This window comes from Oncorhynchus keta, unplaced genomic scaffold, assembly GCF_023373465.1.
Source record: "Oncorhynchus keta strain PuntledgeMale-10-30-2019 unplaced genomic scaffold, Oket_V2 Un_scaffold_18976_pilon_pilon, whole genome shotgun sequence".
In the NCBI taxonomy this organism is placed as follows: domain Eukaryota; kingdom Metazoa; phylum Chordata; class Actinopteri; order Salmoniformes; family Salmonidae; genus Oncorhynchus; species Oncorhynchus keta.
Genome location: NW_026290843.1, coordinates 101,109 through 171,872, shown reverse-complemented (window position 1 = coordinate 171,872; position 70,764 = coordinate 101,109). Strand labels below are relative to the sequence as shown.

Here is a 70,764-nt window from a genome sequence, read left to right as displayed (position 1 = left end):
AGGGGCTGCATTAGGGGCTGCATTAGGGGCTGCATTAGGGGCTGCATTAGGGGCTGCATTAGGGGCTGCATTAGGGGCTGCATTAGGGGCTGCATTAGGGGGCTGCATTAGGGGCTGCATTAGGGGCCGGGCTGCATTAGGGGCTGCATTAGGGGCTGCATTAGGGCTGCATTAGGGGCTGCATTAGGGGCTGCATTAGGGGCTGCATTAGGGGCTGCATTAGGGGCTGCATTAGGGGCTGCATTAGGGCTGCATTAGGGGCTGCATTAGGGGCCGGGCTGCATTAGGGGCTGCATTAGGGGCTGCATTAGGGGCTGCATTAGGGGCTGCATTAGGGCTGCATTAGGGGCTGCATTAGGGGCTGCATTAGGGCTGCATTAGGGGCTGCATTAGGGCTGCATTAGGGGCTGCATTAGGGGCCGGGCTGCATTAGGGGCTGCATTAGGGGCTGCATTAGGGGCTGCATTAGGGGCTGCATTAGGGGCTGCATTAGGGGCTGCATTAGGGGCTGCATTAGGGGCTGCATTAGGGGCTGCATTAGGGGCTGCATTAGGGCTACATTAGGGGCTGCATTAGGGGCTGCATTAGGGCTACATTAGGGGCTGCATTAGGGGCCAGGCTGCATTAGGGGCCGGGCTGCATTAGGGCCAGGCTGCATGAGGGGCTGCATTAGGGGCTGCATTAGGGGCTGCATTAGGGGCTGCATTAGGGGCTGCATTAGGGGCTGCATTAGGGGCTACATTAGGGGCTACATTAGGGGCTGCATTAGGGGCTACATTAGGGGCTGCATTAGGGGCCAGGCTGCATTAGGGGCCGGGCTGCATTAGGGCCAGGCTGCATTAGGGGCTTAGGGCTGCATTAGGGGCTGCATTAGGGGCTGCATTAGGGGCTGCATTAGGGGCCATTAGGCTGCATTAGGGGCTGCCTGGCTGCATTAGGGGCTGCATTAGGGGCTGCATTAGGGGCTGCATTAGGGGCTGCATTAGGGGCTGCATTAGGGGCTGCATTAGGGGCCGGGCTGCATTAGGGGCTGCATTAGGGGCCGGGCTGCATTAGGGGCTGCATTAGGGGCTGCATTAGGGGCTGCATTAGGGGCTGCATTAGGGGGCTGCATTAGGGGCTGCATTAGGGGCTGCATTAGGGGCTGCATTAGGGGCTACATTAGGGGCTGCATTAGGGGCTGCATTAGGGGGGCTGCATTAGGGGCTGCATTAGGGGCTGCATTAGGGCCTGCATTAGGGGCTGGGCTGCATTAGGGGCTGCATTAGGGGCTGCATTAGGGGGCTGCATTAGGGCTGCATTAGGGGCTGCATTAGGGGCTGCATTAGGGGCCGGGCTACATTAGGGGCCAGGCTGCATTAGGGGCTGCATTAGGGGCTGCATTAGGGGCTGCATTAGGGGCTGCATTAGGGGCTGCATTAGGGGCTGCATTAGGGGCTGCATTAGGGGCTGCATTAGGGGCTACATTAGGGGCTGCATTAGGGGCCAGGCTGCATTAGGGGCCGGGCTACATTAGGGGACGGGCTGCATTAGGGGCTGCATTAGGGGCTGCATTAGGGGCTGCATTAGGGGCTGCATTAGGGGCTGCATTAGGGGCCACATTAGGGGCTGCATTAGGGGCTGCATTAGGGGCTGCATTAGGGGCTGCATTAGGGGCTGCATTAGGGGCTGCATTAGGGGGCCGGGCTGCATTAGGGGCTGCATTAGGGCTGCATTAGGGGGGCTGCATTAGGGCTGCATTAGGGGCTGCATTAGGGGCTGCATTAGGGCTGCATTAGGGGCTGCATTAGGGCTGCATTAGGGGCTGCATTAGGGGCCAGGCTGCATTAGGGGCCGGGCTACATTAGGGGCCAGGCTGCATTAGGGGCTGCATTAGGGGCTGCATTAGGGGCTGCATTAGGGGCTGCATTAGGGGCTGCATTAGGGGCTGCATTAGGGGCTGCATTAGGGGCTGCATTAGGGGCTGCATTAGGGTACGTGCTGCATTAGGGGCTGCATTAGGGGCTGCATTAGGGGCTGCATTAGGGGCTGCATTAGGGGCTGCATTAGGGGCTGCATTAGGGGCTGCATTAGGGGCCGGGCTGCATTAGGGCCTGCATTAGGGGCCGGGCTGCATTAGGGGCTGCATTAGGGGCCAGGCTGCATTAGGGGCTGCATTAGGGGCTGCATTAGGGGCCGGGCTGCATTAGGGGCCAGGCTGCATTAGGGGCTGCATTAGGGGCTGCATTAGGGGCTACATTAGGGGACGGGCTGCATTAGGGGCTGCATTAGGGGCTGCATTAGGGCTGCATTAGGGGCTGCATTAGGGGCCGGGCTGCATTAGGGGCTGCATTAGGGGCCGGGCTGCATTAGGGGCTGCATTAGGGGCTGCATTAGGGGCTACATTAGGGGCTGCATTAGGGGCCAGGCTGCATTAGGGGCCGGGCTACATTAGGGGCCAGGCTGCATTAGGGGCTGCATTAGGGGCTGCATTAGGGGCTGCATTAGGGGCTGCATTAGGGGCTGCATTAGGGCTGCATTAGGGGCTACACTAGGGGCTACATTAGGGGCTGCATTAGGGGCTACATTAGGGGCTGCATTAGGGGCCAGGCTGCATTAGGGGCCGGGCTGCATTAGGGGCCAGGCTGCATTAGGGGCTGCATTAGGGGCTGCATTAGGGGCTACATTAGGGGCTGCATTAGGGGCCACATTAGGGGCTGCATTAGGGGCTGCATTAGGGGCTACATTAGGGGCTGCATTAGGGGCTGCATTAGGGGCTGCATTAGGGGCTGCATTAGGGGCTGCATTAGGGGCTGCATTAGGGGCTGCATTAGGGGCCAGGCTGCATTAGGGGCCGGGCTGCATTAGGGGCTGCATTAGGGGCTGGGCTGCATTAGGGGCTGCATTAGGGGCTGCATTAGGGGCCGGGCTGCATTAGGGGCTGCATTAGGGGCTGCATTAGGGGCTGCATTAGGGGCCGGGCTGCATTAGGGGCTGCATTAGGGGCTGCATTAGGGGCTGCGGGCTGGCATTAGGGGCTGCATTAGGGGCCGGGCTGCATTAGGGGCTGCATTAGGGGCTGCATTAGGGGCTGCATTAGGGGCTGCATTAGGGGCTGCATTAGGGAAGCATTAGGGCCGGGCTGAATTAGGGGCCGGGCTGCATTAGGGGCTGCATTAGGGGCCGGGCTGCATTAGGGGCTGCATTAGGGGCTGCATTCGGGGCTGCATTTGGGTCTGCATTAGGGGCTGCATTAGCGGCTGCATTAGGGCCAGGCTGCATTAGGGCTGCATTAGGGGCTGCATTAGGGGCTGCATTAGGGGCTGCATTAGGGCTGCATTAGCTGCATTAGGGCCGCTGCATTAGGGCGGCTGCATTAGGGGCTGCATTAGGGGCTACATTAGGGGCTACATTAGGGGCTGCATTAGGGGCTACATTAGGGGCTGCATTAGGGGCTGCATTAGGCTGCATTAGGGGCTGCATTAGGGGCCAGGCTGCATTAGGGGCCTGGCTGCATTAGGGGCGGGCTGCATTAGGGGCTGCATTAGGGGCTGCATTAGGGGCTGCATTAGGGGCCGCATTAGGGGCTGCATTAGGGGCCAGGCTGCATTAGGGGCCGGGCTGCATTAGGGCTGCATTAGGGGCTGGGCTGCATTAGGGGCTGCATTAGGGGCTGCATTAGGGCTGCATTAGGGCTGCATTAGGGGCTGCATTAGGGGCTACATTAGGGGCCGGGCTGCATTAGGGGCTGCATTAGGGGCTGCATTAGGGGCTGCATTAGGGGCTGCATTAGGGGCTGGGGGCTGCATTAGGGGGGGCTGCATTAGGGGCTGCATTAGGGGCCAGGCTGCATTAGGGGCCGGGCTGCATTAGGGGGCCGCTGCATTAGGGGCGGGCTGCATTAGGGGCTGCATTAGGGGCTGCATTAGGGGCTGCATTAGGGGCCAGGCTGCATTAGGGGCCGCTGCATTAGGGCCATTAGGGGCTGCATTAGGGGCTGCATTAGGGGCTGCATTAGGGGCTGCATTAGGGGCTGCATTAGGGGCTGCATTAGCGGCTGCATTAGGGGCTACATTAGGGGCTACATTAGGGGCTGCATTAGGGGCTACATTAGGGGCTGCATTAGGGGCCAGGCTGCATTAGGGGCCGGGCTACATTAGGGGCCAGGCTGCATTAGGGCCTGCATTAGGGGCTGCATTAGGGGCTGCATTAGGGGCTGCATTAGGGGCTGCATTAGGGGCCGCATTCGGGGCTGCATTAGGGGCCAGGCTGCATTAGGGGCCGGGCTGCATTAGTGGCTGCATTAGGGGCTGGGCTGCATTAGGGGCTGCATTAGGGGCTGCATTAGGGGCCGGGCTGCATTAGGGGCTGCATTAGGGGCTGCATTAGGGGCTGCATTAGGGCTGCATTAGGGGCTGCATTAGGGGCTGCATTAGGGGCCGGGCTGCATTAGGGGGCTGCATTAGGGGCCGGGCTGCATTAGGGGCCGGCTGCATTAGGGGGGCTGCATTAGGGGCTGCATTAGGGGCTGCATTAGGGGCTGCATTAGGGGCTGCATTAGGGGCTGCATTAGGGGCTGCATTAGGGGCCGCATTAGGGGCTGCATTAGGGGCCAGGCTGCATTAGGGGCCGGGCTGCATTAGGGGCTGCATTAGGGGCTGGGCTGCATTAGGGGCTGCATTAGGGGCTGCATTAGGGGCCGGGCTGCATTAGGGGCTGCATTAGGGGCTGCATTAGGGGCTGCATTAGGGGCTGCATTAGGGGCTGCATTAGGGGCTGCATTAGGGGCCGGGCTGCATTAGGGGCTGCATTAGGGGCCGGGCTGCATTAGGGGCTGCATTAGGGGCTGCATTAGGGGCTGCATTAGGGGCTGCATTAGGGGCTGCATTAGGGGCCGGGCTGCATTAGGGGCCGGGCTGATTAGGGGCCGGGCTGCATTAGGGGCTGCATTAGGGGCCGGGCTGGGGCATTAGGGGCTGCATTAGGGGCTGCATTAGGGGCTGCATTAGGGGCTGCATTAGGGGCTGCATTAGGGGCCAGGCTGCATTAGGGGCTGCATTAGGGGCTGCATTAGGGGCTGCATTAGGGGCTGCATTAGGGGCTGCATTAGCGGCTGCATTAGGGGCTGCATTAGCGGCTGCATTAGGGGCTGCATTAGGGGCTACATTAGGGGCTGCATTAGGGGCTGCATTAGGGGCTGCATTAGGGGCTGCATTAGGGGCTGCATTAGGGGCCGGGCTGCATTAGGGGCTGCATTAGGGGCTGGCTGCATTAGGGGCCGGGCTGCATTAGGGGCTGCATTAGGGGCTGCATTAGGGGCTGCATTAGGGGCCGCATTCGGGGCTGCATTAGGGGCCAGGCTGCATTAGGGGCCGGGCTGCATTAGGGGCTGCATTAGGGGCTGGGCTGCATTAGGGGCTGCATTAGGGGCTGCATTAGGGGCCGGGCTGCATTAGGGGCTGCATTAGGGGCTGCATTAGGGGCTGCATTAGGGGCCGGGCTGCATTAGGGCTGCATTAGGGGCTGCATTAGGGGCTGCATTAGGGGCCGGGCTGCATTAGGGGCCAGGCTGCATTAGGGGCCAGGCTGCATTAGGGGCCGGGCTGCATTAGGGGCCGGGCTGCATTAGGGGCCGGGCTGCATTAGGGGCTGCATTAGGGGCTGCATTAGGGGCTGCATTAGGGGCCGGGCTGCATTAGGGGCCGCATTCGGGGCTGCATTAGGGGCTGGGCTGCATTAGGGGCTGCATTAGGGGCTGCATTAGGGGCTGCATTAGGGGCCGGGCTGCATTAGGGGCTGCATTAGGGGCTGCATTAGGGGCCGGGCTACATTAGGGGCTGCATTAGGGGCCGGGCTGCATTAGGGGCTGGATTAGGGGCTGCATTAGGGGCTGCATTAGGGGCTGCATTAGGGGCTGCATTCGGGGCCGGGCTGCATTAGGGGCCGGGAAGCATTAGGGGCCGGGCTGAATTAGGGGCCGGGCTGCATTAGGGGCTGCATTAGGGGCCGGGCTGCATTAGGGGCTGCATTCGGGGCTGCATTTGGGTCTGCATTAGGGGCTGCATTAGGGGCTGCATTAGGGGCTGCATTCGGGGCCGGTCTGCATTAGGGGCTGCATTAGGGGCCGGGCTGCATTAGGGGCTGCATTAGGGGCTGCATTAGGGGCTGCATTAGGGGCTGCATTCGGGGCTGCATTTGGGTCTGCATTAGGGGCTGCATTAGCGGCTGCATTAGGGGCCAGGCTGCATTAGGGGCTGCATTAGGGGCTGCATTAGGGGCCGGGCTGCATTAGGGGCCGGGCTGCATTAGGGGACATATTGAGACCTAGGTCCCTTTTAACACATGTGCCCTGTATACACAACATAGAATTAACATTAACCCCCCCCCCCCAAATAATACAAATAATTCATCTATTTTTTACAATTATTTTTAGGGGGTATAATGTGTATTTCCTATGTTGTTTACCGAATGCATTTGGTAAGTATTCAGACCCTTCCCATTTTCCACATTTTGCTACATTACAGCTTTATTGGTTTTATATATTGTTTTAACTAGGCAAGTCAGTTAAGAACAAATTCTTATTTACAATCACGGCCTAGGTACGGTGGGTTAACTGCCTTGTTCAGAGGCTAGCTCAGTTTAGGGAAGATATTCTCTGGTTGCTAGCTCAGTTTAGGGAAGAGATTCTCTGGCTGCTAGCTCAGTTTAGGGAAGAGATTCTCTGGCTGCTAGCTCAGTTTAGGGAAGAGAATCTCTGTCTCCTCGTTCAGTTTCGGGAAGAGAATCTCTGGCTGCTAGCTCAGTTTAGGGAAGAGATTATCTGGTTGCTAGCTCAGTTTAGGGAAGAGATTATCTGGTTGCTAGCTCAGTTTAGGGAAGAGATTATCTGGTTGCTAGCTCAGTTTAGGGAAGAGATTATCTGGTTGCTAGCTCAGTTTAGGGAAGAGATTATCTGGTTGCTAGCTCAGTTTAGGGAAGAGAATCTCTGGCTGCTAGCTCAGTTTAGGGAAGAGATTATCTGGTTGCTAGCTCAGTTTAGGGAAGAGAATCTCTGTCTCCTCGCTCAGTTTAGGGAAGAGAATCTCTGGCTGCTAGCTCAGTTTAGGGAAGATATTATCTGGTTGCTAGCTCAGTTTAGGGAAGAGATTATCTGGTTGCTAGCTCAGTTTAGGGAAGAGATTATCTGGTTGCTAGCTCAATTTAGGGAAGAGATTATCTGGTTGCTAGCTCAGTTTAGGGAAGAGATTATCTGGTTGCTAGCTCAGTTTAGGGAAGAGATTATCTGGTTGCTAGCTCAGTTTAGGGAAGAGATTCTCTGGTTGCTAGCTCAGTTTCGGGAAGAGAATCTCTGGCTGCTAGCTCAGTTTAGGGAAGAGATTATCTGGTTGCTAGCTCAGTTTAGGGAAGAGATTCTAATAATAACAATAATAATATATGCCATTTAGCAGACGCTTTTATCCAAAGCGATTTACAGTCATGTGTGCATACATTCTACATATGGGTGGTGAAGAGATTATCTGGTTGCTAGCTCAGTTTAGGGAAGAGATTATCTGGTTGCTAGCTCAGTTTAGGGAAGAGATTATCTGGTTGCTAGCTCAGTTTAGGGAAGAGATTATCTGGTTGCTAGCTCAGTTTAGGGAAGAGATTATCTGGTTGCTAGCTCAGTTTAGGGAAGAGATTATCTGGTTGCTAGCTCAGTTTAGGGAAGAGATTATCTGGTTGCTAGCTCAGTTTAGGGAAGAGATTCTCTGGTTGCTAGCTCAGTTTAGGGAAGAGATTATCTGGATGCTAGCTCAGTTTAGGGAAGAGATTATCTGGTTGCTAGCTCAGTTTAGGGAAGAGATTCTCTGGTTGCTAGCTCAGTTTAGGGAAGAGATTATCTGGTTGCTAGCTCAGTTTAGGGAAGAGAATCTCTGGCTGCTAGCTCAGTTTAGGGAAGAGATTATCTGGTTGCTAGCTCAGTTTAGGGAAGAGATTCTCTGGTTGCTAGCTCAGTTTAGGGAAGAGATTATCTGGTTGCTAGCTCAGTTTAGGGAAGGGATTATCTGGTTGCTAGCTCAGTTTAGGGAAGGGACTCAATCAGAGACAACGATTGACAGCTGCCTCTGATTGAGAACAACACCCGGCCAAACGACAACGAAATCCAAAACATAGAAAATGAACATAGAATGCCCACCCTAGTCACGTGACAATTTTATGAACACTTCTTTGGTTACTACATGATTCCATATGTGTTGTTTCATAGTTTTGATGTCTTCACATTTATTATACAATGTAGAAAAACTCTTGAATGAATAGGTGTGTCCAAACTATTGACTGGTACTGTATACCTACATACCTGTTTTCAACTGGTTCTGGTGGGCCTTCAGACAAGTCTTGTGAGGCCTGTGGGTGGACCTTCAGACAAGTCTTGTGAGGCCTGTGGGTGGACCTTCAGAAAAGTCTTGTGAGGCCTGTGGGTGGACCTTCAGACAAGTCTTGTGAGGCCTGTGGGTGGACCTTCAGAAAAGTCTTGTGAGGCCTGTGGGTGGACCTTCAGACAAGTCTTGTGAGGCCTGTGGGTGGACCTTCAGACAAGTCTTGTGAGGCCTGTGGGTGGACCTTCAGACAAGTCTTGTGAGGCCTGTGGGTGGACCTTCAGAAAAGTCTTGTGAGGCCTGTGGGTGGACCTTCAGACAAGTCTTGTGAGGCCTGTGGGTGGACCTTCAGACAAGTCTTGTGAGGCCTGTGGGTGGACCTTCAGACAAGTCTTGTGAGGCCTGTGGGTGGACCTTCAGACAAGTCTTGTGAGGCCTGTGGGTGGACCTTCAGACAAGTCTTGTGAGGCCTGTGGGTCCTAGAGCAAAACAAATAACATGTACATGTTCGTTAGAGTCATATTAGTGTTTAGCCAAGGCTGTTGGGACACTACAGACCGAGGTTGGCAGATCGGCTGTACCGACTTAAGACCAGTCCCAAGACTCTTGTCATAATAGTTTGTTGGTCTAACAATTTGGACGCTACAGACGATTTTGTGAAAAGACCGATTTCCAGGACGTTCAGTGGTCTGACCAACACTGCTCTAGTTCGGTCACCTTTCACCTCAGATGGGATGTCTCCTGGTCTGACCAACACTGCTCTAGTTCTGTCACCTTTCACCTCAGATGGGATGTCTCCTGGTCTGATAAACACTGCTCTAGTTCTGTCACCTTTCACCTCAGATGGGATGTCTCCTGGTCTGACCAACACTGCTCTAGTTCTGTCACCTTTCACCTCAGATGGGATATCTCCTGGTCTGATAAACCCTGCTCTAGTTCTGTCACCTTTCACCTCAGATGGGATGTCTCCTGGTCTGATAAACACTGCTCTAGTTCTGTTACCTTTCACCTCAGATGGGATGTCTCCTGGTCTGATAAACACTGCTCTAGTTCTGTCACCTTTCACCTCAGATGGGATGTCTCCTGGTCTGATAAACACTGCTCTAGTTCTGTTACCTTTCACCTCAGATGGGATGTCTCCTGGTCTGATAAACACTGCTCTAGTTCTGTCACCTTTCACCTCAGATGGGATGTCTCCTGGTCTGATAAACACTGCTCTAGTTCTGTCACCTTTCACCTCAGATGGGATGTCTCCTGGTCTGATAAACACTGCTCTAGTTCTGTCACCTTTCACCTCAGATGGGATGTCTCCTGGTCTGATAAACACTGCTCTAGTTCTGTCACCTTTCACCTCAGATGGGATGTCTCCTGGTCTGATAAACACTGCTCTAGTTCTGACCTCAGATGGGATGTCTCCTGGTCTGATAAACACTGCTCTAGTTCTGTCACCTTTCACCTCAGATGGGATGTCTCCTGGTCTGATAAACACTGCTCTAGTTCTGTCACCTTTCACCTCAGATGGGATGTCTCCAGGTCTGATAAACACTGCTCTAGTTCTGTCACCTCAGATGGGATGTCTCCAGGTCTGATAAACCATGCTCTAGTTCTGTCACCTTTCACCTCAGATGCGGAAGTGCGACATCGGTGGATTGAGAAGCATCCAACGCAAAAAATGAATATCTCTAGCTTAAACTGACAGATATTTATGGGGATTTCTTTATTATGCTAATCAGATTTCTGCAGAGGTGCAGACATCGACTCTAGGGGTCAAGTTATTCTATTATTTTCTATTCTATGCTAGGGACTGGACTTCTTTAATGTGAATGTCTGTGATGCTAAATCTTCCACGGGACTACAGATGAAAACTAGCCTGCTGACTAAATCTGGCACATTTACAGAATCGTTAATTGATGTACATTGTCCCTGTCAAATAAATAAATAATATTTTATTATATTCTGCTAATCTGTGCTCTTACTTGAGATATGCAAACAAAATTAAAACTAGATTTTTGGCAATCTTTTATGGACATAACTGCATAAGTTACCCCAAGCTAAATCTCTGTGTCAGCTCAGAGTAAACTGTCCTAAATGAGGAAATGGACAGAGAAAAGGTGAGACAGTGTCAAGGGTATTTGTCTCTCTGGATTGATCCTTTAGCCTGGGGTCACCAAGCGCCCTCTCAGCCCTCCTCAGCCCTCCTCAGCCCTATGTTATCAATCAATCATATGTATTTATAAAGCCCTTTTTACATCAGCCAATGTCAAGTGCTATACAGAAACCCAGCTTAAAACCTCAAACCTGAGGTCACCCGACCCAACTCACAGGATCATTTAGCCAGAGGTCACCAAGCCCCAGCCCAGCCCTTCTTCTTAGGATCACTGTCACGACTCCTACCGAAAGTGGCTTCCCTTCCTGTTCGGAAGGGAAGCTGTGTGCCTTGTGTGCCACTGTGTACCTTGTGTGGTAGTGCTGGTTATTTTGAATTTTCCCTCTGGGCTGGTGTGGTCCTGGTTTTGGCCAATTGTTTATGTGCGCCCAGTTTCTTGGCGAATACATTTTTCCCGGTGCGTAATTAAAGCGCCACTCTGTATAGTCTTCCTCCTGTGTCTGACTCCGCACCCACTACGCACAGTGTGTTACAATCACTTAGCCCTGTTAGCCAGAGGTTATCAAGCCCCAACCCAGCCCTTCTGCCTAGGATCCCTCAGCCCTGTTGTGGCCCCTCTAGCTTGTGGTTCCATCCAGCTATGTGTGAGAGGATCTTTAGCCAGAGGTCACCCTACCCTGTTATCCCCTACAATACCTTTCCTTAGGTCCTCAGGATCACTGGCATCAAACACCTCAGTTCCTCTCCAACAAGAAGAGAATACCTTCTAACGCTGGCATCACCACTCTCTGCCCTTTCTGTCTTTGTGGACTCTATCATAGTTACTGTCTGTTCTCTGTCTTTATGAACTCTTAGTGACTGTCTCTTCTGTGTATGTGACAAATAAAATTTGATTTGATTTGATTTGATTTGATTCTCTGTCTTTACGGACTCTATCATACTTACTGTCTGTTCTCAGTCTTTGTCGACTCTATCATAGTTACTGTCTGTTCTCTTTGGCATATTTGTGGACTCTATCATAGTTACTGTCTGTTCTCAGTCTTTGTGGACTCTATCATAGTTACTGTCTGTTCTCAGTCTTTGTGGACTCTATCATAGTTACTGTCTGTTCTCTGTCTTTGTGGACTCTATCATAGTTACTGTCTGTTCTCAGTCTTTGTGGACTCTATCATAGTTACTGTCTGTTCTCTGTCTTTGTGGACTCTATCATAGTTACTGTCTGTTCTCTGTCTTTGTGGACTCTATCATAATTACTGTCTGTTCTCAGTCTTTGTGGACTCTATCATAGTTACTGTCTGTTCTCAGTCTTTGTGGACTCTATCATAATTACTGTCTGTTCTCTGTCTTTGTGGACTCTATCATAGTGACTCTTTTTTTCTCTGTGTTGGAGTCAGACCGAGATTGAAATCGGTTGTAGCACGCTTGACATGTAAAGGTTATTTCCAATTAAGCCAACATCTGAAGAGTTAACCTTGAACGTGGGAACATTGAGCTGACATCTGAAGAGTTAACCTTGAAGGTGGGAACATTGAGCTGACAACTGAAGAGTTAACCTTGAATGTGGGAACATTGAGCTGACATCTGAAGAGTTAACCTTGAATGTGGGAACATTGAGCTGACAACTGAAGAGTTAACCTTGAATGTGGGAACATTGAGCTGACAACTGCAGAGTTAACCTTGAATGTGGGAACATTGAGCTGACAACTGAAGAGTTAACCTTGAATGTGGGAACATTGAGCTGACATCTGAAGAGTTAACCTTGAATGTGGGAACATTGAGCTGACAACTGAAGAGTTAACCTTGAATGTGGGAACATTGAGCTGACAACTGAAGAGTTAACCTTGAATGTGGGAACATTGAGCTGACATCTGAAGAGTTAACCTTGAATGTGGGAACATTGAGCTGACATCTGAAGAGTTAACCTTGAATGTGGGAACATTGAGCTGACATCTGAAGAGTTAACCTTGAATGTGGGAACATTGAGCTGACATCTGAAGAGTTAACCTTGAACGTGGGAACATTGAGCTGACATCTGAAGAGTTAACCTTGAATGTGGGAACATTGAGCTGACATCTGAAGAGTTAACCTTGAATGTGGGAACATTGAGCTGACAACTGAAGAGTTAACCTTGAACGTGGGAACATTGAGCTGACATCTGAAGAGTTAACCTTGAATGTGGGAACATTGAGCTGACAACTGAAGAGTTAACCTTGAACGTGGGAACATTGAGCTGACAACTGAAGAGTTAACCTTGAATGTGGGAACATTGAGCTGACATCTGAACAGTTAACCTTGAATGTGGGAACATTGAGCTGACATCTGAAGAGTTAACCTTGAACCTCCGTTTTTGAGCTCCACATCTGAAGAGTTAACTGAGTGGAACATTGAGCTGACATCTGAGCAGAGTTAACCTGAGGCAGGAACATTGAGCTGACATCTTGAAGAGTTAACCTACAGGAACGGGAACATTGAGCTGACATCTGAAAGGATTAACCTTGACTATAGACATTGAGCAGACATCTGAAGAGTTAACCTGAGGTGGGAACATTGAGCTGATGTCTGAAGAGTTAACCTGAACCTACATTGAGCTGACAACTGAAGAGTTAAGGAACGTGGGAACATTGAGCTGACAACTGAAGAGTTAACCTTGAATGTGGGAACATTGAGCTGACATCTGAAGAGTTAACCTTGAACAGGAACATTGAGCCACATCTGAAGAGTTAACCTTGAATGTGGGAACATTGAGCTGACAACTGAGCAGAACCTTGAACGTGAGGAACATTGAGCTGACATCTGAAGAGTTAACCTTGAACGTGGGAACATTGAGCTGACATCTGAAGAGTTAACCTTGAACGTGGGAACATTGAGCTGACACCGCCAGAGAAGGAGAGCAACTATAGACATGAGCAGAGAAGTGAGGCAGGGTGAACCTATAGGAACGGGCCACCGCCAGAGAAGGAGATAGCGACTATAGACATGAGCAGAGAAGTGAGGCAGGGTGAACCTATAGGAACGGGCCACCGCCAGAGAAGGAGATAGCGACTATAGACATGAGCAGAGAAGTGAGGCAGGGTGAACCTATAGGAACGGGCCACCGCCAGAGAAGGAAGGAAATTAATCGTTAATCTTTGTTGCCTCCTTTTCAATTAGTTTATCTCTCTTCGTTTATCTCGCTCCCTTTTCCTTTGTCCCTTGCTTCCACACAGGAAGTGATTTAAATTAATGTTCCTGTCTGCGCTAGTAAAAAAAGCCCTACGGGAGTCCAATAGGACCATTTCCAAAATCTGACAGGATTTTCACATGAATTCTAACAGGATTTTTTATTGCAATCCAAAATTATATTTTTTTACTGTTGTAAAATGTTTAAGGAGAGTTATTTTCTTGACAGGCAAAATGTACGTACAGATAGAGGTACTGAAACCTGTTCAAAACAGTCTTCAAGGGGCATATGTGGCCTGGAGTCAGGCGCTTCGACCACTACATCAAACTCCAGCCCACTGATAGGATGTTTCTATTGCTGTATATACAATTCTATAGGACAGAATCCCAATGGAGACCAATAGAACTGGTTCCGAAATCTGATAAGATTTTCCTATTGGATTCTAATTGGATCCTTTGTATTGGAATCTCGTGTTTTTTTTCTCTCATAAAGACCTATATAGATTTTGTCCATGGGAATTGTAGAGATGTTTATATTACATACTGAAGGAATGTGCTGTACACTATAGTTAACTTAGCTGCTTAACATGTGGATCACCCACCCTACAAACCTCTTAGACAATTACCTATGAAGGTGGACAGTGGACATGTGAACCATAATAACATCAAAAGCAACCTCAAAAGCAACCAACATTGAACTGCCACCCTATAGTGGGGAACCCCTATATCCAGTATGGAACCCCTCGACCCAGTATGGAACCCATCGACCCAGTACGGAACCCCTCTACCCAGTATGGAAACCCTCAACCCAGTATGGAAACCCTCGACCCAGTATGGAAACCCTCTACCCAGTACGGAACCCCTCTACCCAGTATGGAAATCCTCAACCCAGTATGGAAACCCTCGACCCAGTATGGAAACCCTCTACCCAGTATGGAACCCCTCGACCCAGTATGGAAACCCTCTACCCAGTACGGAACCCCTCTACCCAGTATGGAAACCCTCAACCCAGTATGGAAACCCTCGACCCAGTATGGAAACCCTCTACCCAGTATGGAACCCCTCAACCCAGTATGGAACCCATCTACCCAGAATGGAACCCCTCTAACCAGTATGGAACCAATCGACCCAGTCGGGAAACCCCCTACCCAGTTTGGAAACCCTCTACCCAGAATGGAACCCTTCTACCCAGTATAGAAGCCCTCGACCCAGTATGTAACCCCTCTACCCAGAATGGAACCCCTCTACCCAGTATGGACCCCCTCTACCCAGTATGGAACCCCTCTACCCAGAATGGAACCCCTCTACCCAGAATGGAACCCCTCTACCCAGTATGGAACCCCTCTACCCAGTATGGAACCCATTGACCCAGTACGGAACCCCTCTACCCAGTATGGAACCCCTATACCCAGTTATGGAACCCCTATACCCAGTATGGAACCCCTCGACCCAGTACGGAACCCCTCTACCCAGTTATGGAAACCCTATACCCAGTTATGGAACCCATCGACCCAGTATGGAACCCATCGACCCAGTATGGAACCCCTCGACCTAGTATGGAACCCCTATACCCAGTTATGGAACCCCTCGACCCAGTATGGAACCCATCGAACCAGTACAGAACCCCTCTACCCAGTATGGAAACCCTCAACCCAGTATGGAAACCCTCTACCCTCGACCCAGTATGGAACCCATCGACCCAGTACGGAAGCCCTCGACCCAGTATGGAACCCCTCGACCCTGTATGGAACCCCTATACCCAGTTATGGAACCCCTCGACCCAGTATTGAACCCCTGGACCCAGTATTGAACCCCTCGACCCAGTTATGGAACCCCTCGACCCAGAATGGAACCCCTCGACCCAGTTATGGAACCCCTCGACCCAGTTATGGAACCCCTCTACCCAGAATGGAACCCCTCGACCCAGCACGCAACCCCTCTACCCAGTATGGAACCCCTATACCCAATTATGGAACCCCTCAACCCAGTATTGAACCCCTCGACCCAGTATGGAACCCATCGACCCAGTATGGAACCCCTCTACCCAGTATGGAAACCCTTGACCCATTATGGAACCCCTGGACCCAGTTATGGAACCCCTGGACCCAGTATGGATCCCCTCAACCCAGTATTGAACACCTCTACCCAGTATTGAACCCCTCAACCCTCGACCCAGTATGCAACCCCTCAACCCAGTATGGAAACCCTCTACCCTCGACCCAGTATGGAACCCCTCGACCCAGTATGGAAACCCTCTACCCAGTATGGAACCCCTCGACCCAGTATGGAACCCCTCGACCCAGTATGGAATCCCTCGAACAGGTATGGAACCCCTCGATCCAGTATGGAAACCCCTCGAACCAGTATAGAACCCCTCGATCAGGTATGGAACCCCTGGACCCAGTATGGAACCCCTGGACCCAGTATGGAACCCCTCAACCCAGTATGGATCCCCTCAACCCAGTATGGAACCCATCTCCCCAGAATGGAACCCCTCTAACCAATATGGAACCAATCGACCCAGTCGGGAAACCCCCTACCCAGTATGGAAACCCTCTAACCAGAATGGAACCCTTCTACCCAGTATAGAAGCCCTCGACCCAGTATGTAACCCCTCTACCCAGAATGGAACCCCTCTACCCAGTATGGAACCCCTCTACCCAGTGTGGAACCCCTCTACCCAGAATGGAACCCCTCTACCCAGAATGGAACCCCTCTACCCAGTATGGAACCCCTACCCAGTACGGAACCCCTCTACCCAGTATGGAACCCCTCTACCCAGTATGGAACCCCTCTACCCAGTATGGAACCCCTCTACCAAGAATGGAACCCATATTTCCATTATGGAACCCCTCTACCCAGTATGGAACCCCTCTGCCCAGTATGGAACCCCTCTACCCAGTATGGAACCCCTCTAACCAGAATGGAATCCCTATTTCCAGTATGGAACCCCTATTTCCAGTATGGAACCCCTCTACCCAGAATGGAAAACCTCGACCCAGTATGGAACCCTTATACCCAGTATGGAACCCCTGGACCCAGTATGGAACCCCTCTACCTAGTTTGGAACCCCTGGACCCAGTATGGAACAACTCGAACCAGTGTGGAACCCCTCGACCCAGTGTGGAACCCCTCTACCCACTATGGATCCCCTTGACCCATTATGGAACCCCTATACCCACTATGGAGATAGGGAAGATGGGTAGGGAGCAGCTTCTAGAGATGGAGGGAGGGAAGATGGGTAGGGAGCAGCTTCTGGAGATGGAGGGAGGGAAGATGGGTAGGGAGCAGCTTCTAGAGATGGAGGGAGGGAAGATGGGTAGGGAGCAGCTTCTAGAGATGGAGATAGGGAAGATGGGTAGGGAGCAGCTTCTAGAGATGGTGATAGGGAAGATGGGTAGGGAGCAGCTTCTAGAGATGGAGATAGGGAAGATGGGTAGGGAGCAGCTTCTAGAGATGGAGGGAGGGAAGATGGGTAGGGAGCAGCTTCTAGAGATGGAGGGAGGGAAGATGGGTAGGGAGCAGCTTCTGGAGATGGAGATAGGGAAGATGGGTAGGGAGCAGCTTCTAGAGATGGAGACAGGGAAGATGGGTAGGGAGCAGCTTCTAGAGATGGAGGGAGGGAAGATGGGTAGGGAGCAGCTTCTGGAGATGGAGATAGGGAAGATGGGTAGGGAGCAGCTTCTAGAGATGGAGGGAGGGAAGATGGGTAGGGCGCAGCTTCTATAGATGGAGGGAGAGGAGATGGGTAGGGAGCAGCTTCTATAGATGGAGGGAGAGGAGATGGGTAGGGAGCAGCTTCTAGAGATGGAGGGAAGATGGGTAGGGAGCAGCTTCTATAGATGGAGATAGGGAAGATGGGTAGGGAGCAGCTTCTAGAGATGGAGGGAGGGGAGATGGGTAGGGAGCAGCTTCTAGAGATGGAGGGAGAGGAGATGGGTAGGGAGCAGCTTCTAGAGATGGAGGGAGGGAAGATGGGTAGGGCGCAGCTTCTAGAGATGGAGGGAGGGAAGATGGGTAGGGAGCAGCTTCTAGAGATGGAGGTAGGGAAGATGGGTAGGGAGCAGCTTCTGGAGATGGAGATAGGGAAGATGGGTAGGGAGCAGCTTCTAGAGATGGAGGGAGGGAAGATGGGTAGGGAGCAGCTTCTAGAGATGGAGATAGGGAAGATGGGTAGGGAGCAGCTTCTAGAGATGGAGGGAGGGAAGATGGGTAGGGAGCAGCTTCTAGAGATGGAGATAGGGAAGATGGGTAGGGAGCAGCTTCTAGAGATGGAGGGAGGGAAGATGGGTAGGGAGCAGCTTCTGGAGATGGAGATAGGGAAGATGGGTAGGAGCAGCTTCTAGAGATGGAGGGAGGGAAGATGGGTAGGTAGCAGCTTCTAGAGATGGAGGGAGGGAAGATGGGTAGGGAGCAGCTTCTAGAGATGGAGGAGGAAGATGGGTAGGGAGCAGCTTCTAGAGATGGAGGGAGGGAAGATGGGTAGGGAGCAGCTTCTAGAGATGGAGATAGGGAAGATGGGTAGGGGCAGCTTCTAGAGATGGAGGGAGGGAAGATGGGTAGGGAGCAGCTTCTAGAGATGGAGGGAGGGAAGATGGGTAGGGAGCAGCTTCTAGAGATGGAGGGAGGGAAGATGGGTAGGGAGCAGCTTCTAGAGATGGAGATAGGGAAGATGGGTAGGGAGCAGCTTCTAGAGATGGAGGAGGGAAGATGGGTAGGGAGCAGCTTCTAGAGATGGAGGGAGGGAAGATGGGTAGGGAGCAGCTTCTAGGATGGAGGGAGGGAGATGGGTAGGGAACAGCTTCTAGAGATGGAGGAGGAGATGGGTAGGGAGCAGCTTCTAGAGATGGAGGGAGGGAAGATGGGTAGGGAGCAGCTTCTAGAGATGGAGGGAGGGAAGATGGGTAGGGCGCAGCTTCTAGATGGGAGGGATGGGTAGGAGATGGATGGGATGGGGGGCAGCTTCTAGAGATGGAGGGAGGGAAGATGGGTAGGGAGCAGCTTCTAGAGATGGAGATAGGGAAGATGGGTAGGGAGCAGCTTCTAGAGATGGAGATAGGGAAGATGGGTAGGGAGCAGCTTCTAGAGATGGAGGGAGGGAAGATGGGTAGGGAGCAGCTTCTAGAGATGGAGGGAGGGAAGATGGGTAGGGAGCAGCTTCTAGAGATGGAGGGAGGGAAGATGGGTAGGGAGCAGCTTCTAGAGATGGAGGGAGGGAAGATGGGTAGGGAGCAGCTTCTAGAGATGGAGACAGGGAAGATGGGTAGGGAGCAGCTTCTAGAGATGGAGGGAGGGAAGATGGGTAGGGAGCAGCTTCTAGAGATGGAGATAGGGAAGATGGGTAGGGAGCAGCTTCTAGAGATGGAGGGAGGGAAGATGGGTAGGGAGCATCTTCTAGAGATGGAGATAGGGAAGATGGGTAGGGAGCAGCTTCTAGAGATGGAGGGAGGGAAGATGGGAAGGGAGCAGCTTCTAGAGATGGAGGGAGGGGAAGATGGGTAGGGAGCAGCTTCTAGAGATGGAGATAGGAAGATGGGTAGGGAGCAGCTTCTAGAGATGGAGATAGGGAAGATGGGTAGGGAAGCTTCTAGGTGGAGGGGGAAGATGGGTAGGAAGCAGCTTCTAGAGATGGAGGAGGGAAGATGGGTAGGGAGCAGCTTCTAGAGATGGAGATAGGGAAGATGGGTAGGAGCAGCTTCTATAGATGGAGATAGGGAAGATGGGTAGGGAGCAGCTTCTGGAGATGGAGGGAGGGAAGATGGGTAGGGAGCAGCTTCTAGAGATGGAGATAGGGAAGATGGGTTCTTCTAGAGATGGAGGGGGAGGGAAGATGGGTAGGGAGCAGCTTCTAGAGATGGAGATAGGGAAGATGGGTAGGGAGCAGCTTCTAGAGATGGAGGGAGGAAGATGGGTAGGGAGCAGCTTCTAGAGATGGAGGGAGGAAGATGGGTAGGGAGCAGCTTCTAGAGATGGAGGGAGAGGAAGATGGGTAGGGAGCAGCTTCTAGAGATGGAGGGAGGGAAGATGGGTAGGGAGCAGCTTCTAGAGATGGAGGAGGAAGATGGGTAGGGAGCAGCTTCTAGAGATGGAGGAGGGAAGATGGGTAGGGAGCAGCTTCTAGAGATGGAGGGGGAAGATGGGTAGGGAGCAGCTTCTAGAGATGGAGATAGGGAAGATGGGTAGGGAGCAGCTTCTGGAGATGGAGGGAGGGAAGATGGGTAGGGAGCAGCTTCTAGAGATGGAGGGAAGAAGATGGGTAGGGGCAGCTTCTGGAGATGGAGGGAGGGAAGATGGGTAGGGAGCAGCTTCTAGAGATGGAGGGAGGGAAGATGGGTAGGGAGCAGCTTCTGGAGATGGAGATAGGGAAGATGGGTAGGGAGCAGCTTCTAGAGATGGAGGGAGGGAAGATGGGTAGGGAGCAGCTTCTGGAGATGGAGATAGGGAAGATGGGTAGGGAGCAGCTTCTAGAGATGGAGGGAGGGAAGATGGGTAGGAGCAGCTTCTAGAGATGGAGGATAGGAAGATGGGTAGGGAGCAGCTTCTAGAGATGGAGGAGGGAAGATGGGTAGGGAGCAGCTTCTAGAGATGGAGGGAGGGAAGATGGGTAGGGAGCAGCTTCTAGAGATGGAGATAGGGAAGATGGGTAGGGAGCAGCTTCTAGAGATGGAGGGAGGGAAGATGGGTAGGGAGCAGCTTCTAGAGATGGAGGGAGGAGATGGGTAGGGAGCAGCTTCTAGAGATGGAGGAGGGAAGATGGGTAGGGAGCAGCTTCTAGAGATGGAGATAGGGAAGATGGGTAGGGAGCAGCTTCTAGAGATGGAGATAAAGATGGGTAGGGAGCAGCTTCTAGAGATGGAGGGAGGAAGATGGGTAGGGAGCAGCTTCTAGAGATGGAGGAGGGAAGATGGGTAGGGAGCAGCTTCTAGAGATGGAGGGAGGAAGATGGGTAGGAGCAGCTTCTAGAGATGGAGGGAGGGAAGATGGGTAGGGAGCAGCTTCTAGAGATGGAGGGATAGGGAAGATGGGTAGGGAGCAGCTTCTAGAGATGGAGGGAGGGAAGATGGGTAGGGAGCAGCTTCTAGAGATGGAGATAGGGAAGATGGGTAGGGAGCAGCTTCTAGAGATGGAGGAGGGAAGATGGGTAGGGAGCAGCTTCTAGAGATGGAGATAGGGAAGATGGGTAGGGAGCAGCTTCTAGAGATGGAGATAGGGAAGATGGGTAGGGAGCAGCTTCTAGAGATGGAGGGAAGATGGGTAGGAGCAGCTTCTAGAGATGGAGGGAGGGAAGATGGGTAGGGAGCAGCTTCTAGAGATGGAGGGAGGGAAGATGGGTAGGGAGCAGCTTCTAGAGATGGAGGGAGGGAAGATGGGTAGGAGCAGCTTCTAGAGATGGAGAACAGGGAAGATGGGTAGGGAGCAGCTTCTAGAGATGGAGGGAGGAAGATGGGTAGGAGCAGCTTCTAGAGATGGAGATAGGGAAGAGGGTAGGGAGCAGCTTCTAGAGATGGAGGGAGGGAAGATGGGTAGGGAGCAGCTTCTAGAGATGGAGGGAGGGAAGATGGGTAGGGAGCAGCTTCTAGAGATGGAGATAGGGAAGATGGGTAGGGAGCAGCTTCTAGAGATGGAGGGAGGGAAGATGGGTAGGGAGCAGCTTCTAGAGATGGAGATAGGGAAGATGGGTAGGGAGCAGCTTCTAGAGATGGAGGGAGGGAAGATGGGTAGGGAGCAGCTTCTAGAGATGGAGATAGGGAAGATGGGTAGGGAGCAGCTTCTAGAGATGGAGATAGGGAAGATGGGTAGGGAGCAGCTTCTAGAGATGGAGGGGGGAAGATGGGTAGGGAGCAGCTTCTAGAGATGGAGATAGGGAAGATGGGTAGGGAGCAGCTTCTAGGAGATGGAATAGGGAAGATGGGTGGGAGCAGCTTCTAGGATGGAGGAGGAAGATGGGTAGGGAGCAGCTTCTAGAGATGGAGGAGGAAGATGGGTAGGGAGCAGCTTCTAGAGATGGAGATAGGGAAGATGGGTAGGGAGCAGCTTCTAGAGATGGAGATAGGGAAGATGGGTAGGGAGCAGCTTCTAGAGATGGAGAGAGGGAAGATGGGTAGGGAGCAGCTTCTAGAGATGGAGATAGGGAAGATGGGTAGGGAGCAGCTTCTAGAGATGGAGATAGGGAAGATGGGTAGGGAGCAGCTTCTAGAGATGGAGATAGGGAAGATGGGTAGGGAGCAGCTTCTAGAGATGGAGGGAGGGAAGATGGGTAGGGAGCAGCTTCTAGAGATGGAGGGAGGGAAGATGGGTAGGGAGCAGCTTCTAGAGATGGAAGGAGGAAGATGGGTAGGGGAGCAGCTTCTAGAGATGGAGGGAGGGAAGATGGGTAGGGAGCAGCTTCTAGAGATGGAGACAGGGAAGATGGGTAGGGAGCAGCTTCTAGAGATGGAGGGAGGGAAGATGGGTAGGGAGCAGCTTCTGGAGATGGAGGCAGGGAAGATGGGTAGGGAGCAGCTTCTAGAGATGGAGGGAGGGAAGATGGGTAGGGAGCAGCTTCTAGAGATGGAGGAGGGAAGATGGGTAGGGAGCAGCTTCTAGAGATGGAGATAGGGAAGATGGGTAGGGAGCAGCTTCTGGAGATGGAGATAGGGAAGATGGGTAGGGAGCAGCTTCTAGAGATGGAGGAGGAAGATGGGTAGGGAGCAGCTTCTGGAGATGGAGGGAGGGAAGATGGGTAGGGAGCAGCTTCTAGAGATGGAGATAGGGAAGATGGGTAGGGAGCAGCTTCTAGAGATGGAGATAGGGAAGATGGGTAGGGAGCAGCTTCTAGAGATGGAGGGAGGGAAGATGGGTAGGGAGCAGCTTCTAGAGATGGAGATAGGGAAGATGGGTAGGGAGCAGCTTCTAGAGATGGAGATAGGGAAGATGGGTAGGGAGCAGCTTCTAGAGATGGAGATAGGGAAGATGGGTAGGGAGCAGCTTCTAGAGATGGAGGGAGGGAAGATGGGTAGGGAGCAGCTTCTAGAGATGGAGGGAGGGAAGATGGGTAGGGAGCAGCTTCTAGAGATGGAGATAGGGAAGATGGGTAGGGAGCAGCTTCTAGAGATGGAGGGAGGGAAGATGGGAAGGAGCAGCTTCTAGAGATGGAGGGAGGAAGATGGGTAGGGAGCAGCTTCTAGAGATGGAGGGAGGGAAGATGGGTAGGGAGCAGCTTCTAGAGATGGAGGGAGGGAAGATGGGTAGGGAGCAGCTTCTAGAGATGGAGACAGGGAAGATGGGTAGGGAGCAGCTTCTAGAGATGGAGGGAGGGAAGATGGGTAGGGAGCAGCTTCTAGAGATGGAGATAGGGAAGATGGGTAGGGAGCAGCTTCTAGAGATGGAGGGAGGGAAGATGGGTAGGGAGCAGCTTCTAGAGATGGAGGGAGGGAAGATGGGTAGGGAGCAGCTTCTAGAGATGGAGATAGGGAAGATGGGTAGGGAGCAGCTTCTAGAGATGGAGATAGGGAAGATGGGTAGGGAGCAGCTTCTAGAGATGGAGGGAGGGAAGATGGGTAGGGAGCAGCTTCTAGAGATGGAGATAGGAAGATGGGTAGGGAGCAGCTTCTAGAGATGGAGATAGGGAAGATGGGTAGGGAGCAGCTTCTAGAGATGGAGGAGGGAAGATGGGTAGGAGCAGCTTCTAGAGATGGAGGGAGGGAAGATGGGTAGGGAGCAGCTTCTAGAGATGGAGGGAGGAAGATGGGTAGGGAGCAGCTTCTAGAGATGGAGATAGGGAAGATGGGTAGGGAGCAGCTTCTAGAGATGGAGGGAGGGAAGATGGGAAGGGAGCAGCTTCTAGAGATGGAGGGAGAGGAAGATGGGTAGGGAGCAGCTTCTAGAGATGGAGGGGAAGATGGGTAGGGAGCAGCTTCTAGAGATGGAGATAGGGAAGATGGGTAGGGAGCAGCTTCTATAGATGGAGGAGGGAAGATGGGTAGGGAGCAGCTTCTAGAGATGGAGGGAGGAAGATGGGTAGGGAGCAGCTTCTAGAGATGGAGATAGGGAAGATGGGTAGGAGCAGCTTCTGGAGATGGAGATAGGGAAGATGGGTAGGGAGCAGCTTCTAGAGATGGAGGAGGGAAGATGGGTAGGGAGCAGCTTCTAGAGATGGAGGGAGGGAAGATGGGTAGGAGCAGCTTCTAGAGATGGAGATAGGGAAGATGGGTAGGGAGCAGCTTCTAGAGATGGAGGAGGGAAGATGGGTAGGGAGCAGCTTCTAGAGATGGAGGAGGAAGATGGGTAGGGAGCAGCTTCTAGAGATGGAGGGAGGGAAGATGGGTAGGGAGCAGCTTCTAGAGATGGAGGAGGAAGATGGGTAGGGAGCAGTTCTAGAGATGGAGGGAGGAAGATGGGTAGGAGCAGCTTCTAGAGATGGAGGAGGGAAGATGGGTAGGGAGCAGCTTCTAGAGATGGAGGGAGGGAAGATGGGTAGGGAGCAGCTTCTAGAGATGGAGGGAGGGAAGATGGGTAGGGAGCAGCTTCTAGAGATGGAGGAGGAAGATGGGAGGAGCAGCTTCTAGAGATGGAGGAGGGAAGATGGGTAGGGAGCAGCTTCTAGAGATGGAGGAGGGAAGATGGGTAGGGAGCAGCTTCTGGAGATGGAGATAGGGAAGATGGGTAGGGAGCAGCTTCTATAGATGGAGGGAAGATGGGTAGGGAGCAGCTTCTAGAGATGGAGGGGAAGATGGGTAGGAGCAGCTTCTAGAGATGGAGATAGGGAAGATGGGTAGGGAGCAGCTTCTGGAGATGGAGATAGGGAAGATGGGTAGGGAGCAGCTTCTGGAGATGGAGGGAGGAAGATGGGTAGGGAGCAGCTTCTAGAGATGGAGAGGGAAGATGGGTAGGGAGCAGCTTCTAGAGATGGAGATAGGGAAGATGGGTAGGGAGCAGCTTCTAGAGATGGAGGGAGGGAAGATGGGTAGGGAGCAGCTTCTAGAGATGGAGGGAGGAAGATGGGTAGGGAGCAGCTTCTAGAGATGGAGGGGAGGGAAGATGGGTAGGGAGCAGCTTCTAGAGATGGAGATAGGGAAGATGGGTAGGGAGCAGCTTCTAGAGATGGAGGAGGGAAGATGGGAAGGAGCAGCTTCTAGAGATGGAGGGAGGAAGATGGGTAGGGAGCAGCTTCTAGAGATGGAGATAGGGAAGATGGGTAGGGAGCAGCTTCTAGAATGGAGATAGGGAAGATGGGTAGGGAGCAGCTTCTAGAGATGGAGGGAAGATGGGAGGAGCAGCTTCTAGAGATGGAGGGAGGGAAGATGGGTAGGGAGCAGCTTCTAGAGATGGAGATAGGGAAGATGGGTAGGGAGCAGCTTCTGGAGATGGAGATAGGGAAGATGGGTAGGGAGCAGCTTCTGGAGATGGAGGGAGGGAAGATGGGTAGGGAGCAGCTTCTAGAGATGGAGATAGGGAAGATGGGTAGGGAGCAGCTTCTAGAGATGGAGATAGGGAAGATGGGTAGGGAGCAGCTTCTAGAGATGGAGATAGGGAAGATGGGTAGGGAGCAGCTTCTAGAGATGGAGGAGGAAGATGGGTAGGGAGCAGCTTCTAGAGATGGAGGAGGGAAGATGGGTAGGGAGCAGCTTCTAGAGATGGAGGGAGGGAAGATGGGTAGGGAGCAGCTTCTAGAGATGGAGATAGGGAAGATGGGTAGGGAGCAGCTTCTAGAGATGGAGATAGGGAAGATGGGTAGGGAGGCAGCTTCTAGAGATGGAGGGAGGGAAGATGGGTAGGAGCAGCTTCTAGAGATGGAGGGAGGAAGATGGGTAGGGAGCAGCTTCTAGAGATGGAGGAGGGAAGATGGGTAGGGCGCAGCTTCTAGAGATGGAGGAGGGAAGATGGGTAGGGAGCAGCTTCTAGAGATGGAGGGAGGAAGATGGGTATGGAGCAGCTTCTAGAGATGGAGATAGGGAAGATGGGTAGGGGCAGCTTCTAGAGATGGAGGGAGGGAAGATGGATAGGGAGCAGCTTCTAGAGATGGAGATAGGGAAGATGGGTAGGGAGCAGCTTCTAGAGATGGAGGAGGGAAGATGGGTAGGGAGCAGCTTCTGGAGATGGAGGGGAAGATGGGTAGGGAGCAGCTTCTAGAGATGGAGGGAGGGAAGATGGGTAGGGCGCAGCTTCTAGAGATGGAGATAGGGAAGATGGGTAGGGAGCAGCTTCTGGAGATGGAGATAGGGAAGATGGGTAGGGAGCAGCTTCTAGAGATGGAGGGAGGGAAGATGGGTAGGGAGCAGCTTCTAGAGATGGAGGGGGGAAGATGGGTAGGGAGCAGCTTCTAGAGATGGAGGAGGAAGATGGGTAGGGAGCAGTTCTAGAGATGGAGGGAGGGAAGATGGGTAGGGAGCAGCTTCTAGAGATGGAGACAGGGAAGATGGGTAGGGAGCAGCTTCTAGAGATGGAGGGAGGGAAGATGGGTAGGGAGCAGCTTCTAGAGATGGAGATAGGGAAGATGGGTAGGGAGCAGCTTCTAGAGATGGAGGAGGAAGATGGGAAGGAGCAGCTTCTAGAGATGGAGGGAGGGAAGATGGGTAGGGAGCAGCTTCTAGAGATGGAGATAGGGAAGATGGGTAGGGAGCAGCTTCTGGAGATGGAGATAGGGAAGATGGGTAGGGAGCAGCTTCTAGAGATGGAGGGAGGGAAGATGGGTAGGGAGCAGCTTCTAGAGATGGAGGGAGGGAAGATGGGTAGGGAGCAGCTTCTAGAGATGGAGATAGGGAAGATGGGTAGGGAGCAGCTTCTGGAGATGGAGATAGGGAAGATGGGTAGGGAGCAGCTTCTAGAGATGGAGGGAGGGAAGATGGGTAGGGAGCAGCTTCTAGAGATGGAGATAGGGAAGATGGGTAGGGAGCAGCTTCTAGAGATGGAGATAGGGAAGATGGGTAGGGAGCAGCTTCTAGAGATGGAGGGAGGGAAGATGGGTAGGGAGCAGCTTCTAGAGATGGAGGGAGGGAAGATGGGTAGGGAGCAGCTTCTAGAGATGGAGGGAGGGAAGATGGGTAGGGAGCAGCTTCTAGAGATGGAGATAGGGAAGATGGGTAGGGAGCAGCTTCTAGAGATGGAGAGGGAAGATGGGTAGGGAGCAGCTTCTAGAGATGGAGGGAGGGAAGATGGGTAGGGAGCAGCTTCTAGAGATGGAGGGAGGGAAGATGGGTAGGGAGCAGCTTCTAGAGATGGAGATAGGAAGATGGGTAGGGAGCAGCTTCTAGAGATGGAGATAGGGAAGATGGGTAGGGAGCAGCTTCTAGAGATGGAGGGAGGGAAGATGGGTAGGGAGCAGCTTCTAGAGATGGAGATAGGGAAGATGGGTAGGGAGCAGCTTCTAGAGATGGAGGGAGGGAAGATGGGTAGGGAGCAGCTTCTAGAGATGGAGGGAGGGAAGATGGGTAGGGAGCAGCTTCTAGAGATGGAGATAGGGAAGATGGGTAGGGAGCAGCTTCTAGAGATGGAGATGGAAGATGGGCAGCAGCTTCTAGAGATGGAGATAGGGAAGATGGGTAGGGAGCAGCTTCTAGAGATGGAGGGAGGGAAGATGGGTAGGGAGCAGCTTCTAGAGATGGAATAGGGGAGATGGGTAGGGAGCAGCTTCTAGAGATGGAGGGAGGGAAGATGGGTAGGGAGCAGCTTCTAGAGATGGAGATAGGGAAGATGGGTAGGGAGCAGCTTCTAGAGATGGAGGGAGGAAGATGGGATGGAGATCGTGGGAGCAGCTTCTAGAGATGGAGGGAGGGAAGATGGGTAGGGAGCAGCTTCTAGAGATGGAGATAGGGAAGATGGGTAGGGAGCAGCTTCTAGAGATGGAGGGAGGGAAGATGGGTAGGGAGCAGCTTCTAGAGATGGAGGGAGGGAAGATGGGTAGGGGAGCAGCTTCTAGAGATGGAGGGAGGGAAGATGGGTAGGGAGCAGCTTCTAGAGATGGAGGGAGGGAAGATGGGTAGGGAGCAGCTTCTAGAGATGGAGGGAGGGAAGATGGGTAGGGAGCAGCTTCTAGAGATGGAGGGAGGGAAGATGGGTAGGGAGCAGCTTCTAGAGATGGAGGGAGGGAAGATGGGTAGGGAGCAGCTTCTAGAGATGGAGGGAGGGAAGATGGGTAGGGAGCAGCTTCTAGAGATGGAGGAGGGAAGATGGGTAGGGAGCAGCTTCTAGAGATGGAGGGAGGGAAGATGGGTAGGGAGCAGCTTCTAGAGATGGAGATAGGGAAGATGGGTAGGGAGCAGCTTCTAGAGATGGAGGGAGGGAAGATGGGTAGGGAGCAGCTTCTAGAGATGGAGGGAGGAAGATGGGTAGGGAGCAGCTTCTAGAGATGGAGGGAGGGAAGATGGGTAGGGAGCAGCTTCTAGAGATGGAGACAGGAAGATGGGTAGGGAGCAGCTTCTAGAGATGGAGGAGGGAAGATGGGTAGGGAGCAGCTTCTAGAGATGGAGGAGGGAAGATGGGTAGGGAGCAGCTTCTAGAGATGGAGATAGGGAAGATGGGTAGGGAGCAGCTTCTAGAGATGGAGGGAGGGAAGATGGGTAGGGAGCAGCTTCTAGAGATGGAGGGAGGAAGATGGGTAGGGAGCAGCTTCTAGAGATGGAGGAGGGAAGATGGGTAGGGAGCAGCTTCTAGAGAGATGGAGGGAGGGAAGATGGGTAGGAGCAGCTTCTAGAGATGGAGGGAGGGAAGATGGGTAGGGAGCAGCTTCTGAGATGGAGACAGGGAAGATGGGTAGAGAGCAGCTTCTAGAGATGGAGACAGGGAAGATGGGTAGGACCAGCTTCGGAGATGGAGACGGAGGGAAGATGGGTAGGGAATGCAGCTTCTAGAGATGGAGATAGGGAAGATGGGTAGGGAGCAGCTTCTGGAGATGGAGATAGGGAAGATGGGTAGGGAGCAGCTTCTAGAGATGGAGGGAGGAAGATGGGTAGGGAGCAGCTTCTAGAGATGGAGATAGGGAAGATGGGTAGGAGCAGCTTCTAGAGATGGAGGGAGGGAAGATGGGTAGGGCGCAGCTTCTGGAGATGGAGATAGGGAAGATGGGTAGGGAGCAGCTTCTAGAGATGGAGGGAGGAAGATGGGTAGGAGCAGCTTCTAGAGATGGAGATAGGGAAGATGGGTAGGGAGCAGCTTCTAGAGATGGAGGGAGGGAAGATGGGTAGGGAGCAGCTTCTAGAGATGGAGGGAAGGAAGATGGGTAGGGAGCAGATTCTAGAGATGGAGACAGGGAAGATGGGTAGGGAGCAGCTTCTAGAGATGGAGGGAGGGAAGATGGGTAGGGAGCAGCTTCTAGAGATGGAGATAGGGAAGATGGGTAGGGAGCAGCTTCTAGAGATGGAGGGAGGGAAGATGGGAGGGGAGCAGCTTCTAGAGATGGAGGGAGGGAAGATGGGTAGGGGAGCAGCTTCTAGAGATGGAGATAGGGAAGATGGATGGGTAGAGCAGCTTCTGGAGATGGAGATAGGGAAGATGGGTAGGGAGCAGCTTCTAGAGATGGAGGGAAGATGGGTAGGAGCAGCTTCTAGAGATGGAGGGAGGGAAGATGGGTAGGGAGCAGCTTCTAGAGATGGAGATAGGGAAGATGGGTAGGGAGCAGCTTCTAGAGATGGAGGAGGGAAGATGGGTAGGAGCAGCTTCTAGAGATGGAGGAGGGAAGATGGGTAGGGAGCAGCTTCTAGAGATGGAGGAGGGAAGATGGGTAGGGAGCAGCTTCTAGAGATGGAGGGAGGGAAGATGGGTAGGGAGCAGCTTCTAGAGATGGAGGGAGGGAAGATGGGTAGGGAGCAGCTTCTAGAGATGGAGGGAGGGAAGATGGGTAGGGAGCAGCTTCTAGAGATGGAGACAGGGAAGATGGGTAGGGAGCAGCTTCTAGAGATGGAGGAGGAAGATGGGTAGGGAGCAGCTTCTAGAGATGGAGGGAGGGAAGATGGGTAGGAGCAGCTTCTAGAGATGGAGGAGGGAAGATGGGTAGGGGCAGCTTCTAGAGATGGAGGGGAGGGAAGATGGGTAGGGAGCAGCTTCTAGAGATGGAGGAGGGAAGATGGGTAGGGAGCAGCTTCTAGAGATGGAGATAGGGAAGATGGGTAGGGAGCAGCTTCTAGAGATGGAGATAGGGAAGATGGGTAGGGAGCAGCTTCTAGAGATGGAGATAGGGAAGATGGGTAGGGAGCAGCTTCTAGAGATGGAGGGAGGGAAGATGGGTAGGGAGCAGCTTCTAGAGATGGAGATAGGGAAGATGGGTAGGGAGCAGCTTCTAGAGATGGAGATAGGGAAGATGGGTAGGGAGCAGCTTCTAGAGATGGAGGGAGGGAAGATGGGTAGGGAGCAGCTTCTAGAGATGGAGATAGGGAAGATGGGTAGGGAGCAGCTTCTAGAGATGGAGGGAGGGAAGATGGGTAGGGAGCAGCTTCTAGAGATGGAGGGAGGGAAGATGGGTAGGGAGCAGCTTCTAGAGATGGAGGGAGGGAAGATGGGTAGGGAGCAGCTTCTAGAGATGGAGATAGGGAAGATGGGTAGGGAGCAGCTTCTAGAGATGGAGGGAGGGAAGATGGGTAGGGAGCAGCTTCTAGAGATGGAGGGAGGGAAGATGGGTAGGGAGCAGCTTCTAGAGATGGAGATAGGGAAGATGGGTAGGGGGTAGCAGCTTCTAGAGATGGAGGAGGGAAGATGGGTAGGGAGCAGCTTCTAGAGATGGAGGAGGGAAGATGGGTAGGGAGCAGCTTCTAGAGATGGAGGAGGGAAGATGGGTAGGGAGCAGCTTCTAGAGATGGAGGGAGGGAAGATGGGTAGGGAGCAGCTTAGAGATGGAGATAGGGAAGATGGGTAGGGAGCAGCTTCTAGAGATGGAGATAGGAAGATGGGTAGGAGCAGCTTCTGGAGATGGAGATAGGGAAGATGGGTAGGGAGCAGCTTCTAGAGATGGAGATAGGGAAGATGGGTAGGGAGCAGCTTCTGGAGATGGAGATAGGGAAGATGGGTAGGGAGCAGCTTCTAGAGATGGAGGGAGGGAAGATGGGTAGGGAGCAGCTTCTAGAGATGGAGGAGGGAAGATGGGTAGGAGCAGCTTCTAGAGATGGAGGAGGAAGATGGGTAGGGAGCAGTTCTAGAGATGGAGGGAGGGAAGATGGGTAGGGAGCAGCTTCTAGAGATGGAGGGAGGGAAGATGGGTAGGGAGCAGCTTCTAGAGATGGAGGGAGGAAGATGGGTAGGGAGCAGCTTCTAGAGATGGAGATAGGGAAGATGGGTAGGGAGCAGCTTCTAGAGATGGAGGGAGGGAAGATGGGAAGGGAGCAGCTTCTAGAGATGGAGGAGGGAAGATGGGTAGGGGAGCAGCTTCTAGAGATGGAGATAGGGAAGATGGGTAGGGAGCAGCTTCTGGAGATGGAGGGAGGGAAGATGGGTAGGGAGCAGCTTCTAGAGATGGAGGGAAGATGGGTAGGGAGCAGCTTCTAGAGATGGAGGAGGAAGATGGGTAGGGAGCAGCTTCTAGAGATGGAGATAGGGAAGATGGGTAGGGTAGCAGCTTCTAGAGATGGAGGGAGGGAAGATGGGTAGGGAGCAGCTTCTAGAGATGGAGGGAGGGAAGATGGGTAGGGAGCAGCTTCTAGAGATGGAGGGAGGGAAGATGGGTAGGGGAGCAGCTTCTAGAGATGGAGGGAGGGAAGATGGGTAGGAGCAGCTTCTAGAGATGGAGGGAGGGAAGATGGGTAGGAGCAGCTTCTAGAGATGGAGATAGGGAAGATGGGTAGGAGCAGCTTCTAGAGATGGAGGGAGGGAAGATGGGTAGGGAGCAGCTTCTAGAGATGGAGGGAGGGAAGATGGGTAGGGAGCAGCTTCTAGAGATGGAGGGAGGGAAGATGGGTAGGGAGCAGCTTCTAGAGATGGAGATAGGGAAGATGGGTAGGGAGCAGCTTCTAGAGATGGAGGGAGGAAGATGGGTAGGGAGCAGCTTCTAGAGATGGAGGGAGGGAAGATGGGTAGGGAGCAGCTTCTAGAGATGGAGATAGGGGAAGATGGGTAGGAGCAGCTTCTAGAGATGGAGGGAGGAAGATGGGTAGGGAGCAGCTTCTAGAGATGGAGGAGGGAAGATGGGTAGGGAGCAGCTTCTAGAGATGGAGGGAGGGAAGATGGGTAGGGAGCAGCTTCTAGAGATGGAGGAGGGAAGATGGGTAGGGAGCAGCTTCTAGAGATGGAGGGAGGGAAGATGGGTAGGGAGCAGCTTCTGGAGATGGAGATAGGGAAGATGGGTAGGGGAGCAGCTTCTAGAGATGGAGATAGGGAAGATGGGTAGGGAGCAGCTTCTGGAGATGGAGATAGGGGAAGATGGGTAGGGAGCAGCTTCTAGAGATGGAGATAGGGAAGATGGGTAGGGAGCAGCTTCTGGAGATGGAGATAGGGAAGATGGGTAGGGAGCAGCTTCTAGAGATGGAGGAGGGAAGATGGGTAGGGAGCAGCTTCTAGAGATGGAGGGAGGAAGATGGGTAGGGGAGCAGCTTCTAGAGATGGAGAGAGGGAAGATGGGTAGGGAGCAGCTTCTAGAGATGGAGATAGGGAAGATGGGTAGGGAGCAGCTTCTAGAGATGGAGGGAGGGAAGATGGGTAGGGAGCAGCTTCTAGAGATGGAGGGAGGGAAGATGGGTAGGGAGCAGCTTCTAGAGATGGAGGGAGGGAAGATGGGTAGGGAGCAGCTTCTAGAGATGGAGGGAGGGAAGATGGGTAGGGCGCAGCTTCTAGAGATGGAGGGAGGAAGATGGGTAGGGAGCAGCTTCTGGAGATGGAGAGGGAAGATGGGTAGGGAGCAGCTTCTAGAGATGGTGATAGGGAAGATGGGTAGGGAGCAGCTTCTGGAGATGGAGGGAGGGAAGATGGGTAGGGAGCAGCTTCTAGAGATGGAGATAGGGAAGATGGGTAGGGAGCAGCTTCTAGAGATGGAGGAGGGAAGATGGGTAGGGAGCAGCTTCTATAGATGGAGGGAGGGAAGATGGGTAGGGAGCAGCTTCTAGAGATGGAGGAGGGAAGATGGGTAGGGAGCAGCTTCTAGAGATGGAGGAGGGAAGATGGGTAGGGAGCAGTTCTAGAGATGGAGGGAGGGAAGATGGGTAGGGAGCAGATTCTAGAGATGGAGGGAGGGAAGATGGGTAGGGAGCAGCTTCTAGAGATGGAGGGAGGGAAGATGGGTAGGGAGCAGCTTCTAGAGATGGAGATAGGGAAGATGGGTAGGGAGCAGCTTCTAGAGATGGAGGGAGGGAAGATGGGAAAGAGAGAGCAGCTTCTAGAGATGGAGGAGGGAAGATGGGTAGGGAGCAGCTTCTAGAGATGGAGATAGGGAAGATGGGTAGGGAGCAGCTTCTGGAGATGGAGATAGGGAAGATGGGTAGGGAGCAGCTTCTAGAGATGGAGGAGAAGATGGGTAGGGCGCAGCTTCTAGAGATGGAGGGAGGGAAGATGGGTAGGGAGCAGCTTCTAGAGATGGAGATAGGGAAGATGGGTAGGGAGCAGCTTCTGGAGATGGAGATAGGGAAGATGGGTAGGGAGCAGCTTCTGGAGATGGAGGGAGGGAAGATGGGTAGGGAGCAGCTTCTAGAGATGGAGATAGGGAAGATGGGTAGGGAGCAGCTTCTAGAGATGGAGATAGGGAAGATGGGTAGGGAGCAGCTTCTAGAGATGGAGATAGGGAAGATGGGTAGGGAGCAGCTTCTAGAGATGGAGGGAGGGAAGATGGGTAGGGAGCAGCTTCTAGAGATGGAGGAGGGAAGATGGGTAGGGAGCAGCTTCTAGAGATGGAGATAGGGAAGATGGGTAGGGAGCAGCTTCTAGAGATGGAGGAGGGAAGATGGGAAGGGAGCAGCTTCTAGAGATGGAGGGAGGAAGATGGGTAGGGAGCAGCTTCTAGAGATGGAGATAGGGAAGATGGGTAGGGAGCAGCTTCTAGAGATGGAGGGAGGGAAGATGGGTAGGGAGCAGCTTCTAGAGATGGAGGGAAGATGGGTAGGGAGCAGCTTCTAGAGATGGAGGGAGGGAAGATGGGTAGGGAGCAGCTTCTAGAGATGGAGATAGGGAAGATGGGTAGGGAGCAGCTTCTGGAGATGGAGATAGGGAAGATGGGTAGGGAGCAGCTTCTAGAGATGGAGGGAGGGAAGATGGGTAGGGAGCAGCTTCTAGAGATGGAGATAGGGAAGATGGGTAGGGAGCAGCTTCTAGAGATGGAGATAGGGAAGATGGGTAGGGAGCAGCTTCTAGAGATGGAGATAGGGAAGATGGGTAGGGAGCAGCTTCTAGAGATGGAGGGAGGGAAGATGGGTAGGGAGCAGCTTCTAGAGATGGAGATAGGGAAGATGGGTAGGGAGCAGCTTCTAGAGATGGAGATAGGGAAGATGGGTAGGGAGCAGCTTCTAGAGATGGAGATAGGGAAGATGGGTAGGGAGCAGCTTCTAGAGATGGAGATAGGAAGATGGGTAGGGAGCAGCTTCTAGAGATGGAGATAGGGAAGATGGGGTAGGGAGCAGCTTCTATAGATGGAGATAGGGAAGATGGGTAGGGAGCAGCTTCTAGAGATGGAGGGAGGGGAGATGGGTAGGGAGCAGCTTCTAGAGATGGAGGGAGGGAAGATGGGTAGGGAGCAGCTTCTAGAGATGGAGGGAGGGAAGATGGGTAGGGAGCAGCTTCTAGAGATGGAGATAGGGAAGATGGGTAGGGAGCAGCTTCTAGAGATGGAGGAGGGGAAGATGGGTAGGGAGCAGCTTCTAGAGATGGAGGGAGGAAGATGGGTAGGGAGCAGCTTCTAGAGATGGAGATAGGGAAGATGGGTAGGGAGCAGCTTCTAGAGATGGAGATAAGAGGAAGATGGGTAGGGGTAGCAGCTTCTAGAGATGGAGGAGGGAAGATGGGTAGGGAGCAGCTTCTAGAGATGGAGGGAGGGAAGATGGGTAGGGAGCAGCTTCTAGAGATGGAGATAGGGAAGATGGGTAGGGAGCAGCTTCTAGAGATGGAGGGAGGAAGATGGGTAGGGAGCAGCTTCTAGAGATGGAGGAGGGAAGATGGGTAGGGAGCAGCTTCTAGAGATGGAGATAGGGAAGATGGGTAGGGAGCAGCTTCTAGAGATGGAGGAGGAAGATGGGTAGGGAGCAGCTTCTAGAGATGGAGGAGGAAGATGGGTAGGGAGCAGCTTCTAGAGATGGAGATAGGGAAGATGGGTAGGGAGCAGCTTCTAGAGATGGAGGGAGGAAGATGGGTAGGGAGCAGCTTCTAGAGATGGAGGGAGGAAGATGGGTAGGGAGCAGCTTCTAGAGATGGAGGATAGGGAAGATGGGTAGGGAGCAGCTTCTAGAGATGGAGGGAGGGAAGATGGGTAGGGAGCAGCTTCTAGAGATGGAGGGAGGGAAGATGGGTAGGGAGCAGCTTCTAGAGATGGAGGTAGGGAAGATGGGTAGGGAGCAGCTTCTAGAGATGGAGATAGGGAAGATGGGTAGGGAGCAGCTTCTAGAGATGGAGGGAGGGAAGATGGGTAGGGAGCAGCTTCTAGAGATGGAGGGAGGGAAGATGGGTAGGGAGCAGCTTCTAGAGATGGAGATAGGGAAGATGGGTAGGGAGCAGCTTCTAGAGATGGAGATAGGGAAGATGGGTAGGGAGCAGCTTCTAGAGATGGAGATAGGGAAGATGGGTAGGGAGCAGCTTCTAGAGATGGAGGGAGGGAAGATGGGTAGGGAGCAGCTTCTAGAGATGGAGGGAGGGAAGATGGGTAGGGAGCAGCTTCTAGAGATGGAGGGAGGGAAGATGGGTAGGAGCAGCTTCTGGAGATGGAGATAGGGAAGATGGGTAGGGAGCAGCTTCTAGAGATGGAGATAGGGAAGATGGGTAGGGAGCAGCTTCTAGAGATGGAGATAGGGAAGATGGGTAGGGAGCAGCTTCTAGAGATGGAGGAGGGAAGATGGGTAGGGAGCAGCTTCCAGAGATGGAGATAGGGAAGATGGGTAGGGAGCAGCTTCTAGAGATGGAGGAGGGAAGATGGGTAGGGAGCAGCTTCTAGAGATGGAGGGAGGAAGATGGGTAGGGAGCAGCTTCTAGAGATGGAGGGAGGGAAGATGGGTAGGGAGCAGCTTCTAGAGATGGAGGGAGGAAGATGGGTAGGGAGCAGCTTCTAGAGATGGAGGGAGGAAGATGGGTAGGGAGCAGCTTCTAGAGATGGAGGGAGGGAAGATGGGTAGGGAGCAGCTTCTAGAGATGGAGATAGGGAAGATGGGTAGGGAGCAGCTTCTAGAGATGGAGGGAGGGAAGATGGGTAGGGAGCAGCTTCTAGAGATGGAGGAGGGAAGATGGGTAGGGAGCAGCTTCTAGAGATGGAGATAGGGAAGATGGGTAGGGAGCAGCTTCTAGAGATGGAGATAGGGAAGATGGGTAGGGAGCAGCTTCTAGAGATGGAGGGAGGGAAGATGGGTAGGGAGCAGCTTCTAGAGATGGAGGGAGGGAAGATGGGTAGGGAGCAGCTTCTAGAGATGGAGGGAGGGAAGATGGGTAGGGAGCAGCTTCTAGAGATGGAGGGAGGGAAGATGGGTAGGGAGCAGCTTCTAGAGATGGAGATAGGGAAGATGGGTAGGGAGCAGCTTCTAGAGATGGAGATAGGGAAGATGGGTAGGGAGCAGCTTCTAGAGATGGAGATAGGGAAGATGGGTAGGGAGCAGCTTCTAGAGATGGAGGGAGGAAGATGGGTAGGAGCAGCTTCTAGAGATGGAGGGAGCTTCAAGATGGAAGATGGGTAGGGAGCAGCTTCTAGAGATGGAGGGAGGGAAGATGGGTAGGGAGCAGCTTCTAGAGATGGAGATAGGGAAGATGGGTAGGGAGCAGCTTCTAGAGATGGAGGGAGGAAGATGGGTAGGGAGCAGCTTCTAGAGATGGAGGAGAGGAGATGGGTAGGGAGCAGCTTCTAGAGATGGAGATAGGGAAGATGGGTAGGGAGCAGCTTCTAGAGATGGAGGAGGGAAGATGGGTAGGGAGCAGCTTCTAGAGATGGAGGGAGGGAAGATGGGTAGGGAGCAGCTTCTAGAGATGGAGGGAGGAGATGGGTAGGGAGCAGCTTCTAGAGATGGAGATAGGGAGATGGGTAGGGAGCAGCTTCTAGAGATGGAGGGAGGGAAGATGGGTAGGGAGCAGCTTCTAGAGATGGAGGGAGGGAAGATGGGTAGGGGAGCAGCTTCTAGAGATGGAGATAGGGAAGATGGGTAGGAGCAGCTTCTAGAGATGGAGGGAGGGAAGATGGGTAGGGAGCAGCTTCTAGAGATGGAGGGAGGGAGATGGGTAGGGAGCAGCTTCTAGAGATGGAGGGAGAGGAGATGGGTAGGGAGCAGCTTCTAGAGATGGAGGAGGAAGATGGGTAGGGAGCAGCTTCTAGAGATGGAGGAGGGAAGATGGGTAGGGAGCAGCTTCTAGAGATGGAGGGAGAGGAGATGGGTGGAGAGCAGCTTCTAGAGATGGAGGGAGAGGAAGATGGGTAGGGAGCAGCTTCTAGAGATGGAGGTAGAGGAAGATGGGTAGGGAGCAGCTTCTAGAGATGGAGGGAGGGAAGATGGGTAGGGAGCAGCTTCTAGAGATGGAGATAGGGAAGATGGGTAGGGAGCAGCTTCTAGAGATGGAGGGAGGGAAGATGGGTAGGGAGCAGCTTCTAGAGATGGAGGGAGGGGAGATGGGTAGGGAGCAGCTTCTAGAGATGGAGGGAGGGAAGATGGGTAGGGAGCAGCTTCTAGAGATGGAGGGAGGGAGATGGGTAGGGAGCAGCTTCTAGAGATGGAGGGAGGGAAGATGGGTAGGGAGCAGCTTCTAGAGATGGAGGGAGAGGAGATGGGTAGGGAGCAGCTTCTAGAGATGGAGGGAGGGAAGATGGGTAGGGAGCAGCTTCTAGAGATGGAGGGAGGGAAGATGGGTAGGGAGCAGCTTCTAGAGATGGAGGGGAAGATGGGTAGGGAGCAGCTTCTAGAGATGGAGGGAGGGAAGATGGGTAGGGAGCAGCTTCTAGAGATGGAGGGAGGGAAGATGGGTAGGGAGCAGCTTCTAGAGATGGAGGGAGGGAAGATGGGTAGGGAGCAGCTTCTGGAGATGGAGGGAGGGAAGATGGGTAGGGAGCAGCTTCTAGAGATGGAGATAGGGAAGATGGGTAGGGAGCAGCTTCTAGAGATGGAGGGAGGGAAGATGGGTAGGGAGCAGCTTCTAGAGATGGAGGGAGGGAAGATGGGTAGGGAGCAGCTTCTAGAGATGGAGATAGGGAAGATGGGTAGGGAGCAGCTTCTAGAGATGGAGATAGGGAAGATGGGAAGGGAGCAGCTTCTAGAGATGGAGGGAGAGGCGATGGTACAACCCCCTGGGCTGGGAGGAGTTAGGAGGGGAGGTTTTTTTTGTTTTTCCTCTCCCAACGTATTAAAGAGAGTTAAGGAACATCCTCAAATCAATGTTTACTGGACACTTCTGCAGATGTTATCGCAGGTGCAGTGTATCTATGTCCACCCGTATAGGTCACACTACATCCTATAGGATATATATATATATTACCCGTGCAGTAATATATATCAAGATGACTAAGATGACTATACCAGTAAGAAAAGGTCAAGCAATTAACACATATCATTCTCTTATTTGTGTGCATAGCTGACTTTATACATTAAATTAACATTCTCATTTGTTTGTGTTACTGTACCTAAACATATATTTTCCTTGTACTTTTTACTGTTGCATATAAGCAGTGTAAAGATGCTGTGCATTCTAATGGGAAAATCCCCCTAAATCATGTGTTATTCTAACATTGTATATAGTATATTGTATTTCATATTGTAATATCTAATTCAAAGGCAATAAGTTGCATGAATAAGAATCTAATCAAACAACTCAACTTTTGTTTTAAAAAGATGTACTGTACTGGTGGTCATGCTTACTGTCGGTTGGACGGTGTGTGCCGTGTGTATCCTGGACAATATTAAACTTGAAATACTGCAAATCAACGTACAGCCTTGAATCGCTCCCATGCTTGTTACCGTATCCTAATTGCACACTTACTGTAACTGCAGCATCAAAGTCACAACACACACACACACACACACACACACACACACACACACACACACACACACACACACACACACACACACACACACACACACACACACATCTGGTACTAGCTGATAGTGCTACCAACTGCCAGGGAAAATAGTTTAAGCTATCTGAATGAGTTTCTGTTCTTTCTGTAAGCGTTGTGTAAGTGTTTCAGGATGTTAGGAAGCTTGTTATGTTGAGAGAAAGATAGAGAGAATCTATTCCTATACCTCAGATTGTTCTGACCAGATTAACCAACTGAAGAGAGTTATTTGAACAAAGCTCAATCAGCAACATTTATCCAGGTTTGTGTCATCATCTGTAAAGTTAACTAAAAGTAGTCCTACTATTATCAGTGGTATTTCACAACAACAACTTCACTAATGTATCTTGAAACACAAAGACAACACAAGAGGTATCCAGTTAAAGGAGTCTAGTTGAAACCCATGTTTCCATGGGGGTAGAGAGGCTCTAATGGCTATAGGGGGATTGAGTTCCCATATTTCATCCATCAGCCCCCCCCAGCCAACACTCCCCAACCTGTAGCCCCTAGCCAGCTAGAACCTAAGACCATCCCCCAACCTGTAGCCCCTAGGCAGCTAGAACCTAAGACCATCCCCCAGCCTGTAGCCAGCCCCTAGCCAGCTAGAACCTAAGACCATCCCCCAGCCAGCCCCTAGGCAGCTAGAACCTAAGACCATCCCCCAGCCTGCAGCCAGCCGCTGGACAGGTAGAACCTAAGACCATCCCCCAGCCAGCCCCTAGGCAGCTAGAACCAAAGACCATCCCCCAGCCTGTAGCCAGCCTCTGGACAGCTAGAACCTAAGACCATCCCCCAGTCTGTATCCAGCCTCTGGACAGCTAGAACCTAAGACCATCCCCCAGTCTGCATCCAGCCTCTGGACAGCCAGAACCTAAGACCATCCCCCAGCCTGTAGCCAGCCTCTGGACAGCTAGAACCTAAGACCACCCCCCAGCCTGTAGCCAGCCTCTGGACAGCTAGAACCTAAGACCATCCCCCAGCCTGTAGCCAGCCTCTGGACAGCTAGAACCTAAGACCATCCCCCAGTCTGCATCCAGCCTCTGGACAGCTAGAACCTAAGACCATCCCCCAGCCTGTAGCCAGCCTCTGGACAGCTAGAACCTAAGACCACCCCCCAGCCTGTAGCCAGCCTCTGGACAGCTAGAACCTAAGACCATCCCCCAGTCTGCATCCAGCCTCTGGACAGCTAGAACCTAAGACCATCCCCCAGCCTGTAGCCAGCCTCTGGACAGCTAGAACCTAAGACCATCCCCCAGTCTGCATCCAGCCTATAGACAGCCAGAACCTAAGACCATCCCCCAGCCTGTAGCCAGCCTCTGGACAGCTAGAACCTAAGACCATCCCCCAGCCTGTAGCCAGCCTCTGGACAGCTAGAACCTAAGACCATCCCCCAGTCTGCATCCAGCCTCTGGACAGCTAGAACCTAAGACCATCCCCCAGTCTGCATCCAGCCTCTGGACAGCTAGAACCTAAGACCATCCCCCAGCCTGTAGCCAGCCTCTGGACAGCTAGAACCTAAGACCATCCCCCAGTCTGTAGCCAGCCTCTGGACAGCTAGAACCTAAGACCATCCCCCAGCCTGTAGCCAGCAAATCAAATCAAATCAAATGTATTTATGTAGCCCTTCGTACATCAGCTGATATCTCAAAGTGCTGTACAGAAACCCAGCCTAAAACCCCAAACAGCAAGCAATGCAGGTGTAGAAGCACGGTGGCTAGGAAAAACTCCCTAGAAAGTTCAAAACCTAGGAAGAAACCTAGAGAGGAACAAGGCTATGGATTAATCCTCTTCTGGCTGTGCCGGTGGAAATTACATTTACATTTACATTTAAGTCATTTAGCAGACGCTCTTTCCAGAGCGACTTACAAATTGGTGCATTCACCTATGACATCCAGTGGAACAGCCTGTTTACAATAGTGCATCTAAATCTTTAGGGGGTGAGAAGGATTACTTATCCTATCCTAGGTATTCCTTAAAGAGGTGGGGTTTCAGGTGTCTCCGGAAGGTGGTGATTGACTCCGCTGTCCTGGGCGTCGTGAGGGAGTTTGTTCCACCATTGGGGGCCAGAGCAGCGAACAGTTTTGACTGGGCTGAGGGGAACTGTACTGTGGTAGGGAGGCGAGCAGGCCAGAGGTGGATGAATGCAGTGCCCTTGTTTGGGTGTAGGGCCTGATCAGAGCCTGGAGGTACTGAGGTGCCGTTCCCCTCACAGCTCCGTAGGCAAGCACCATGGTCTTGTAGCGGATGCGAGCTTCAACTGGAAGCCAGTGGAGAGAGGAGCGGGGTGACGTGAGAGAACTAGGTTGAACACCAGACGGGCTGCGGCGTTCTGGGATGAGTTGTAGGGTTTAATGGCACAGGCAGGGAGCCCAGCCAACAGCGAGTTGCAGTAATCCAGACTGACAAGTGCCTGGATTAGGACCTGCGCCGCTTCCTGTGTGAGGCAGGGTCGTACTCTGCGGATGTTGTAGAGCATGAACCTACAGGAACGGGCCACCGCCTTGATGTTAGTTGAGAACTTGTTGTCCAGGATCACGCCAAGGTCCTTAGCGCTCTGGGAGGAATGGAGTTGTCAACAGCTGATCATTGAGCGGGCAGTCCTCCCCCGGGAGGAAGAGCAGCTCCGTCTTGCCGAGGTTCAGCTTGAGGTGGTGATCCGTCATCCACACTGATATGTCTGCCAGACATGCAGAGATGCGATCGCCACCTGGTCATCAGAAGGGGAAAGGAGAAGATTAATTGTGGTCTGCATAGCAATGATAGGAGAGACCATGTGAGGTTATGACAGAGCCAAGTGACTTGGTGTATACCGAGAATAGGAGAGGGCCTAGAACAGAGCCCTGGGGACACCAGTGGTGAGTGGTGAGGAGACAGATTCTCGCCACGCCACCTAGGAGCGACCTGTCAGGTAGGACCAATCAGCGTGGGCCGCGCCGGAGATGCCCAACTCGGAGAGGGTGGAGAGGGAGGATCTGATGGTTCACAGTATCGAAGGCAGCCTAGGTCTAGAAGGATGAGAGCAGAGGAGAGAGTTAGCTTTAGCAGTGCGGAGCGCCTCCGTGATGCAGAGAAGAGCAGTCTCAGTTGAATGACTAGTCTTGAAACCTGACTGATTTGGATCTAAGGTCATTCTGGAGAGATAGCGGTAGAGCTGGCCAAGGACGGCACGTTCAAGAGTTTTGGAGAGAAAAGAAAGAAGGGATACTGGTCTGTAGTTCTGACATCGGAGGGATCATGTCAGAAGGTGCAACTGCTCTCTTTGAGGACGGAAGGACGTAGCATCAGGGGATGAGTTGTGAACGAGGTGAGACTAAGGAGAAGGTCTCCGGAAATGGTCTGGAGAAGAGAGGGAGGGGATAGGGTCAAGCGGGCAGGTTGTTGGGCGGCCGGCCGTCACAAGACGCGATTTCATCTGGAGAGAGAGGGGGAAAGAGGTCAGAGCACAGGGTAGGGCAGTGTGAGCAGAACCAGCTGTTTGACTTAGCAAACGAGGGATCGAATGTCGTCTACCTTCTTTTCAAAATGTGACGAAGTCATCTGCAGAGAGGAGGAGGGGGGAGGGGGAGGAGGTTTCAGGAGGGAGGAGAAGGTGGCAAAGAGCTTCCTAGGGTTAGAGGCAGATGCTTGGAATTTAGAGTGGTAGAAAGTGGCTTTAGCAGCAGAGACAGAGGAGGAAAATGTAGAGAGGAGGGAGTGAAAGGATGCCAGGTCCGCAGGGAGGCGAGTTTTCTCCATTTCCCGGATGCCCGGAGCCCTGTTCTGTGTCTTCAATGAGTCGTCGAGCCACGGAGCGGGAGGGGAGGACCGAGCCCCCTGGAGGATAGGGGACATAGAGAGTCAAAGGATGCAGAAAGGGAGGAGAGGAGGTTGAGGAGGCAGAATCAGGAGATAGGTTGGAGAAGGTTTGAGCAGAGGGAAGAGATGATAGGATGGAAGGAGAGAGCTGTCGGGGGAGAGAGAGCGAAGGTTGGGACGGCGCGATACCATCCTGTTGGATGAGAGCGAGAGGAAAAGGATACAAGGTAGTGGTCGGAGACTTGGAGGGAGTTGCAATACAGCATCTAGTAAAGATGAGGTCGAGCGTATTGCCTGCCTTGTGAGTAGGGAAGGTGAGAGGGTGAGGTCAAAAGAGGAGAGGAGTGGAAAGAAGGAGGCAGAGAGGAATGAGTCAAAGGTAGACCCTGTGAGAGGTGAGCCCCTCAGGAAAGGAGCTTATCAAGGCATCAAGCTCATTGATGAACTCTCCGAGGAACCTGGAGGGCGATAAATGATAAGGATGTTAAGCTTGAAAGGGCTGGTACTGTGACAGCATGGAATTCAAAGGAGGCCAGATGGGTAAGGGAGAAAGAGAGAATGACCACTGGGAGAGATGAGGATCCCGATCCACCACCCCGCTGACCAGAAGCTCTCGGGATGTGCGAAACACGTGGGCGGACAAGGAGAGAGCAGTAGGAGTAGCAGTGTTATCTGTGGTGATCCATGTTTCCGTCAGTGCCAAGAAGTCGAGGGACTGGAGGGAGGCATAGGCTGAGATTAACTCTGCCTTGTTGGCCCGGCAGTTCCAGAGGCTACCGGAGACCTGGAACTCCACGTGGGTCTGCGCTGGGACCACCAGATTAGGGTGGCCCTCCACGCTGTGTGGAGCGTTTGTATGGTCTGTGCAGAGAGCAGAGAACAGGATAGACAGACACATAGTTGACAGGCTACAGAAGAGGCTACGCTAATGCAAGGAGATTGGAATGACAAGTGGACTACCTCTCGAATGTTCAGAAAGTTAAGCCGTAGCAAGAATCTTATTGACTAAAATGATTAAATGATACAGTACTGCTGAAGTAGGCTAGCTGGCAGTGGCCTTGTTGACACTACACTAATCAAGTCGCTCCGTTGAGTGTAATAGTTTCTACAGTGCTACTATTCCCCTGGCTAGCTAGCAGTGTTGATTACGTTACGTTGCGTTAAAAGAACTAGCTGGCTAGCTAACCTTCGCCCTAGACTACACAATTATCTTTGATACAAGGACGCTATGTAGCTAGCTCGATCAAGCAAATCAAACCGTTGTGCTGTAATGAAATGAAATTAAAATGTGATACTACCTGTGGAGCGAAGCGGAATCGACCGGGTTTGTTGGCTAGCTGTTAGCTGTTAGCTGTTAGCTAGCTAGCAGTGTCTCCTACGTTAAGGACGACAAATAGCTGGCTAGCTAACCTCGGTAAATTAAGATAATCACTCTAAGACTACACACTCTAAACTACACAATTATCTTGGATACGAAGACAGCAAAGACAACTATGTAGCTAGCTAACACTACACTAATCAAGTCGTTCAGTTGAGTGTAATAGTTTCCTGCTATACGGTGGACGTTAGCTATGTGGCTAGCTGCAGTACTACGTTATGACGACCGATAATTACGCAATTATCTTTGATACAAAGACGGCTATGTAGCTAGCTAAGAAGAAATTGCTAAGATTAGACAAATCAAACCGTTGTACTATAATGAAATGTAATGAAAAGTAATGAAAAGTAATACTACCTGCGGACCGAAGTGCGAATGCGACCGCTCGCTCCAACCCGGAAGCTGACCCGGAAGCTGACTAGAACATGGCCAAGATGTTCAAATGTTCATAAATTACCAGCATGGTCAAATAATAATAATCACAGGCAGAACAGTTGAAACTGGAGCAGCAGCACTGCCAGGTGGACTGGGGACAGCAAGGAGTCATCATGTCAGGTAGTCCTGAGGCATGGTCCGAGGGCTCAGGTCCTCCGAGAGAGAGAAAGAAAGAAAGAGAGAAAGAGAGAATTAGAGAGAGCATACTTAATAAATCCTCTTAGGCCGCCCCATCCCGCATACGGGATCGTGACTACAGCCTCAAGCTCATTACCATAACGCAACATTAGCGATTTCTGAAAATTATCCTTTTCTTAACAATCCTGTCGTCTCAGATTTTCAAAATATGCTTTAGAACCAGAGAAAATCAATAATTTGTGTAAGAGTGGTGATAGCTAGCTTAGCATTTAGCGTTAGCATTTAGCACGCAACATTCACAAAAACCAGCAAAGGGATCAAATAAAATAATTTACCTTTGAAGAACTTCAGATGTTTCAATGAGGAGACTCTCAGTTACATAGCAGATGTCCAGTTTTTCCTGAAAGATGCTTGTGTAGGACACAACGTTCCGTTTTGTTACTATGCATTTGGCTACCGAAACTAACCGAAAATTCAGTCACCTAAACGTCGAACTTTTTTCCGAATTAACTCCATAATATCGACTGAAACATGGAAAACGTTGTTTGAATCAATCCTCAAGGTGTTTTGTCATATATCTCTTCATTGAAATGCCAGTCCTAGAAGCGTGCATTCTTCTCTGATTCGGATGGAAAAATACTGGGACCTGACTTTTGCGCACCAACTTCCACGCAGACACCATGCGGGACACATGGTAATTGTAGGCTCTTATGGCCAATCTTCCAATGATATGCCTACAAATACGTCACAATGCTGCAGACACCTGGGGAAACGATAGGAAGTGTCCGTTCATTCCTGTGGCATTCACAGCCATATAAGGAGATCATGGAAAACGTGCCTTCAGAAATCCTGTTGATTTCCTGGTCACTCAAACATCTTGGTTTTGCCTGTAGATATTGTTCTATGGCACTCACAGTGAAAATCTTTGCAGTTCTGGAAACGTCAGAGTGTCTTCTTTCCAAAACTATCAATTCCAAGCATAGTCGAGCATCTTTTCGTGACAAAATATCGCGCTAAAAACGGGCACGTCTTTTTATCCAAAAATGAAATACTGCCCCTAGAGTTCTAACAGGTTAAAGTCACATAGGACACCGGATAGGACAGGAGAAGTACTCCAGATATAACAAACTGACCCTAGCCCCCCGACATAAAATACTGCAGCATAAATACTGGAGGCTGAGACAGGAGGGGTCAGGAGACACTGTGGCCCCATCCGATGACACCCCAGGACAGGGCCAAACAGGAAGGATATAACCCCACCCACTTTGCCAAAGCACAGCCCCCACACCACAAGAGGGATATCTTCAACCACCAACTTACCATCCTGAGACAAGGCCGAGTATACCCCACAAAGATCTCCGCCACGGCACAACCCAAGGAGGGGGCGCCAACCCAGACAGGATGATCACATCAGTGACTCAACCCACTCAAGTGATGCACCCCTCCTAGGGACGGTATGAAAGAGCCCTAGTCAGCCAGTGACTCAGCCCCTGTAATAGGGTTAGAGGCAGAGAATCCCAGTGGAAAGAGGGGAACCGGCCAGGCAGAGACAGCAAGGGCGGTTCGTTGCTCCAGAGCCTTTCCGTTCACCTTCACACTCCTGGGCCAGACTACACTCAATCATATGACCTACTTAAGAGATGAGTCTTCAGTAAAGACTTAAAGGTTGAGACCGAGTTTGCGTCTCTGACATGGGTAGGCAGACCATTCCATAAAAATGGAGCTCTATAGGAGAAAGCCCTGCCTCCAGCTGTTTGCTTAGAAATTCTAGGGACAATTAGGAAGCCTGCGTCTTGTGACCGTAGCGTAGGTAGGTATGTACGGCAGGACCAAATCAGAGAGATAGGTAGGAGCAAGCCCATGTAATGCTTTGTAGGTTAGCAGTAAAACCTTGAAATCAGCCCTTGCCTTGACAGGAAGCCAATGTAGGGAGGCTAGCACTGGAGTAATATGATCAAATGTTTTGGTTCTAGTCAGGATTGTAGCAGCCGTATTTAGCACTAACTGAAGTTTATTTACTGCTTTATCCGGGTAGCCGGAAAGTAGAGCATTGCAGTAGTCTAACCTAGAAGTGACAAAAGCATGGATTAATTTTTCTAAATAATTTTTGACAGAAAGTTTCAGATTTTTGCAATGTTACGTAGATGGAAAAAGCTGTCCTCGAAATGGTCTTGATATGTTCTTCAAAAGAGAGATCAGGGTCCAGAGTAACGCCAAGGTCCTTCACAGTTTTATCTGAGACGACTGTACAACCATTAAGATTGATTGTCAGATTCAACAGAAGATCTCTTTGTTTCTTGGGACCTAGAACAAGCATCTCTGTTTTGTCCGAGTTTAAAAGTAGAAAGTTTGCAGCCATCCACTTCCTTATGTCTGAAACACATGCTTCTAGCGAGGACAATTTTGGGGCTTCACCATATTTCATTGAAATGTACAGCTGTGTGTCATCCGCATAGCAGTGAAAGTTAACATTATCTTTTCGAATGACATCCCCAAGAGGTAAAATATATAGTGAAAACATTAGTGGTCCTAAAACGGAACCTTGAGGAACACCGAAATTTACAGTTGAATTTACACTAGTCAACCAGCACCTAAGACCATCCCCCAGCCTGCGGCCAGCCTCTAGGCAGCTAGAACCTAAGGCCATCCGCCAGCCTGCGGCCAGCCTCTATGCAGCTAGACCCTAAGACCATCCCCCAGCCAGGAGCTAGCCTCTGGATAGCTAGTACCTAAGACCATCCCCCAGCCTGCTCCAGCTCTGCCCATTCACAACTGACATTGAGAGCATTGTTGTGTTGTGAGACTAAGGGAACTGAGTCTCACTGCTCAAGGTACATTCCAGAAATCAGCTGTTCTGCTGTCTCAAACACAACACACCCCTTGTACTGTGCTCCCCTCTACCTGTCTTCTCCCTCTCCTCTCCTCTACCCCTTCCCCTCTACATGTCTTCTCCCTCTCCTCTACCCCTTCCCCTCTACCTGTCTTCTCCCTCTCCTCTCCTCTACCCCTTCCCCTCTACCTGTCTTCTCCCTCTCCTCTCCTCTCCTCTACCCCTTCCTCTCTACCTGTCTTCTCCCTCTCCTCTCCAGTACCCCTTCCCCTCTACCTGTCTTCTCCCTCTCCTCTCCTGTACCCCTTCCCCTCTACCTGTCTTCTCCCTCTCCTCTCCTGTACCCCTTCCCCTCTACCTGTCTTCTCCCTATCCTCTCCTGTACCCCTTCCCCTCTACCTGTCTTCTCCCTCTCCTCTCCTGTACCCCTTCCCCTCTACCTGTCTTCTCCCTATCCTCTCCTCTACCCCTTCCCCTCTACCTGTCTTCTCCCTATCCTCTCCTGTACCCCTTCCCCTCTACCTGTCTTCTCCCTCTCCTCTCCTCTACCCCTTTCCCTCTACCTGTCTTCTCCCTCTACTCTCCTCTCCTCTCCTCTACCCCTTCCCCTCTACCTGTCTTCTCCCTCTCCTCTCCTGTACCCCTTCCCCTCTACCTGTCTTCTCCCTCTCCTCTCCTCTACCCCTTCCCCTCTACCTGTCTTCTCCCTATCCTCTCCTCAATTTTCTGTCTTCTTCCCCTCTCTTTTATTAAATGTGTACATTAGTCATTTAGGTAAAAAAATAACCACATATAAGTAATCGCAAGTAAAACCTGCAAGATCAGAGGCAGTAAGAAAATACCTCTCTTTCTCCTCTCTGTCTTCTCTGTCCTCTCTCTCCTCTCTGTCCTCCCTCTCCTCTCTCTCCTCTCTGTCCTCTCTCTCCTCTCTGTCCTCTCTGTCCTCTCTATCCTCTCTCTCCTCTCTGTCCTCTCTCTCCTCTCTCTCCTCTCTGTCCTCCCTCTCCTCTCTCTCCTCTCTGTCTTCTCTCTCCTCCCTCTCCTCTCTCTCCTCTCTCTCCTCTCTGTCCTCTCTGTCCTCTCTATCCTCTCTCTCCTCTCTGTCCTCTCTCTCCTCTCTCTCCTCTCTGTCCTCCCTCTCCTCTCTCTCCTCTCTGTCTTCTCTCTCCTCCCTCTCCTCTCTCTCCTCTCTCTCCTCTCTGTCCTCTCTCTCATCTCTCTCCTCTCTCTCCTCTCTCTCTCCTCTCTGTCCTCTCTCTGTCCTCTCTCTCTCCTCTCTCTCCTCTCTGTCGTCTCTGTCCTCTCTGTCCTCTCTCTCCTCTCTGTCCTCTCTCTCTCCTCTCTCTCCTCTCTGTCGTCTCTGTCCTCTCTGTCCTCTCTCTCCTCTCTGTCCTCTCTCTCTCCTCTCTCTCCTCTCTGTCGTCTCTGTCCTCTCTGTCCTCTCTCTCCTCTCTGTCCTCTCTGTCCTCTCTCTCCTCTCTGTCCTCCCTCTCCTCTCTCTCCTCTCTGTCCTCTCTCTCCTCTCTGTCCTGTCTCTCCTCTCTCTCCTCTCTGTCCTCACTCTCCTCTCTCTCCTCTCTGTCCTCTCTCTGTCGTCTCTGTCCTCTCTGTCCTCTCTCTCCTCTCTGTCCTCTCTCTCCTCTCTGTTGTCTCTGTCCTCCCTCTCCTCTCTGTCCTCTCTGTCCTCTCTGTCCTCTCTCTCCTCTCTGTCCTCTCTGTCCTCTCTGTCCTCTCTCTCCTCTCTGTCCTCTCTCTCCTCTCTGTCCTCTCTCTCCTCTCTGTCCTCTCTGTCCTCTCTCTCCTCTCTGTCCTCTCTCTCCTCTCTGTCCTCTCTGTCCTCTCTCTCCTCTCTGTCCTCTCTCTCCTCTCTCTCCTCTCTCTCCTCTCTCTCCTCTCTGTCCTCTCTGTCCTCTCTGTCCTCTCTGTCGTCTCTGTCCTCTCTGTCCTCTCTGTCCTCTCTGTCCTCTCTCTCCTCTCTGTCCTCTCTCTCCTCTCTCTCCTCTCTCTCCTCTCTGTCCTCTCTCTCCTCTCTGTCCTCTCTCTCCTCTCTGTCCTCTCTGTCCTCTCTGTCCTCTCTGTCGTCTCTGTCCTCTCTGTCCTCTCTGTCCTCTCTGTCCTCTCTGTCCTCTCTCTCCTCTCTGTCCTCTCTGTCCTCTCTGTCCTCTCTCTCCTCTCTGTCCTCTCTGTCGTCTCTGTCGTCTCTGTCCTCTCTGTCCTCTCTCTCCTCTCTGTCCTCTCTGTCGTCTCTGTCCTCTCTGTCCTCTCTGTCCTCTCTCTCCTCTCTGTCCTCTCTCCTCTCTCTCCTCTCTGTCCTCTCTCTCCTCTCTGTCCTCTCTCCTCTCTGTCCTCTCTCTCCTCTCTGTCCTCTCCTTGAGTCTTCATGCCTGTAGTGATTTGTAGTGCTGCTGTTGTTTTACACCCCTGCACCTTTGATCTGGGTTGGTTATGATGATTCATATTGGTGTCCCAAACGAGCCTCTATGTAAAGTAAATACATTTGAACTTTTTTCACTATTTTTAACCCTATGGTCCCATTTACATTTACATCCTTACATTTAGGAGACCGATAGTTGCTATGTTTTCATTAACTTGTCCCGTGATTTGTTTTGTCGACATTTAGAAAGTTTTCACAGAAAACAGATGTGACCGTAGCGACGGTACGTTTCCATTTAACTGGTGTTGATAAAAAAACAGCTAAACATAATGATGTCACACCCCCCCTGCTAAAAAATTATATCAGAAAAACCTGTTGTTGAACAAAAATGAAGTGTTTCTACTATCCATTTAGTCAAATATGAATAAATTGGGGAGAGCCTATACCTATACACACCGTGTGTTTCTACTATCCATTCTTCTAGCCAGCTAGAACCTAAGAACATCCCCCAACCTGTAGCCCGTAGCCAGCTAGAACCTAAGACCATCCCCCAACCTGTAGCCCCTAGCCAGCTAGAACCTAAGACCATCCCCCAACCAGTAGCCTCTAGCCAGCTAGAACCTAAGAACATCACCCAACCTGTAGCCCCTAGCCAGCTAGAACCTAAGAACATCCCCCAACCTGTAGCCCCTAGCCAGCTAGAACCTAAGACCATCCCCCAACCTGTAGCCTCTAGCCAGCTAGAACCTAAGACCATCCCCCAACCTGTAGCCCCTATCCAGCTAGAACCTAAGAACATCCCCCAACCTGTAGCCCCTAGCCAGCTAGAACCTAAGACCATCCCCCAACCTGTAGCCTCTAGCCAGCTAGAACCTAAGACCATCCCCCAACCTGTAGCCCCTAGCCAGCTAGAACCTAAGACCATCCTGCAACCTGTAGCCCCTATCCAGCTAGAACCTAAGAACATCCCCCAACCTGTAGCCCCTAGCCAGCTAGAACCTAAGACCATCCCCCAACCTGTAGCCCCTAGCCAGCTAGAACCTAAGACCATCCCCCAACCTGTAGCCCGTAGCCAGCTAGAACCTAAGACCATCCCCCAACCTGTAGCCCCTAGCCAGCTATAACCTAAGACCATCCCCCAACCTGTAGCCCGTAGCCAGCTAGAACCTAAGACCATCCCCCAACCTGTAGCCCCTAGCCAGCTAGAACCTAAGACCATCCCCCAACCTGTAGCCCGTAGCCAGCTAGAACCTAAGACCATCCCCCAACCTGTAGCCCGTAGCCAGCTAGAACCTAAGACCATCCCCCAACCTGTAGCCCCTAGCCAGCTAGAACCTAAGACCATGCCGGTTGCAAAAGACAGAAGGATAGAAAGCAAGAATGTTTCAAATATTTGACATATTCAAACAATTCTCATGTGCCAACGTATCACCACGGTCTGGCATGGTGAACCTTGCCAACATATCACCACGGTCTGGCATGGTGAACCTTGCCAACATATCACCACGGTCTGGCATGGTGAACCTTACCAACGTCTGGCATGGTGAACCTTGCCAACATATCACCACGGTCTGGCATGGTGAACCTTACCAACATATCACCACGGTCTGGCATGGTGAACCTTGCCAACATATCACCACGGTCTGGCATGGTGAACCTTGCCAACATATCACCACGGTCTGGCATGGTGAACCTTGCCAACATATCACCACGGTCTGGCATGGTGAACCTTGCCAACATATCACCACGGTCTGGCATGGTGAACCTTGCCAACATATCACCACGGTCTGGCATGGTGAACCTTACCAACATATCACCACGGTCTGGCATGGTGGACCTTGCCAACGTCTGGCATGGTGAACCTTACCAACGTCTGGCATGGTGAACCTTGCCAACATATCACCACGGTCTGGCATGGTGGACCTTGCCAACGTTTTACCACGGTCTGGCATGGTGAACCTTGCCAACATATCACCACGGTCTGGCATGGTGAACCTTACCAACATATCACCACGGTCTGGCATGGTGAACCTTGCCAACATATCACCACGGTCTGGCATGGTGAACCTTACCAACATATCACCACGGTCTGGCATGGTGAACCTTACCAACATATCACCACGGTCTGGCATGGTGAACCTTGCCAACATATCACCACGGTCTGGCATGGTAAACCTTGCCAACATATCACCACGGTCTGGCATGGTGAACCTTACCAACATATCACCACGGTCTGGCATGGTGGACCTTGCCAACGTCTGGCATGGTGAACCTTGCCAACATATCACCACGGTCTGGCATGGTGAACCTTGCCAACATATCACCACGGTCTGGCATGGTGAACCTTGCCAACATATCACCATGGTCTGGCATGGTGAACCTTGCCAACATATCACCACGGTCTGGCATGGTGAACCTTGCCAACATATCACCACGGTCTGGCATGGTGAACCTTGCCAACATATCACCACGGTCTGGCATGGTGAACCTTGCCAACATATCACCACGGTCTGGCATGGTGAACCTTGCCAACATATCACCACAGTCTGGCATGGTGAAACTTGCCAACATATCACCACGGTCTGGCATGGTGAACCTTACCAACGTCTGGCATGGTGGACCTTACCAACATATCACCACGCTCTGGCATGGTGAACCTTACCAACATATCACCACGCTCTGGCATGGTGAACCTTGCCAACATATCACCACGGTCTGGCATGGTGAACCTTGCCAACATATCACCACGGTCTGGCATGGTAAACCTTGCCAACATATCACCACGCTCTGGCATGGTGAACCTTGCCAACATATCACCACGGTCTGGCATGGTAAACCTTGCCAACATATCACCACGCTCTGGCATGGTAAACCTTGCCAACATATCACCACGGTCTGGCATGGTGAACCTTGCCAACATATCACCACGGTCTGGCATGGTAAACCTTGCCAACATATCACCACGCTCTGGCATGGTGAACCTTGCCAACATATCACCACGCTCTGGCATGGTAAACCTTGCCAACATATCACCACGCTCTGGCATGGTAAACCTTGCCAACATATCACCACGGTCTGGCATGGTGAACCTTACCAACATATCACCACGGTCTGGCATGGTGAACCTTGCCAACGTTTTACCACGGTCTGGCATGGTGAACCTTGCCAACATATCACCACGGTCTGGCATGGTAAACCCTCCTGTAGGTCTGAAATAATTGGATGGTGAAACTTGCATCCAGCCAATCAAGAAAAGAAAAGCAATTCATGCATTGTGGACAATCCTTGTCCTGCAAAGAAACATTTTATTTTATTTTATAGTTGACAAAATGTAATGTGAAGTGGAGCCTTATAGCTATGTGGTGACATCACTACCCCGTGTACCTTTAAAATAATTTGTCAATCATCATTCATTTGAAAAACACAGTTTCCATAATTTCCCTCAATAAAGAAAGTTGGCGAAAATAACCCAGATCAACAGATCAAAATGTTGTAAATCTTTAGAACATGTCACACAGTTGGTCAAATAGACCTGGGTCAATGGAAACCTACTGACTGTGTGATCCAGGATGCAAAGCAGATTAGTTTCAAAGGGGAAACAACGTCTCTCTCTCTTGTCTCATTCATCATCAACTCATGCAGGTAGAATAGGATTTCTACACCACCCAAACTGGTTGAATCAACTTGGTTTCCACTTCATTTCAACTACAAAAAAATCTATTGATGACGTTGAACCCAGAAGAGGTGGCTGCCATTTTAGGGTCTCCTAACCAACTGTGCTATTTTGTTACTTTTTTCCATTTTTTGAGAACTAATTTTCTACATAATGTTGCTGCTACTGCCTCTCATGACCGAAAAAAGCTTCTGGATGTCAGAACAGCAATTACTCACATAGAACTGGATGTAGATTTTTTTTTCTTTAATGAGTCCGACGCGAAGGATATACTGCTTCCCAGAGACCAGGCCCAAATCTCCATAATTCAAGTGATGAAAAGACGGAAATACAGTGGGCGGAAGTCTCGGTGCCTTGTGAGAATTTGTAGGTGAGTAAACCACCGCTACCCTCTGTATTATTGGCCAACGTACAATCATTGGAAAACAAACTGGATGATCTACGATTAAGACTATACTACCAGATCCCGGGTGGCTAGCCATACCTTCTGCCCGAGACGATACTGGGAAGCCAGGGTCCGATGGCGATCCGCTTGTCGTCGATACCTGGAGGTGGTCTTGAGAAGAGCAGACCGGGCTCTCTACCTGGTACGGCGACAGCGGCGGACAAACATCTGGGCCGAGGGTACGCTGACCTCCTCTTCCTGCTCAGGGAAAATCTGGGAACACTCAAATGTTGATAGTCCCGTGGCAGAGCAGGGAAGCGTGTTGTGGGCATGTTCCACCCACACCCGCTGCTGGCTCCAGGCGGTGGGGTTGGCGGAGACCAGGAAGCGCAAGGTCTTGGTTGGCTAGCTCTGACTGGCCATTGGCCATAAGCCAGGGAAACTGCAGCGCGGCAAATTCAAATAAAATGATATATAAATCAAACTTTCATTAAATCACACATGTAAGATACTAAATTAAAGCTCCACTCGTTGTGAATCCAGCCAACATGTCAGATTTTAAAAAGGCTTTTCGCCGAAAGCATAAGAAGCTATTATCGGATGATAGCACAGCAGTAAACAATGAGAGTAGCATATTTCAACCCTGCAGGCGCTACACAAAACATAGAAATAAAACATGCCTTACCTTTGACGAGCTTCTTTTGTTGGCACTCCAATATGTCCCATAAACAATTGGTGCTTTTGTTGGATATATATGGACGGAATTAATCTAACATTTCAAACTACTTTTGTAATACAACTTTAGGTGTTTTTAAACGTTAATAATCAATCAAATTGAAGACGGGTCTGTTTTCAATAGAGGACGAGAGGAAACTAACGCTACTTTTCAAGTCTTGCGCAACTCTCAACAGTGTTACCCATTTCCTAGATGGCCGTACTTCTTCATTGCACAAAGGAATAACTTCAACCAAATTCCAAAGACTGGTGACATCCACTGGAAGCGGTAGGAACTGAAAACAAGTGCCTAAGAAATATTGTTTCCCAATGAGACATTACTGAACAGACCTAAAAAATAATAATATTCTGAACGGTTAGTCCTCTGGGTTTTGCCTGCTACATAAGTTCTGTTATACTCACAGACAAGATTCAAACAGTTTTAGAAACTTCAGAGTGTTTCCTATCCAAATCTACTAATAATATGCATATCTTATATTCCTGGCATGAGTAGAAGTAAGTTGAAATTGGGCACGCTATTTATCCAAAAGTGAAAATGCTGCCCCCTATACCTTAAGAAGATTACCTGCTCTGAGACGCCGTGCAGGAACATGTTGCTTCCGGATTCCACACACTCTCCGCTGCCAATGTACGGAAATCCACCACCAGTCGGCCACAGTTTTGGCGTATTGCCAGAGCTGGATTAGCTTCCGGGCAGCTTCTACTTCAGAGAACAGGGCATCAAAGACCTTCCTCACCTCTCCCACAAACCTCTCCAGGCTATGCTCATATGGCCAGCTGCTGTTCCCATACAGAGGTAGCCCAGGTGAGAGCCCTTCCAGACATCAGCGTGATGAGGTAGGGTAGGAGGGCTGAAGCTCTAAAATGAGGGCACACATGTGGAATCAAGTGTGTGCAAAGCTGTCATCAAGGAAAAAGAAAGGGTGGCTACTTTGAAGAATCTAAAATATATGTTGATTTGTTCAACACGTTTTGGTTACTACATGAATCCACATGTGTTATCTCATAGTTGTTATGTTTTCACTATTATTCTACAATGTAAAAGAAAGAAAAAAACCTGAATGAGTAGGTGTGTCTAAACTTTTGACAGGTACTGTATATTTTCCGCATATAAAGGAGTTGAGTTGTCTGTAACATCCTCACTGGCGGTTCTTTTTTAAAGAAACTGAATACGCTTCTCTGCTTCTCTGCTTCTCTGCTTCTCTGCTTCTCTGCTTCTCTGCTTCTCTGCTTCTCTGCTTCTCTGCTTCTCTTCTCCGCTTCTCTGCTTCTCTGCTTCTCTGCTTCTCTGCTTCTCTGCTTCTCTGCTTCTCTGCTTCTCTGCTTCTCTGCTTCTCTGCTCAAATCTGAGCAACAGATGGAATGGAATGTGAGTCTTATTCAGTACATTCAGTTTGTTGCTTGCTTTAAAAAGGCTACCAATTTTGCAAGCAGGCATGCAAGCTAAGATAGATAGATAAGATAGCTACTTTAACTTGATAGTCTAGTAAAATATCTAAATCCCCATTAGTCTAATATAGGATCTAAATCCCCATTAGTCTAGTATAGGATCTAAATCCTCATTAGTCTAGTATAGGATCTAAATCCTCATTAGTCTAGTATTGGATCTAAATCGCCATTAGTCTAATATAGGATCTAAATCCCCATTAGTCTAGTATAGGATCTAAATCCTCATTAGTCTAGTATAGGATCTAAATCCTCATTAGTCTAGTATTGGATCTAAATCCCCATTAGTCTAGTATAGGATCTAAATCCCCATTAGTCTAATATAGGATCTAAATCCCCATTAGTCTAGTATAGGATCTAAATCCCCATTAGTCTAGTATTGGATCTAAATCGCCATTAGTCTAATATAGGATCTAAATCCCCATTAGTCTAATATAGGATCTAAATCCTCATTAGTCTAGTATTGGATCTAAATCCCCATTAGTCTAGTATAGGATCTAAATCCCCTTTAGTCTAGTAATGGATATAAATCCCCATTAGTCTAGTATTGGATCTAAATCACCATTAGTCTAGTATTGGATCTAAATCCCCATTAGTCTAGTATAGGATCTAAATCCCCTTTAGTCTAGTATAGGATCTAAATCCCCTTTAGTCTAGTATATAATCTAAATCCCCTTTAGTCTAGTAAAGGATATAAATCCCTTTTAGTCTAGGATCTAAATCCCCTTTAGTCTAGGAAATTATATAAATCCCAGTGGTTAGTGATGGTTGCTGATCAGCTGTGCGAGTGATTTTAAGCATATTGATCTTTTAAGCAGAGATTATCTTGTGTTAGTACATTGGCCAATATCCGTTGCGATAGGCCCGTTTAGTTTACTTGACTATGAAGTTCTCAAGATTGATACTGACTCAGTCCCCCATAGCTCACTGTAGTTGAAACTTGGTTCAAATAGGTTTTACTTTTTGCATTGTTTTCTTAGCTTTTGCTGTGTTGCTCTGTTGCCGCAGCTGCCCTTGTTATCTAAGTAACATTAGCAGTATATATTGTTATTGGTTTGTTTTCTGTGTGTTTTACGTTATGCAGAGAACCCCATATCTGCAGCTGCAACCCTCCTTTTTGACAAAGAAAACTTTGAACCAATTATTATGTTTATTTCCTATCTATGCTTATACTATCGCATCGGCCTATCCGTGACTGTAGAATAACTTGTTAATTATGCACGAAGCGAGTTCATTGGTTCAACGCGTTGATCCTCTGTCCTCTCTGCAGTTGATCGTTTGGAGAGAGGGAATGAGGAGGAAAACTCCACCCCCAGAGTCCCGCCCATAGCCCGACGACATTTACAACAGGCGGTTGGCCAATAGAAAAGAAAGCTGCTGAAGTTCGGCAGCTAGGGCCAACAGGGGAGGGGGGGTAGAGAAAGACAAACGGAGCGAGAGAGAGAGAGAGAGAGAGAGAGAGAGAGAGAGAGAGAGAGAGAGAGAGAGAGAGAGAGAGAGAGAGAGAGAGAGAGAGAGAGAGAGAGAGAGAGAGAGAGAGAGAGAGAGAGAGAGAGAGAGAGAGAGAGAGAGAGAGAGAGATCACTTTGGGAGAAGCAGAGTTTCTGTTTTCCTCTGATACTTGTTTGTGTTCCTATGCATACGTAATTGCCGGTGATAAGCGCTGTCTCGTGGACGTACAGTCTCTGCGGAGTAATAGCTCCTTATAGCCTATGGACGGACTCATTGAGCGCTCAGCTCTGTCCACGGAGAGGAGAGAGGGGACGGGAAGCGGCTGCTAAAATAGTGGAAGAGGAGATCAGGAAAGCACAGGAGCTGAGGCAGCCGAGGGGTTCCACTACAAATACTGGAATGGAATAAACCAATGGGTAACCAACAGTTGTGTGCTTTTTGTTTCTTTTCATTTTATTTGGGCACTTATGGATAACTTTCTTCCAACCACTTTTGTCGGAGTTTTCAAACAGAGCAGTGAAGCTACTTCAGAACGGGATCTGTACAGCAGTCTGCTCTGCTCTTTACCTATCTTGGAATGTTGATATTTTATGTCTAGTGCAGTCTTTGGAAGTATGAAATACGTAGGGATGAAGCTGGTGTAATTTTATCCTTTCAGTCACAGCCATCACTAAAATGGCCAGTTTTGAGGCTTTGGCTCACAGCTCCCGCATGTTGGTGTGGCCTGTCGGTTGTCTGTTTTTGTTTTTGGGCTGCTTATCGGTGGCATCCTCCTCCCACAGCCGCAGGTTAATCTGCTGGCAGGCCATCATGAACTGTCAGACAGAGCCTGAGTGCCATTACGCGTATGGACAGTACATGCAGGCGTGCGCTGCTGTTCTGAGAGGGGACAGGAAGAGGTGTCCCAGTCACTGCATCTCCTCTCTGGTGCAGCTCAACCTGACGAAGAACGGGCCTGCGCTTGAGGACTGCAGCTGTGCTTCGGACCCCATCTGCCGGAACACCAAGCGGGCCATCGAGCCGTGCCTTCCCAGGACTAGCAACATGGGCTGCACCGAGGCCCGGATGCAGTGTGAAAGAGACCAGCCATGCAACTCTGCCATGCGAGACTATTTAATCTACTGCGGGAAGCTTTTCAGCGGGGCAACTTGCACGAATGCTTGTCGGAATGTGATTGCAGACATGCGCAAAATACCCAAAGCGGAGCTGTTGGATTCGTGCGTGTGCGACGGGACCGAGAGGACCATCTGCGAGTATGTCAAGGTTAGCATGAAGAACCTGTGCTTCGAAGCTCCTGTGACGGTGGAGGACGGCAGCGGGTCAGAGGACTACGAGGAAGATGATGGGGACTTCCCGGTGTCAGAACCAGAGTTCGTGGGGAGGAGCGCCGGTTCAGGTGCCTCTGCTGTGGGAACCTGTGGTGTTGTGACAACGGTGACTGCATCGGTCCTGATTCTACTAGTGCCTCTTCTTTAAACTCTCCTCATAGTAAAACATATATATATATATATTTCAGACTGTTGGACAGATAAACACATTAATGGCCTTACAAACTCAGACAGTTGTTCAGACAAAGTTGAAACTCTTGCCTTTCCAAACAGACGCCAGTCAGTCTGGCCCAATGCTATTGAAGGAAGAAGCTACTACTCCGATCTAGCCTTTCCAAACAGATGCCAGTCAGTCTGGCCCAATGCTATTGAAGGAAGAAGCTACTACTCCGATCTAGCCTTTCCAAACAGACACCAGTCAGTCTGGCCCAATGCTATTGAAGGAAGAAGCTACTACTCCGAAGAACAGCAAATGTAATATTTGTTACATAACCAAACTTGCTTTTTTAAAGTATGACTTTTTTCTGTACTGAAAGATATCGAATCCAGTTAGTATTTTCTATGCAAAATATTATATTCAATAACATTATGGAACCTTGTTGTATCACTGGCCTGAAGAAAAATGTCCTTTATTTTAAAAAACATCAGGCCTGCTGTAGTCCATGTATATAATACATGTCACATCAGGCCTGCTGTAGTCCATTTATATACTACATGTCACATCAGGCCTGCTGTAGTCCATGTATATACTACATGTCACATCAGGCCTGCTGTAGTCCATGTATATACTACATGTCACATCAGGCCTGCTGTAGTCCATGTATATACTACATATCACATCAGGCCTGCTGTAGTCCATGTATATAATACATGTCACATCAGGCCTGCTGTAGTCCATGTATATACTACATGTCACATCAGGCCTGCTGTAGTCCATGTATATACTACATGTCACATCAGGCCTGCTGTAGTCCATGTATATACTACATATCACATCAGGCCTGCTGTAGTCCATGTATATACTACATATCACATCAGGCCTGCTGTAGTCCATTTATACACTACATGTCACATCAGGCCTGCTGTAGTCCATGTATATAATACATGTCACATCAGGCCTGCTGTAGTCCATGTATATACTACATGTCACATCAGGCCTGCTGTAGTCCATGTATATACTACATATCACATCAGGCCTGCTGTAGTCCATTTATACACTACATGTCACATCAGGCCTGCTGTAGTCCATGTATATAATACATGTCACATCAGGCCTGCTGTAGTCCATGTATATACTACATATCACATCAGGCCTGCTGTAGTCCATGTATATACTACATATCACATCAGGCCTGCTGTAGTCCATGTATATACTACATATCACATCAGGCCTGCTGTAGTCCATGTATATACTACATATCACATCAGGCCTGCTGTAGTCCATGTATATACTACATGTCACATCAGGCCTGCTGTAGTCCATGTATATACTACATGTCACATCAGGCCTGCTGTAGTCCATGTATATACTACATGTCACATCAGGCCTGCTGTAGTCCATGTATATACTACATGTCACATCAGGCCTGCTGTAGTCCATGTATATACTACATGTCACATCAGGCCTGCTGTAGTCCATGTATATACTACATGTCACATCAGGCCTGCTGTAGTCCATGTATATACTACATATCACATCAGGCCTGCTGTAGTCCATTTATATACTACATGTCACATCAGGCCTGCTGTAGTCCATTTATATACTACATGTTAACAGATGCGGTTCAATTTTGTTACACAGAGATTAAACAATGCAAGGTTTTTATAAAAAACAGTTCACTGCCTATATTTTAACATTTTAAACATAATATCATTGATATTGGGTGACTGATGGCCATCTCTATGTATTTAATGAAACTATATGGTGGACTTGTACATATTGTATATTGGTAAATAAATGCATTTTTTAAAGTAATTTATTAATCCTATATTCCCCTGGCGACAGACGTCAATTCAACGTTGGTTCAATGATGTTGAAACAATGTTGATTCAACCAGTGTGAGTCTAGTGGGATGTGTCAATGTCACATCCAGACGTTCGATATAAATGTTGAATAAATATGATTCCTGTCAAAAACATAAAGGAAAAAAAGTTCAGGATGTAAAGGAAGTGCTGTGTTGTTTTGTCTCTTTAAGACACCTGAATAGTGTATTAAAGCCTATCAATCCAGAGAAGATTCGATTGTTTTAAGAATATGTATTCGCTGTTTAGAAAAACCCTCTAATTCCACTGTAAGACTGACTGGCTCGGTGATGTAGGCGACCCGTATTATGTCATGTGTTACTGTCGTTCTGTTTGTTCATTAACCCTAATGTTACTGTCGTTCTGTTTGTTCATTAACCCTAATGTTACTGTCGTTCTGTTTGTTCATTAACCCTAATGTTACTGTTGTTCTGTTTGTTCATTAACCCTAATGTTACTGTTGTTCTGTTTGTTCATTAACCCTAATGTTACCGTTGTTCTGTTTGTTCATTAACCCTAATGTTACTGTTGTTCTGTTTGTTCATTAACCCTAATGTTACCGTTGTTCTGTTTGTTCATTAACCCTAATGTTACTGTTGTTCTGTTTGTTCATTAACCCTAATGTTACTGTCGTTCTGTTTGTTCATTAACCCTAATGTTACTGTTGTTCTGTTTGTTCATTAACCCTAATGTTACTGTCGTTCTGTTTGTTCATTAACCCTAATGTTACTGTTGTCCTGTTTGTTCATTAACCCTAATGTTACTGTCGTTCTGTTTGTTCATTAACCCTAATGTTACTGTTGTTCTGTTTGTTCATTAACCCTAATGTTACTGTTGTTCTGTTTGTTCATTAACCCTAATGTTACTGTTGTTCTGTTTGTTCATTAACCCTAATGTTACTGTCGTTCTGTTTGTTCATTAACCCTAATGTTACTGTCGTTCTGTTTGTTCATTAACCCTAATGTTACTGTCGTTCTGTTTGTTCATTAACCCTAATGTTACTGTTGTTCTGTTTGTTCATTAACCCTAATGTTACTGTTGTTCTGTTTGTTCATTAACCCTAATGTTACCGTTGTTCTGTTTGTTCATTAACCCTAATGTTACTGTTGTTCTGTTTGTTCATTAACCCTAATGTTACCGTTGTTCTGTTTGTTCATTAACCCTAATGTTACTGTTGTTCTGTTTGTTCATTAACCCTAATGTTACTGTCGTTCTGTTTGTTCATTAACCCTAATGTTACTGTTGTTCTGTTTGTTCATTAACCCTAATGTTACTGTCGTTCTGTTTGTTCATTAACCCTAATGTTACTGTTGTCCTGTTTGTTCATTAACCCTAATGTTACTGTCGTTCTGTTTGTTCATTAACCCTAATGTTACTGTTGTTCTGTTTGTTCATTAACCCTAATGTTACTGTTCTGTTTGTTCATTAACCCTAATGTTACTGTTCTGTTTGTTCATTAACCCTAATGTTACTGTTGTTCTGTTTGTTCATTAACCCTAATGTTACTGTTCTGTTTGTTCATTAACCCTAATGTTACTGTTCTGTTTGTTCATTAACCCTAATGTTACTGTTGTTCTGTTTGTTCATTAACCCTAATGTTACTGTCGTTCTGTTTGTTCATTAACCCTAATGTTACTGTCGTTCTGTTTGTTCATTAACCCTAATGTTACTGTTGTTCTGTTTGTTCATTAACCCTAATGTTACTGTTGTCCTGTTTGTTCATTAACCCTAATGTTACTGTTGTTCTGTTTGTTCATTAACCCTAATGTTACTGTTCTGTTTGTTCATTAACCCTAATGTTACTGTCGTTCTGTTTGTTCATTAACCCTAATGTTACTGTTCTGTTTGTTCATTAACCCTAATGTTACTGTTCTGTTTGTTCATTAACCCTAATGTTACTGTTGTTCTGTTTGTTCATTAACCCTAATGTTACTGTTCTGTTTGTTCATTAACCCTAATGTTACTGTTCTGTTTGTTCATTAACCCTAATGTTACTGTTGTTCTGTTTGTTCATTAACCCTAATGTTACTGTCGTTCTGTTTGTTCATTAACCCTAATGTTACTGTCGTTCTGTTTGTTCATTAACCCTAATGTTACTGTTGTTCTGTTTGTTCATTAACCCTAATGTTACTGTTGTCCTGTTTGTTCATTAACCCTAATGTTACTGTTGTTCTGTTTGTTCATTAACCCTAATGTTACTGTTCTGTTTGTTCATTAACCCTAATGTTACTGTCGTTCTGTTTGTTCATTAACCCTAATGTTACTGTCGTTCTGTTTGTTCATTAACCCTAATGTTACCGTTGTTCTGTTTGTTCATTAACCCTAATGTTACTGTTGTTCTGTTTGTTCATTAACCCTAATGTTACTGTCGTTCTGTTTGTTCATTAACCCTAATGTTACTGTTGTTCTGTTTGTTCATTAACCCTAATGTTACTGTTGTTCTGTTTGTTCATTAACCCTAATGTTACTGTTGTCCTGTTTGTTCATTAACCCTAATGTTACTGTTGTTCTGTTTGTTCATTAACCCTAATGTTACTGTTGTCCTGTTTGTTCATTAACCCTAATGTTACTGTTGTTCTGTTTGTTCATTAACCCTAATGTTACTGTTGTCCTGTTTGTTCATTAACCCTAATGTTACTGTTGTTCTGTTTGTTCATTAACCCTAATGTTACTGTTGTTCTGTTTGTTCATTAACCCTAATGTTACTGTTGTTCTGTTTGTTCATTAACCCTAATGTTACTGTTGTCCTGTTTGTTCATTAACCCTAATGTTACTGTTGTTCTGTTTGTTCATTAACCCTAATGTTACTGTTGTTCTGTTTGTTCATTAACCCTAATGTTACCGTTGTTCTGTTTGTTCATTAACCCTAATGTTACTGTCGTTCTGTTTGTTCATTAACCCTAATGTTACTGTTGTTCTGTTTGTTCATTAACCCTAATGTTACTGTTGTTCTGTTTGTTCATTAACCCTAATGTTACTGTTGTTCTGTTTGTTCATTAACCCTAATGTTACCGTTGTTCTGTTTGTTCATTAACCCTAATGTTACTGTTGTTCTGTTTGTTCATTAACCCTAATGTTACTGTCGTTCTGTTTGTTCATTAACCCTAATGTTACTGTTGTTCTGTTTGTTCATTAACCCTAATGTTACTGTTGTTCTGTTTGTTCATTAACCCTAATGTTACTGTCGTTCTGTTTGTTCATTAACCCTAATGTTACTGTTGTTCTGTTTGTTCATTAACCCTAATGTTACTGTTGTTCTGTTTGTGCATTAACCCTAATGTTACTGTTGTTCTGTTTGTTCATTAACCCTAATGTTACTGTTGTTCTGTTTGTTCATTAACCCTAATGTTACTGTTGTTCTGTTTGTTCATTAACCCTAATGTTACTGTTCTGTTTGTTCATTAACCCTAATGTGACTGTTGTTCTGTTTGTTCATTAACCCTAATGTTACTGTTGTCCTGTTTGTTCATTAACCCTAATGTTACTGTTGTTCTGTTTGTTCATTAACCCTAATGTTACTGTTGTTCTGTTTGTTCATTAACCCTAATGTTACCGTTGTTCTGTTTGTTCATTAACCCTAATGTTACTGTTGTTCTGTTTGTTCATTAACCCTAATGTTACTGTCGTTCTGTTTGTTCATTAACCCTAATGTTACTGTTGTTCTGTTTGTTCATTAACCCTAATGTTACTGTTGTTCTGTTTGTTCATTAACCCTAATGTTACCGTTGTTCTGTTTGTTCATTAACCCTAATGTTACTGTTGTTCTGTTTGTTCATTAACCCTAATGTTACTGTCGTTCTGTTTGTTCATTAACCCTAATGTTACTGTTGTTCTGTTTGTTCATTAACCCTAATGTTACTGTTGTTCTGTTTGTTCATTAACCCTAATGTTACTGTCGTTCTGTTTGTGCATTAACCCTAATGTTACTGTTGTTCTGTTTGTTCATTAACCCTAATGTTACTGTTGTTCTGTTTGTGCATTAACCCTAATGTTACTGTTGTTCTGTTTGTTCATTAACCCTAATGTTACTGTTGTTCTGTTTGTTCATTAACCCTAATGTTACTGTTGTTCTGTTTGTTCATTAACCCTAATGTTACTGTTCTGTTTGTTCATTAACCCTAATGTTACTGTCGTTCTGTTTGTGCATTAACCCTAATGTTACTGTTGTTCTGTTTGTTCATTAACCCTAATGTTACTGTTGTTCTGTTTGTTCATTAACCCTAATGTTACTGTCGTTCTGTTTGTTCATTAACCCTAATGTTACTGTTGTTCTGTTTGTTCATTAACCCTAATGTTACTGTTGTTCTGTTTGTTCATTAACCCTAATGTTACTGTCGTTCTGTTTGTGCATTAACCCTAATGTTACTGTTGTTCTGTTTGTTCATTAACCCTAATGTTACTGTTGTTCTGTTTGTGCATTAACCCTAATGTTACTGTTGTTCTGTTTGTTCATTAACCCTAATGTTACTGTTGTTCTGTTTGTTCATTAACCCTAATGTTACTGTTGTTCTGTTTGTTCATTAACCCTAATGTTACTGTTCTGTTTGTTCATTAACCCTAATGTTACTGTCGTTCTGTTTGTGCATTAACCCTAATGTTACTGTTGTTCTGTTTGTTCATTAACCCTAATGTTACTGTTGTTCTGTTTGTTCATTAACCCTAATGTTACTGTTGTTCTATTTGTTCATTAACCCTAATGTTACTGTTGTTCTGTTTGTTCATTAACCCTAATGTTACTGTCGTTCTGTTTGTGCATTAACCCTAATGTTACTGTTGTTCTGTTTGTTCATTAACCCTAATGTTACTGTTGTTCTGTTTGTGCATTAACCCTAATGTTACTGTTGTTCTGTTTGTTCATTAACCCTAATGTTACTGTTCTGTTTGTTCATTAACCCTAATGTTACTGTTCTGTTTGTTCATTAACCCTAATGTTACTGTTGTTCTGTTTGTTCATTAACCCTAATGTTACTGTTCTGTTTGTTCATTAACCCTAATGTGACTGTTGTTCTGTTTGTTCATTAACCCTAATGTTACTGTTGTTCTGTTTGTGCATTAACCCTAATGTTACTGTTGTTCTGTTTGTTCATTAACCCTAATGTTACTGTTGTTCTGTTTGTTCATTAACCCTAATGTTACTGTTCTGTTTGTTCATTAACCCTAATGTTACTGTTCTGTTTGTTCATTAACCCTAATGTTACTGTTGTTCTGTTTGTTCATTAACCCTAATGTTACTGTTGTTCTGTTTGTTCATTAACCCTAATGTTACTGTTGTTCTGTTTGTTCATTAACCCTAATGTTACTGTCGTTCTGTTTGTGCATTAACCCTAATGTTACTGTTGTTCTGTTTGTTCATTAACCCTAATGTTACTGTTGTTCTGTTTGTTCATTAACCCTAATGTTACTGTCGTTCTGTTTGTGCATTAACCCTAATGTTACTGTTGTTCTGTTTGTTCATTAACCCTAATGTTACTGTCGTTCTGTTTGTGCATTAACCCTAATGTTACTGTTGTTCTGTTTGTGCATTAACCCTAATGTTACTGTTGTTCTGTTTGTTCATTAACCCTAATGTTACTGTTGTTCTGTTTGTTCATTAACCCTAATGTTACTGTTGTTCTGTTTGTTCATTAACCCTAATGTTACTGTTGTTCTGTTTGTTCATTAACCCTAATGTTACTGTTGTTCTGTTTGTTCATTAACCCTAATGTTACTGTTGTTCTGTTTGTTCATTAACCCTAATGTTACTGTTGTTCTGTTTGTTCATTATCCCTAATGTTACTGTTGTTCTGTTTGTTCATTAACGCTAATGTTACTGTTGTCCTGTTTGTTCATTAACCCTAATGTTACTGTTCTGTTTGTTCATTAACCCTAATGTTACTGTTCTGTTTGTTCATTAACCCTAATGTTACTGTTGTTCTGTTTGTTCATTAACCCTAATGTGACTGTTGTTCTGATTGTGCATTAACCCTAATGTTACTGTTGTTCTGTTTGTTCATTAACCCTAATGTTACTGTTGTTCTGTTTGTTCATTAACCCTAATGTTACTGTTGTTCTGTTTGTTCATTAACCCTAATGTTACTGTTGTTCTGTTTGTTCATTAACCCTAATGTGACTGTTGTTCTGTTTGTTCATTAACCCTAATGTTACTGTTGTTCTGTTTGTGCATTAACCCTAATGTTACTGTTGTTCTGTTTGTTCATTAACCCTAATGTTACTGTTGTTCTGTTTGTTCATTAACCCTAATGTTACTGTTCTGTTTGTTCATTAACCCTAATGTTACTGTTGTTCTGTTTGTTCATTAACCCTAATGTTACTGTTGTTATGTTTGTTCATTAACCCTAATGTTACTGTTCTGTGTGTCCATTAACCCTAATGTTACTGTTGTTCTGTTTGTTCATTAACCCTAATGTGACTTTTGTTCTGTTTGTTCATTAACCCTAATGTTACTGTTCTGTTTGTTCATTAACCCTAATGTGACTGTTGACAAACTGCTTTTCTGTTATATTGACTCACTATTTTGGAGAACATGGAAATGGGTTATTATTTATTTACTAATCTCGTTGACCGTTTGATATAAAACACTAATAACCCACCCAGCCTGGATTGTATCTTGTAGCATTGAAACTGGGCTACTGTTACGTCAGGAGGAGCTCTGAGTGATGCTGCTGCTCTCGCTTTCTCAATAGTCCTGTTCACCAGAAGGAATAAACAGTGACATTTGGGTGTCTTTCAAAAAGCAACACAAAAGGAGCGTTTTGCCCTGTTCTGGGGGTTAAAGATTTGACTTGCTTCCAGATAGACCTGTTTATTTATCTACTGATCGCTCTCTCCAATCAAAGGCCTTGGGCTGCGCGACCATGCCAAACAACAACCCAGCTGCGGGCCATGCCAAACAACAACCCAGCTGCGCGACCATGCCAAACAACAACCCAGCTGCGGGCCATGCCAAACAACAACCCAGCTGCGGGCCATGCCAAACAACAACCCAGCTGCGCGACCATGCCAAACAACAACCCAGCTGCGCGACCATGCCAAACAACAACCCAGCTGCGGGCCATGCCAAACAACAACCCAGCTGCGCGACCATGCCAAACAACAACCCAGCTGCGGGCCATGCCAAACAACAACCCAGCTGCGGGCCATGCCAAACAACAACCCAGCTGCGGGCCATGCCAAACAACAACCCAGCTGCGGGCCATGCCAAACAACAACCCAGCTGCGCGACCATGCCAAACAACAACCCAGCTGCGGGCCATGCCAAACAACAACCCAGCTGCGGGCCATGCCAAACAACAACCCAGCTGCGGGCCATGCCAAACAACAACCCAGCTGCGCGACCATGCCAAACAACAACCCAGCTGCGGGCCATGCCAAACAACAACCCAGCTGCGCGACCATGCCAAACAACAACCCAGCTGCGGGCCATGCCAAACAACAACCCAGCTGCGGGCCATGCCAAACAACAACCCAGCTGCGCGACCATGCCAAACAACAACCCAGCTGCGCGACCATGCCAAACAACAACCCAGCTGCGGGCCATGCCAAACAACAACCCAGCTGCGGGCCATGCCAAACAACAACCCAGCTGCGCGACCATGCCAAACAACAACCCAGCTGCTCGACCATGCCAAACAACAACCCAGCTGCTCGACCATGCCAAACAACAACCCAGCTGCTCGACCATGCCAAACAACAACCCAGCTGCGGGCCATGCCAAACAACAACCCAGCTGCGCGACCATGCCAAACAACAACCCAGCTGCTCGACCATGCCAAACAACAACCCAGCTGCGGGCCATGCCAAACAACAACCCAGCTGCGCGACCATGCCAAACAACAACCCAGCTGCGCGACCATGCCAAACAACAACCCAGCTGCGGGCCATGCCAAACAACAACCCAGCTGCGCGACCATGCCAAACAACAACCCAGCTGTGGGCCATGCCAAACAACAACCCAGCTGTGGGCCATGCCAAACAACAACCCAGCTGTGGGCCATGCCAAACAACAACCCAGCTGTGGGCCATGCCAAGTTAACCACCCAGCTGCGGACCATCCCAAACATTAACCCAGCTGTGGGCCATGCCAAACAACAACCCAGCTGTGGGCCATGCCAAACAACAACCCAGCTGCGGACCATCCCAAACATCAACCCAGCTGTGGGCCATGCCAAACAACAACCCAGCTGTGGGCCATGCCAAACAACAACCCAGCTGCGGACCATGCCAAACATCAACCCAGCTGCGGACCATCCCAAACATCAACCCAGCTGTGGGCCATGCCAAACAACAACCCAGCTGTGGGCCATGCCAAACAACAACCCAGCTGCGGGCCATGCCAAACAACAACCCAGCTGCGGGCCATGCCAAACATCAACCCAGCTGCGGACCATGCCAAACATCAACCCAGCTGCGGACCATGCCAAACATCAACCCAGCTGCGGGCCATGCCAAACAACAACCCAGCTGCGGGCCATGCCAAACATCAACCCAGCTGCGGGCCATGCCAAACAACAACCCAGCTGCGGGCCATGCCAAACAACAACCCAGCTGCGGGCCATGCCAAACAACAACCCAGCTGCGGGCCATGCCAAACAACAACCCAGCTGCGGGCCATCCCAAACAACAACCCAGCTGCGGGCCATCCCAAACAACAACCCAGCTGCGGGCCATGCCAAACAACAACCCAGCTGCGGGCCATGCCAAACAACAACCCAGCTGCGGGCCATGCCAAACAACAACCCAGCTGCGGGCCATGCCAAACAACAACCCAGCTGCGGGCCATCCCAAACAACAACCCAGCTGCGGGCCATCCCAAACAACAACCCAGCTGTGGGCCATGCCAAACAACAACCCAGCTGCGGGCCATGCCAAACAACAACCCAGCTGCGGGCCATGCCAAACAACAACCCAGCTGTGGGCCATGCCAAACAACAACCCAGCTGCGGGCCATGCCAAACAACAACCCAGCTGCGGGCCATGCCAAACAACAACCCAGCTGCGGGCCATGCCAAGTTAACCAGATATGGAACAGACTCAAGTTTTGCAGACGACACTTTCAGGAAATAGTCTTTTAGTTTCAATTCACTGGTTGCAGTTTTTTTCCCTCAGACTTCAGCATATCTACACAAGCTTAATTTATCTTTATATAGAATAGCTATAGGCCTTTAAAATGCACTACGTCTAATACAACCGGTGATGTAGAATTGTTTTCAGGCTGACAGAGTTGGGACAGGAGTGTTGTCAGACTTCTGCAGAGGTCTTCTTTATGCTGCAAGTCAGTAATTCACTGCTTAAATGAAGCAGTGACTCAGTTTAACTGGTTGAGTGAAGCAGTGACTCAGTTTAACTGGTTGAGTGAAGCAGTGACTCAGTTTAACTGGTTGAGTGAAGCAGTGACTCAGTTTAACTGGTTGAGTGAAGCAGTGACTCAGTTTAACTGGTTGAATGAAGCAGTGACTCAGTTTACCTGGTTGAGTGAAGCAGTGACTCAGTTTAACTGGTTGAATGAAGCAGTGACTCAGTTTAACTGGTTGAATGGAGCAGTGACTCAGTTTAACTGGTTGAGTGAAGCAGTGACTCAGTTTAACTGGTTGAATGAAGCAGTGACTCAGTTTAACTGGTTGAATGGAGCAGTGACTCAGTTTAACTGGTTGAATGAAGCAGTGACTCAGTTTAACTGGTTGAATGGAGCAGTGACTCAGTTTAACTGGTTGAGTGAAGCAGTGACTCAGTTTAACTGGTTGAATGAAGCAGTGACTCAGTTTAACTGGTTGAATGGAGCAGTGACTCAGTTTAACTGGTTGAATGAAGCAGTGACTCAGTTTACCTGATTGAGTGAAGCAGTGACTCAGTTTAACTGGCTGAATGAATCAGTGATTCTGTTTAACTGGTTGAATGAAGCAGTGACTCAGTTTAACTAGTTGAATGAAGCAGTGACTCAGTTTAACTGGCCGAATGAAGCAGTGACTCAGTTTAACTGGTTGAATGAAGCAGTGACTCAGTTTAACTGGCTGAATGGAGCAGTGCCTGAGTTTACCTGGGTGAATGAAGCAGTGACTCA

The 70,764-nt window shown here is 49.4% G+C and overlaps 2 protein-coding genes across 2 annotated transcripts; both read left to right on the top strand.

Annotated features, from left to right (window-relative positions):
* The first annotated feature begins 14,895 nt into the window (after positions 1-14,895).
* LOC118382375 (uncharacterized) lies at positions 14,896-50,790 on the top strand. The gene is made up of 2 exons (XM_052514669.1): positions 14,896-16,145; positions 50,151-50,790. The coding sequence occupies exons 1-2, from the start codon at positions 14,896-14,898 to the stop codon at positions 50,788-50,790; spliced, it is 1,890 nt and encodes a 629-aa protein (XP_052370629.1).
* A 6,675-nt stretch (positions 50,791-57,465) lies between these two features.
* On the top strand, positions 57,466-60,660 carry gas1a (growth arrest-specific 1a). Its single transcript, XM_035769081.2, has one exon. It carries the CDS (start codon positions 58,033-58,035, stop codon positions 58,831-58,833), a length of 801 nt encoding a protein of 266 aa, XP_035624974.1. The 5' UTR covers positions 57,466-58,032; the 3' UTR covers positions 58,834-60,660.
* Positions 60,661-70,764: the final 10,104 nt, after the last annotated feature.

Bases quoted from the DNA above. Each gene is read 5' to 3' on its own strand.
- LOC118382375 (XM_052514669.1), top strand. From the start codon at position 14,896: ATGGAACCCCTCTACCCAGAATGGAACCCCTCTACCCAGTATGGAACC. The intron at 16,146-50,150 runs GTATGGAAACCC...CCATTCTTCTAG, and splicing joins GTCGGGAAACCCCCTACCCA to CCAGCTAGAACCTAAGAACA.
- gas1a (XM_035769081.2), top strand. From the start codon at position 58,033: ATGGCCAGTTTTGAGGCTTTGGCTCACAGCTCCCGCATGTTGGTGTGG.